Source organism: Drosophila mauritiana, unplaced genomic scaffold, assembly GCF_004382145.1.
Source record: "Drosophila mauritiana strain mau12 unplaced genomic scaffold, ASM438214v1 U_94, whole genome shotgun sequence".
In the NCBI taxonomy this organism is placed as follows: Eukaryota; Metazoa; Arthropoda; class Insecta; order Diptera; family Drosophilidae; genus Drosophila; species Drosophila mauritiana.
In genome coordinates, this window is record NW_022881534.1 from 1 (window position 1) to 53,115 (window position 53,115).

The window sequence follows — 53,115 nt, forward strand, 5'->3', positions numbered from 1 at the left end:
TTTTAGATAGATATAGATATTAAATTCCCCAAACAAATTAACCAATTTCCATGCTGAATTTTAGATAACTTTTATTTTTTACAGACGTTTGAAGGGACAGTGTCAATTGTCCCGTACGACCTCTTCAATAATATTTCCAACTTTAGTTAACACATAGAAAAAAATATAAAACAGCTCATTTTATTTTATTATTTTCTGTTATTTTATAAAAATTGCTCTCATCAATGTAATTTCATTATTTCCAAACTGTCTTTCGCGGAATTTAGATTTTTTTTAGGTGTTTAAAGTTCAGCGTCCCTTGCCACGACACTTTTACTGCTAGTTTTACTGGACGTTAGCATCAAGAACAAATAAAAAATATTTATTATTGTAATAACCTCTTCTTTAATTTAATAATAAAAATAAGATTATTTTCATTCTTTCTCTGGCAGAATTACTATTTTTACGTATGATTGAAGATATTAATATAATAATAATAGAATATGAATTATGTTCTTATTTGTTTTTATTTTATAAAATAGTCGCAACAGAAAATTGTATCTCATTGATTCTAGTTTGTGGTCCTGAAAAGGACCGATTATAGAGTACTACACTGCAAGTTGATGCCCTGTCAGCTTAAGCACGCTCGCCGCGAATGCGTCGCGCTAACTGGATGTCTTTGGGCATAATGGTGACACGCTTGGCATGAATGGCACACAAGTTGGTATCTTCGAAGAGACCAACTAGGTAGGCTTCGCTAGCTTCCTGCAGAGCCATAACCGCCGAGCTCTGGAATCGCAAGTCCGTCTTAAAGTCCTGAGCGATTTCACGCACCAGACGCTGGAAAGGCAGCTTGCGGATTAGAAGCTCGGTGCTCTTTTGGTAGCGACGGATTTCACGCAAGGCCACTGTTCCAGGGCGATAGCGATGGGGCTTCTTCACACCTCCAGTGGCTGGAGCACTCTTGCGAGCGGCCTTTGTAGCCAGTTGTTTGCGTGGTGCTTTTCCACCAGTCGATTTGCGTGCAGTTTGCTTGGTACGAGCCATTTGGATTTCACAAAATTTCACGTTCACTACTTCACGTTTAAAAACACAATAAACGATCAGAGCATTTGCTACCTACTTATATAGCAATCGTGGATGGTGAAAGAGAGAGAGAAAAAACAGAGGCCATTTCATTTGACGACCGAAGAACGAAACGAACATATCGTTCGTACTCTCTCGGGTTTTTGTCGTTTTACCTATAAATAGGGGCACGCCGAAACGTTGAATTTAGTTCTTTAGTGACTTTCGTGCTGTGTGTGTATAATAGTATAAAACAGTGAAAAATGACTGGTCGTGGTAAAGGAGGCAAAGGCTTGGGAAAGGGTGGCGCCAAGCGTCATCGCAAAGTGCTGCGTGATAACATCCAAGGTATCACGAAGCCTGCTATCCGCCGTTTGGCTCGTCGAGGCGGTGTGAAGCGCATATCTGGACTCATATACGAGGAAACGCGTGGCGTTCTGAAGGTTTTCTTGGAGAACGTAATTCGTGATGCCGTCACCTACACCGAACACGCCAAGAGGAAGACTGTTACAGCCATGGATGTTGTCTACGCTCTGAAGAGGCAAGGCCGCACCCTCTACGGATTTGGCGGTTAAAAAAACTGTAAATTCTGTACCCCTATTAAGCAATCGGTCCTTTTCAGGACCACTATTTAGTTTTTAAAAGGAGGAAGATTTTCAAAAGTATTTAATTTAATGGTTGGGACTTGAAAAATATGTAGATCGTAACTAAAAATAAATGTCGGTAGTTCGTACTCTTTCAGACGGAATGTGTATTTCTAACATGGCCTTGAACCGACTGAAGTGGTTTCAGACACCGCGTGTAAAGCATCACATCGTGGTGTGGGAGTATTTAAAGAAGCAAATTGTAGTTTATACCGCATATAGAAGTAAAACTGTACTACATGTCAATCTTTAAGTAGTTTTTTTTATGATTTACTATTTACAAAAAATTCCCCAGTGTAAAATTTTTTCAATTCTTTGGTAATAATTTGGTCGTCCTGAAAGGACGGTTTGACGATTTTATGTACAAGTAGGTTTTTAGGCTTAGCCTTTGAAACGTTTAGGCCTTCTTCTCGGTCTTCTTGGGCAAAAGAACAGCCTGTATATTAGGCAACACGCCACCTTGTGCAATTGTGACGCCGGAGAGCAGCTTGTTTAACTCCTCGTCGTTTCGGATGGCCAGTTGCAGATGACGCGGAATAATTCTAGTCTTCTTGTTGTCACGAGCAGCATTGCCAGCCAACTCGAGAACCTCAGCGGCCAGATATTCCATTACGCAGCTAGGTAAACTGGAGCGCCTGCACCAACACGCTCGGCGTAGTTGCCCTTTCGGAGCAGACGGTGAATACGGCCCACAGGGAATTGGAAGACCGGCACGGTTCGAGCGGGACTTTGCCTTTCCCTTCACTTTGCCACCTTTTCCACGTCCAGACATTTTGCTTTGCGTTTATTTCACTTAGTTCACTTTACACACGGAACACGAATGCTCGTCGAACGCAGACAGCGGAACACCGGAATTTCGTCGAAGGCGATGAGCATAATGAACAGCTTTGTAAATGATATTTTCGAGCGAATTGCTGCCGAAGCGTCTCGTCTAGCTCACTACAACAAGCGCTCGACCATCACCAGTCGGGAAATCCAAACGGCTGTTCGCCTGCTTCTGCCTGGAGAGTTGGCCAAGCATGCTGTCAGTGAGGGAACCAAGGCTGTTACCAAGTACACCAGCTCCAAATAATTGGCTCTGTGAATGCGGACAACAATCCAAAACGGCCCTTTTCAGGGCCACAATGGGTTATACCAAAGAAATGCATTTTTCGATATACCAATCACCAATGAAAATGAATTTACCAATAAAACGTATCTACCCGCAATATGGGTGATACTGTTCAAATAAATATAGGTAACGAAAACTGAATGCGGCCAATATGCAATGTAATTCAATAACGCAACGCAAGACATGAAGCGTTTTATTGTTGCTGCGAACGTCAGCTAATAAATAAGTAGAACATTTTAATACACAAATACTATTTAAATTAAAGTTTTTTTCTCTTGCAACAGAACGTTGTAGCCTGAAAAGGACTTGTATAAACAAATTTCAGATCTATAAATGATAAATCTAAAGTTTTGATTGCGAACATGTTCCAAATACTGTACTTTTCACAATTTACTTTTTGGCAGCCGTAGTCTTCGCTTTCGGCTTCTTGGCAGTAGCAGAAACCGATGCTTTCTTCACCGTCTTTTTGGGTCTTGCAGACACCGCTGGCTTTGCCTTTGGGGCTTTCGCTATACAGCCTTTGGCTTCGATGCAGTCACTTTCGCCTTTGTTGCGGCGTTCTTCGACTTTACGATTCCAGTTTCTTGGCATCCTTGGCTTTTGCCTTCTCAGTTTTCTTATTTTCGGCAGTCTTTTTGGTAGCCACACCCTTCTTAGCTTTGGGCTTTTTGTCAGCAGCCCCAGCGGCAGTTTTTTTGGAGGAGACACCAATCTTCTTAGAGGCTACCTTCTTGCTTTGAACTTTTTTCTCTGCAGACAAAACCTTCGACTTTGCCTTCGGTCCTTGTCCTTCTTGGCGGAGGCCGACAGTTTGAAAGATCCAGATGCACCTTTTCCCTTTGTTTGGATAAGCTTTCCATTGACCACGGCCGATTTTAGGTACTTCTTGATGAATGGCGCTAACTTTTGGGCGTCGCATTTATAGGTGGCAGTGATATATTTTTTTTATTGCAAGAAGTGATGAACCGCCACGTTCCTTTAAATTTTTAATAGAAGCGTCCACCATTTGCTGAGTTGGCGGATGTGACGGCGTCGCAGTGGCTTTCTTAGCCTTTGCGGATCCAGATGCCTTTTTTTGGACCACTTTCTTCTCAACTGTCGCTGGCGTGGCAGCCACTGGGGAAGCGGACGTTGCAACTGCAGAATCAGACATTTTATTCACTGAGAACACTTTTTTTCTGTTAAAAACGGCCCGCGCGCTGCCTACCAACCTCCTTTGCTCTTATGAGAATCGAGGAGGAGAGCACTTTAACAATGCTACTGACATCAGTCGTTTACTATGTCGAAGTTGGCTTGAAGTATAAACTTTTTTTAATTTTTTAGTATTTAAAATCATTAATAAAAATAAGGTTTTAATTGTTCTACACTTTTAAATAATTATTTCGTCACTTTGCATTTTTAAAAGGATGTAATATGGGTTTTGAGACTTTCAAATGTTGATTGAAGTTTTATATTTACATTTTTAACTGGACCAATTTATAACAAAACATCAATTAAATAAGAAATATTGCAAATATTTTACTAATTCCTAATGTTTATTGAAATTGCAACGTTCATCCCTTAGAAAGACTTCTGAAAGAAGCGTATATTATTAATTAAGATACTATATTAGTTAATTTAAGTTCACATTAACCTACAGAAAAAGTTTCCTTTACGGCAGCATTCAGAAATAATTTTCTATCGTTAAAAATACAAATACTTTCTTAAATAATATAATATTAATATAATAAATAAAATTTTCTTGAATTATTAATGTGTTTGCTTAGTTAGATCAGACCTTTCATGCATATTTTCAAATAATTTGTTCGGAAATCAATCGATTTCCTCGCCATATATGCATTAGCCTCGATGTAGTCAAATAAATAATTCAAATAAAAAATAAGAAGCAACAATTTTTTTATTATCCTTTGTTAGATAGATATAGATATTAAATTCCCCAACCAAATTAACCAATTTCCATGCTGAATTTTAGATAACTTTTATTTTTTACAGACGTTTGAAGGGACAGTGTCAATTGTCCCGTACGACCTCTTCAATAATGTTTCCAACTTAAGTTAACACATAGAAAAAAATATAAAACAGCTCATTTTATTTTATTATTTTCTGTTATTTTATAAATATTGCTCTCATCAATGTAATTTCATTATTTCCAAACTGTCTTTCGCGGAATTTAGATTTTTTTTTAGGTGTTTAAAGTTCAGCGTCCCTTGCCACGACACTTTTACTGCTAGTTTTACTGGACGTTAGCATCAAGAACAAATAAAAAATATTTATTATTGTAATAACCTCTTCTTTAATTTAATAATAAAAATAAGATTATTTTGATTCTTTCTCTGGCAGAATTACTATTTTTACGTATGATTGAAGATATTAATATAATAATAATAGAATATAAATTTTGTTCTTATTTGTTTTTATTTTATAAATAGTCGCAACAGAAAATTTTATCTCATTGATTCTAGTTTGTGGTCCTGAAAAGGACCGATTATAGAGTACTACACTGCAAGTTGATGCCCTGTCAGCTTAAGCACGCTCGCCGCGAATGCGTCGCGCTAACTGGATGTCTTTGGGCATAATGGTGACACGCTTGGCATGAATGGCACACAAGTTGGTATCTTCGAAGAGACCAACTAGGTAGGCTTCGCTAGCTTCCTGCAGAGCCATAACCGCCGAGCTCTGGAATCGCAAGTCCGTCTTAAAGTCCTGAGCGATTTCACGTACCAGACGCTGGAAAGGCAGCTTGCGGATTAGAAGCTCGGTGCTCTTTTGGTAGCGACGGATTTCACGCAAGGCCACTGTTCCAGGGCGATAGCGATGGGGCTTCTTCACACCTCCAGTGGCTGGAGCACTCTTGCGAGCGGCCTTTGTAGCCAGTTGTTTGCGTGGTGCTTTTCCACCAGTCGATTTGCGTGCAGTTTGCTTGGTACGAGCCATTTGGGTTTCACAAAATTTCACGTTCACTACTTCACGTTTAAAAACACAATAAACGATCAGAGCATTTGCTACCTACTTATATAGCAATCGTGGATGGTGAAAGAGAGAGAGAAAAACAGAGGCCATTTCATTTGACGACCGAAGAACGAAACGAACATATCGTTCGTACTCTCTCGGGTTTTTGTCGTTTTACCTATAAATAGGGGCACGCCGAAACGTTGAATTTAGTTCTTTAGTGACTTTCGTGCTGTGTGTGTATAATATTATAAAACAGTGAAAAATGACTGGTCGTGGTAAAGGAGGCAAAGGCTTGGGAAAGGGTGGCGCCAAGCGTCATCGCAAAGTGCTGCGTGATAACATCCAAGGTATCACGAAGCCTGCTATCCGCCGTTTGGCTCGTCGAGGCGGTGTGAAGCGCATATCTGGACTCATATACGAGGAAACGCGTGGCGTTCTGAAGGTTTTCTTGGAGAACGTAATTCGTGATGCCGTCACCTACACCGAACACGCCAAGAGGAAGACTGTTACAGCCATGGATGTTGTCTACGCTCTGAAGAGGCAAGGCCGCACCCTCTACGGATTTGGCGGTTAAAAAAACTGTAAATTCTGTACCCCTATTAAGCAATCGGTCCTTTTCAGGACCACTATTTAGTTTTTAAAAGGAGGAAGATTTTCAAAAAGTATTTAATTTAATTGGTTGGGACTTGAAAAATATGTAGATCGTAACTAAAAATAAATGTCGGTAGTTCGTACTCTTTCAGACGGAATGTGTATTTCTAACATGGCCTTGAACCGACTGAAGTGGTTTCAGACACCGCGTGTAAAGCATCACATCGTGGTGTGGGAGTATTTAAAGAAGCAAATTGTAGTTTATACCGCATATAGAAGTAAAACTGTACTACATGTCAATCTTTAAGTAGTTTTTTTTATGATTTACTATTTACAAAAAATTCCCCAGTGTAAAATTTTTTCAATTCTTTGGTAATAATTTGGTCGTCCTGAAAAGGACGGTTTGACGATTTTATGTACAAGTAGGTTTTTAGCTTAGCCTTTGAAACGTTTAGGCCTTCTTCTCGGTCTTCTTGGGCAACAGAACAGCCTGTATATTAGGCAACACGCCACCTTGTGCAATTGTGACGCCGGAGAGCAGCTTGTTTAACTCCTCGTCGTTTCGGATGGCCAGTTGCAGATGACGCGGAATAATTCTAGTCTTCTTGTTGTCACGAGCAGCATTGCCAGCCAACTCGAGAACCTCAGCGGCCAGATATTCCATTACGGCAGCTAGGTAAACTGGAGCGCCTGCACCAACACGCTCGGCGTAGTTGCCCTTTCGGAGCAGACGGTGAATACGGCCCACAGGGAATTGAAGACCGGCACGGTTCGAGCGGGACTTTGCCTTTCCCTTCACTTTGCCACCTTTTCCACGTCCAGACATTTTGCTTTGCGTTTATTTCACTTAGTTCACTTTACACACGGAACACGAATGCTCGTCGAACGCAGACAGCGGAACACCGGAATTTTCGTCGAAGGCGATGAGCATAATGAACAGCTTTGTAAATGATATTTTCGAGCGAATTGCTGCCGAAGCGTCTCGTCTAGCTCACTACAACAAGCGCTCGACCATCACCAGTCGGGAAATCCAAACGGCTGTTCGCCTGCTTCTGCCTGGAGAGTTGGCCAAGCATGCTGTCAGTGAGGGAACCAAGGCTGTTACCAAGTACACCAGCTCCAAATAATTGGCTCCTGTGAATGCGGACAACAATCCAAAACGGCCCTTTTCAGGGCCACAATGGGTTATACCAAAGAAATGCATTTTTCGATATACCAATCACCAATGAAAATGAATTTACCAATAAAACGTATCTACCCGCAATATGGGTGATACTGTTCAAATAAATATAGGTAACGAAAACTGAATGCGGCCAATATGCAATGTAATTCAATAACGCAACGCAAGACATGAAGCGTTTTATTGTTGCTGCGAACGTCAGCTAATAAATAAGTAGAACATTTTAATACACAAATACTATTTAAATTAAAGTTTTTTTCTCTTGCAACAGAACGTTGTAGCCCTGAAAAGGACTTGTATAAACAAATTTCAGATCTATAAATGATAAATCTAAAGTTTTGATTGCGAACATGTTCCAAATACTGTACTTTTTCACAATTTACTTTTTGGCAGCCGTAGTCTTCGCTTTCGGCTTCTTGGCAGTAGCAGAAACCGATGCTTTCTTCACCGTCTTTTTGGGTCTTGCAGACACCGCTGGCTTTGCCTTTGGGGCTTTCGCTACTACAGCCTTTGGCTTCGATGCAGTCACTTTCGCCTTTGTTGCGGCGTTCTTCGACTTTACGATTCCAGTTTTCTTGGCATCCTTGGCTTTTGCCTTCTCAGTTTTCTTATTTTCGGCAGTCTTTTTGGTAGCCACACCCTTCTTAGGTTTGGGCTTTTTGTCAGCAGCCCCAGCGGCAGTTTTTTTGGAGGAGACACCAATCTTCTTAGAGGCTACCTTCTTGCTTTGAACTTTTTTCTCTGCAGACAAAACCTTAGACTTTGCCTTCGGATCCTTGTCCTTCTTGGCGGAGGCCGACAGTTTGAAAGATCCAGATGCACCTTTTCCCTTTGTTTGGATAAGCTTTCCATTGACCACGGCCGATTTTAGGTACTTCTTGATGAATGGCGCTAACTTTTGGGCGTCGCATTTATAGGTGGCAGTGATATATTTTTTTATTGCAAGAAGTGATGAACCGCCACGTTCCTTTAAATTTTTAATAGAAGCGTCCACCATTTGCTGAGTTGGCGGATGTGACGGCGTCGCAGTGGCTTTCTTAGCCTTTGCGGATCCAGATGCCTTTTTTTGGACCACTTTCTTCTCAACTGTCGCTGGCGTGGCAGCCACTGGGGAAGCGGACGTTGCAACTGCAGAATCAGACATTTTATTCACTGAGAACACTTTTTTTCTGTTAAAAACGGCCCGCGCGCTGCCTACCAACCTCCTTTGCTCTTATGAGAATCGAGGAGGAGAGCACTTTAACAATGCTACTGACATCAGTCGTTTACTATGTCGAAGTTGGCTTGAAGTATAAACTTTTTTTAATTTTTTAGTATTTAAAATCATTAATAAAAATAAGGTTTTAATTGTTCTACACTTTTAAATAATTATTTCGTCACTTTGCATTTTTAAAAGGATGTAATATGGGTTTTGAGACTTTCAAATGTTGATTGAAGTTTTATATTTACATTTTTAACTGGACCAATTTATAACAAAACATCAATTAAAATAAGAAATATTGCAAATATTTTACTAATTCCTAATGTTTATTGAAATTGCAACGTTCATCCCTTAGAAAGACTTCTGAAAGAAGCGTATATTATTAATTAAGATACTATATTAGTTAATTTAAGTTCACATTAACCTACAGAAAAAGTTTCCTTTACGGCAGCATTCAGAAATAATTTTCTATCGTTAAAAATACAAATACTTTCTTAAATAATATAATATTAATATAATAAATAAAATTTTCTTGAATTATTAATGTGTTTGCTTAGTTAGATCAGACCTTTCATGCATATTTTCAAATAATTTGTTCGGAAATCAATCGATTTCCTCGCCATATATGCATTAGCCTCGATGTAGTCAAATAAATAAATCAAATAAAAAATAAGAAGCAACAATTTTTTTATTATCCTTTTTTAGATAGATTCCCCAACCAAATTAACCAATTTCCATGCTGAATTTTAGATAACTTTTATTTTTTACAGACGTTTGAAGGGACAGTGTCAATTGTCCCGTACGACCTCTTCAATAATATTTCCAACTTAAGTTAACACATAGAAAAAAATATAAAACAGCTCATTTTATTTTATTATTTTCTGTTATTTTATAAATATTGCTCTCATCAATGTAATTTCATTATTTCCAAACTGTCTTTCGCGGAATTTAGATTTTTTTTTAGGTGTTTAAAGTTCAGCGTCCCTTGCCACGACACTTTTACTGCTAGTTTTACTGGACGTTAGCATCAAGAACAAATAAAAAATATTTATTATTGTAATAACCTCTTCTTTAATTTAATAATAAAAATAAGATTATTTTGATTCTTTCTCTGGCAGAATTACTATTTTTACGTATGATTGAAGATATTAATATAATAATAATAGAATATACATTTTGTTCTTATTTGTTTTTATTTTATAAATAGTCGCAACAGAAAATTTTATCTCATTGATTCTAGTTTGTGGTCCTGAAAAGGACCGATTATAGAGTACTACACTGCAAGTTGATGCCCTGTCAGCTTAAGCACGCTCGCCGCGAATGCGTCGCGCTAACTGGATGTCTTTGGGCATAATGGTGACACGCTTGGCATGAATGGCACACAAGTTGGTATCTTCGAAGAGACCAACTAGGTAGGCTTCGCTAGCTTCCTGCAGAGCCATAACCGCCGAGCTCTGGAATCGCAAGTCCGTCTTAAAGTCCTGAGCGATTTCACGCACCAGACGCTGGAAAGGCAGCTTGCGGATTAGAAGCTCGGTGCTCTTTTGGTAGCGACGGATTTCACGCAAGGCCACTGTTCCAGGGCGATAGCGATGGGGCTTCTTCACACCTCCAGTGGCTGGAGCACTCTTGCGAGCGGCCTTTGTAGCCAGTTGTTTGCGTGGTGCTTTTCCACCAGTCGATTTGCGTGCAGTTTGCTTGGTACGAGCCATTTGGGTTTCACAAAATTTCACGTTCACTACTTCACGTTTAAAAACACAATAAACGATCAGAGCATTTGCTACCTACTTATATAGCAATCGTGGATGGTGAAAGAGAGAGAGAAAAACAGAGGCCATTTCATTTGACGACCGAAGAACGAAACGAACATATCGTTCGTACTCTCTCGGGTTTTTGTCGTTTTACCTATAAATAGGGGCACGCCGAAACGTTGAATTTAGTTCTTTAGTGACTTTCGTGCTGTGTGTGTATAATATTATAAAACAGTGAAAAATGACTGGTCGTGGTAAAGGAGGCAAAGGCTTGGGAAAGGGTGGCGCCAAGCGTCATCGCAAAGTGCTGCGTGATAACATCCAAGGTATCACGAAGCCTGCTATCCGCCGTTTGGCTCGTCGAGGCGGTGTGAAGCGCATATCTGGACTCATATACGAGGAAACGCGTGGCGTTCTGAAGGTTTTCTTGGAGAACGTAATTCGTGATGCCGTCACCTACACCGAACACGCCAAGAGGAAGACTGTTACAGCCATGGATGTTGTCTACGCTCTGAAGAGGCAAGGCCGCACCCTCTACGGATTTGGCGGTTAAAAAAACTGTAAATTCTGTACCCCTATTAAGCAATCGGTCCTTTTCAGGACCACTATTTAGTTTTTAAAAGGAGGAAGATTTTCAAAAAGTATTTAATTTAATTGGTTGGGACTTGAAAAATATGTAGATCGTAACTAAAAATAAATGTCGGTAGTTCGTACTCTTTCAGACGGAATGTTTATTTCTAACATGGCCTTGAACCGACTGAAGTGGTTTCAGACACCGCGTGTAAAGCATCACATCGTGGTGTGGGAGTATTTAAAGAAGCAAATTGTAGTTTATACCGCATATAGAAGAAAAACTGTACTACATGTCAATCTTTAAGTAGTTTTTTTTATGATTTACTATTTACAAAAAATTCCCCAGTGTAAAATTTGTTCAATTCTTTGGTAATAATTTGGTCGTCCTGAAAAGGACGGTTTGACGATTTTATGTACAAGTAGGTTTTTAGCTTAGCCTTTGAAACGTTTAGGCCTTCTTCTCGGTCTTCTTGGGCAACAGAACAGCCTGTATATTAGGCAACACGCCACCTTGTGCAATTGTGACGCCGGAGAGCAGCTTGTTTAACTCCTCGTCGTTTCGGATGGCCAGTTGCAGATGACGCGGAATAATTCTAGTCTTCTTGTTGTCACGAGCAGCATTGCCAGCCAACTCGAGAACCTCAGCGGCCAGATATTCCATTACGGCAGCTAGGTAAACTGGAGCGCCTGCACCAACACGCTCGGCGTAGTTGCCCTTTCGGAGCAGACGGTGAATACGGCCCACAGGGAATTGAAGACCGGCACGGTTCGAGCGGGACTTTGCCTTTCCCTTCACTTTGCCACCTTTTCCACGTCCAGACATTTTGCTTTGCGTTTATTTCACTTAGTTCACTTTACACACGGAACACGAATGCTAGTCGAACGCAGACAGCGGAATATTTATACTTTTCCGTTTGCCGGCGCGTTCAGTTAGGGGTGGGTGACTGCTCGAAAAAAAGTATAAAGGTGAACGCGTTCGGGCCCACATCACGATAAGTGAATTGTGTTTGTGAAAATATAAGTAACGTGAACAATGCCTCCGAAAACTAGTGGAAAGGCAGCCAAGAAGGCTGGCAAGGCTCAGAAGAACATCACCAAGACCGACAAGAAAAAGAAGCGCAAGAGGAAGGAGAGCTATGCCATCTACATTTACAAGGTTCTCAAGCAGGTCCATCCGGACACCGGAATTTCGTCGAAGGCGATGAGCATAATGAACAGCTTTGTAAATGATATTTTCGAGCGAATTGCTGCCGAAGCGTCTCGTCTAGCTCACTACAACAAGCGCTCGACCATCACCAGTCGGGAAATCCAAACGGCTGTTCGCCTGCTTCTGCCTGGAGAGTTGGCCAAGCATGCTGTCAGTGAGGGAACCAAGGCTGTTACCAAGTACACCAGCTCCAAATAATTGGCTCCTGTGAATGCGGACAACAATCCAAAACGGCCCTTTTCAGGGCCACAATGGGTTATACCAAAGAAATGCATTTTTCGATATACCAATCACCAATGAAAATGAATTTACCAATAAAACGTATCTACCCGCAATATGGGTGATACTGTTCAAATAAATATAGGTAACGAAAACTGAATGCGGCCAATATGCAATGTAATTCAATAACGCAACGCAAGACATGAAGCGTTTTATTGTTGCTGCGAACGTCAGCTAATAAATAAGTAGAACATTTTAATACACAAATACTATTTAAATTAAAGTTTTTTTCTCTTGCAACAGAACGTTGTAGCCCTGAAAAGGACTTGTATAAACAAATTTCAGATCTATAAATGATAAATCTAAAGTTTTGATTGCGAACATGTTCCAAATACTGTACTTTTTCACAATTTACTTTTTGGCAGCCGTAGTCTTCGCTTTCGGCTTCTTGGCAGTAGCAGAAACCGATGCTTTCTTCACCGTCTTTTTGGGTCTTGCAGACACCGCTGGCTTTGCCTTTGGGGCTTTCGCTACTACAGCCTTTGGCTTCGATGCAGTCACTTTCGCCTTTGTTGCGGCGTTCTTCGACTTTACGATTCCAGTTTTCTTGGCATCCTTGGCTTTTGCCTTCTCAGTTTTCTTATTTTCGGCAGTCTTTTTGGTAGCCACACCCTTCTTAGGTTTGGGCTTTTTGTCAGCAGCCCCAGCGGCAGTTTTTTTGGAGGAGACACCAATCTTCTTAGAGGCTACCTTCTTGCTTTGAACTTTTTTCTCTGCAGACAAAACCTTAGACTTTGCCTTCGGATCCTTGTCCTTCTTGGCGGAGGCCGACAGTTTGAAAGATCCAGATGCACCTTTTCCCTTTGTTTGGATAAGCTTTCCATTGACCACGGCCGATTTTAGGTACTTCTTGATGAATGGCGCTAACTTTTGGGCGTCGCATTTATAGGTGGCAGTGATATATTTTTTTATTGCAAGAAGTGATGAACCGCCACGTTCCTTTAAATTTTTAATAGAAGCGTCCACCATTTGCTGAGTTGGCGGATGTGACGGCGTCGCAGTGGCTTTCTTAGCCTTTGCGGATCCAGATGCCTTTTTTTGGACCACTTTCTTCTCAACTGTCGCTGGCGTGGCAGCCACTGGGGAAGCGGACGTTGCAACTGCAGAATCAGACATTTTATTCACTGAGAACACTTTTTTTCTGTTAAAAACGGCCCGCGCGCTGCCTACCAACCTCCTTTGCTCTTATGAGAATCGAGGAGGAGAGCACTTTAACAATGCTACTGACATCAGTCGTTTACTATGTCGAAGTTGGCTTGAAGTATAAACTTTTTTTAATTTTTTAGTATTTAAAATCATTAATAAAAATAAGGTTTTAATTGTTCTACACTTTTAAATAATTATTTCGTCACTTTGCATTTTTAAAAGGATGTAATATGGGTTTTGAGACTTTCAAATGTTGATTGAAGTTTTATATTTACATTTTTAACTGGACCAATTTATAACAAAACATCAATTAAAATAAGAAATATTGCAAATATTTTACTAATTCCTAATGTTTATTGAAATTGCAACGTTCATCCCTTAGAAAGACTTCTGAAAGAAGCGTATATTATTAATTAAGATACTATATTAGTTAATTTAAGTTCACATTAACCTACAGAAAAAGTTTCCTTTACGGCAGCATTCAGAAATAATTTTCTATCGTTAAAAATACAAATACTTTCTTAAATAATATAATATTAATATAATAAATAAAATTTTCTTGAATTATTAATGTGTTTGCTTAGTTAGATCAGACCTTTCATGCATATTTTCAAATAATTTGTTCGGAAATCAATCGATTTCCTCGCCATATATGCATTAGCCTCGATGTAGTCAAATAAATAAATCAAATAAAAAATAAGAAGCAACAATTTTTTTATTATCCTTTTTTAGATAGATTCCCCAACCAAATTAACCAATTTCCATGCTGAATTTTAGATAACTTTTATTTTTTACAGACGTTTGAAGGGACAGTGTCAATTGTCCCGTACGACCTCTTCAATAATATTTCCAACTTAAGTTAACACATAGAAAAAAATATAAAACAGCTCATTTTATTTTATTATTTTCTGTTATTTTATAAATATTGCTCTCATCAATGTAATTTCATTATTTCCAAACTGTCTTTCGCGGAATTTAGATTTTTTTTTAGGTGTTTAAAGTTCAGCGTCCCTTGCCACGACACTTTTACTGCTAGTTTTACTGGACGTTAGCATCAAGAACAAATAAAAAATATTTATTATTGTAATAACCTCTTCTTTAATTTAATAATAAAAATAAGATTATTTTGATTCTTTCTCTGGCAGAATTACTATTTTTACGTATGATTGAAGATATTAATATAATAATAATAGAATATACATTTTGTTCTTATTTGTTTTTATTTTATAAATAGTCGCAACAGAAAATTTTATCTCATTGATTCTAGTTTGTGGTCCTGAAAAGGACCGATTATAGAGTACTACACTGCAAGTTGATGCCCTGTCAGCTTAAGCACGCTCGCCGCGAATGCGTCGCGCTAACTGGATGTCTTTGGGCATAATGGTGACACGCTTGGCATGAATGGCACACAAGTTGGTATCTTCGAAGAGACCAACTAGGTAGGCTTCGCTAGCTTCCTGCAGAGCCATAACCGCCGAGCTCTGGAATCGCAAGTCCGTCTTAAAGTCCTGAGCGATTTCACGCACCAGACGCTGGAAAGGCAGCTTGCGGATTAGAAGCTCGGTGCTCTTTTGGTAGCGACGGATTTCACGCAAGGCCACTGTTCCAGGGCGATAGCGATGGGGCTTCTTCACACCTCCAGTGGCTGGAGCACTCTTGCGAGCGGCCTTTGTAGCCAGTTGTTTGCGTGGTGCTTTTCCACCAGTCGATTTGCGTGCAGTTTGCTTGGTACGAGCCATTTGGGTTTCACAAAATTTCACGTTCACTACTTCACGTTTAAAAACACAATAAACGATCAGAGCACTTGCTACCTACTTATATAGCAATCGTGGATGGTGAAAGAGAGAGAGAAAAACAGAGGCCATTTCATTTGACGACCGAAGAACGAAACGAACATATCGTTCGTACTCTCTCGGGTTTTTGTCGTTTTACCTATAAATAGGGGCACGCCGAAACGTTGAATTTAGTTCTTTAGTGACTTTCGTGCTGTGTGTGTATAATATTATAAAACAGTGAAAAATGACTGGTCGTGGTAAAGGAGGCAAAGGCTTGGGAAAGGGTGGCGCCAAGCGTCATCGCAAAGTGCTGCGTGATAACATCCAAGGTATCACGAAGCCTGCTATCCGCCGTTTGGCTCGTCGAGGCGGTGTGAAGCGCATATCTGGACTCATATACGAGGAAACGCGTGGCGTTCTGAAGGTTTTCTTGGAGAACGTAATTCGTGATGCCGTCACCTACACCGAACACGCCAAGAGGAAGACTGTTACAGCCATGGATGTTGTCTACGCTCTGAAGAGGCAAGGCCGCACCCTCTACGGATTTGGCGGTTAAAAAAACTGTAAATTCTGTACCCCTATTAAGCAATCGGTCCTTTTCAGGACCACTATTTAGTTTTTAAAAGGAGGAAGATTTTCAAAAAGTATTTAATTTAATTGGTTGGGACTTGAAAAATATGTAATCGTAACTAAAAATAAATGTCGGTAGTTCGTACTCTTTCAGACGGAATGTGTATTTCTAACATGGCCTTGAACCGACTGAAGTGGTTTCAGACACCGCGTGTAAAGCATCACATCGTGGTGTGGGAGTATTTAAAGAAGCAAATTGTAGTTTATACCGCATATAGAAGTAAAACTGTACTACATGTCAATCTTTAAGTAGTTTTTTTTATGATTTACTATTTACAAAAAATTCCCAAGTGTAAAATTTTTTCAATTCTTTGGTAATAATTTTGTCGTCCTGAAAAGGACGGTTTGACGATTTTATGTACAAGTAGGTTTTTAGCTTATCCTTTGAAACGTTTAGGCCTTCTTCTCGGTCTTCTTGGGCAACAGAACAGCCTGTATATTAGGCAACACGCCACCTTGTGCAATTGTGACGCCGGAGAGCAGCTTGTTTAACTCCTCGTCGTTTCGGATGGCCAGTTGCAGATGACGCGGAATAATTCTAGTCTTCTTGTTGTCACGAGCAGCATTGCCAGCCAACTCGAGAACCTCAGCGGCCAGATATTCCATTACGGCAGCTAGGTAAACTAGAGCGCCTGCACCAACACGCTCGGCGTAGTTGCCCTTTCGGAGCAGACGGTGAATACGGCCCACAGGGAATTGAAGACCGGCACGGTTCGAGCGGGACTTTGCCTTTCCCTTCACTTTGCCACCTTTTCCACGTCCAGACATTTTGCTTTGCGTTTATTTCACTTAGTTCACTTTACACACGGAACACGAATGCTCGTCGAACGCAGACAGCGGAATATTTATACTTTTCCGTTTGCCGGCGCGTTCAGTTAGGGGTGGGTGACTGCTCGAAAAAAAGTATAAAGGTGAACGCGTTCGGGCCCACATCACGATAAGTGAATTGTGTTTGTGAAAATATAAGTAACGTGAACAATGCCTCCGAAAACTAGTGGAAAGGCAGCCAAGAAGGCTGGCAAGGCTCAGAAGAACATCACCAAGACCGACAAGAAAAAGAAGCGCAAGAGGAAGGAGAGCTATGCCATCTACATTTACAAGGTTCTCAAGCAGGTCCATCCTGCCCCCGGAATTTCGTCGAAGGCGATGAGCATAATGAACAGCTTTGTAAATGATATTTTCGAGCGAATTGCTGCCGAAGCGTCTCGTCTAGCTCACTACAACAAGCGCTCGACCATCACCAGTCGGGAAATCCAAACGGCTGTTCGCCTGCTTCTGCCTGGAGAGTTGGCCAAGCATGCTGTCAGTGAGGGAACCAAGGCTGTTACCAAGTACACCAGCTCCAAATAATTGGCTCCTGTGAATGCGGACAACAATCCAAAACGGCCCTTTTCAGGGCCACAATGGGTTATACCAAAGAAATGCATTTTTCGATATACCAATCACCAATGAAAATGAATTTACCAATAAAACGTATCTACCCGCAATATGGGTGATACTGTTCAAATAAATATAGGTAACGAAAACTGAATGCGGCCAATATGCAATGTAATTCAATAACGCAACGCAAGACATGAAGCGTTTTATTGTTGCTGCGAACGTCAGCTAATAAATAAGTAGAACATTTTAATACACAAATACTATTTAAATTAAAGTTTTTTTCTCTTGCAACAGAACGTTGTAGCCCTGAAAAGGACTTGTATAAACAAATTTCAGATCTATAAATGATAAATCTAAAGTTTTGATTGCGAACATGTTCCAAATACTGTACTTTTTCACAATTTACTTTTTGGCAGCCGTAGTCTTCGCTTTCGGCTTCTTGGCAGTAGCAGAAACCGATGCTTTCTTCACCGTCTTTTTGGGTCTTGCAGACACCGCTGGCTTTGCCTTTGGGGCTTTCGCTACTACAGCCTTTGGCTTCGATGCAGTCACTTTCGCCTTTGTTGCGGCGTTCTTCGACTTTACGATTCCAGTTTTCTTGGCATCCTTGGCTTTTGCCTTCTCAGTTTTCTTATTTTCGGCAGTCTTTTTGGTAGCCACACCCTTCTTAGGTTTGGGCTTTTTGTCAGCAGCCCCAGCGGCAGTTTTTTTGGAGGAGACACCAATCTTCTTAGAGGCTACCTTCTTGCTTTGAACTTTTTTCTCTGCAGACAAAACCTTAGACTTTGCCTTCGGATCCTTGTCCTTCTTGGCGGAGGCCGACAGTTTGAAAGATCCAGATGCACCTTTTCCCTTTGTTTGGATAAGCTTTCCATTGACCACGGCCGATTTTAGGTACTTCTTGATGAATGGCGCTAACTTTTGGGCGTCGCATTTATAGGTGGCAGTGATATATTTTTTTATTGCAAGAAGTGATGAACCGCCACGTTCCTTTAAATTTTTAATAGAAGCGTCCACCATTTGCTGAGTTGGCGGATGTGACGGCGTCGCAGTGGCTTTCTTAGCCTTTGCGGATCCAGATGCCTTTTTTTGGACCACTTTCTTCTCAACTGTCGCTGGCGTGGCAGCCACTGGGGAAGCGGACGTTGCAACTGCAGAATCAGACATTTTATTCACTGAGAACACTTTTTTTCTGTTAAAAACGGCCCGCGCGCTGCCTACCAACCTCCTTTGCTCTTATGAGAATCGAGGAGGAGAGCACTTTAACAATGCTACTGACATCAGTCGTTTACTATGTCGAAGTTGGCTTGAAGTATAAACTTTTTTTAATTTTTTAGTATTTAAAATCATTAATAAAAATAAGGTTTTAATTGTTCTACACTTTTAAATAATTATTTCGTCACTTTGCATTTTTAAAAGGATGTAATATGGGTTTTGAGACTTTCAAATGTTGATTGAAGTTTTATATTTACATTTTTAACTGGACCAATTTATAACAAAACATCAATTAAAATAAGAAATATTGCAAATATTTTACTAATTCCTAATGTTTATTGAAATTGCAACGTTCATCCCTTAGAAAGACTTCTGAAAGAAGCGTATATTATTAATTAAGATACTATATTAGTTAATTTAAGTTCACATTAACCTACAGAAAAAGTTTCCTTTACGGCAGCATTCAGAAATAATTTTCTATCGTTAAAAATACAAATACTTTCTTAAATAATATAATATTAATATAATAAATAAAATTTTCTTGAATTATTAATGTGTTTGCTTAGTTAGATCAGACCTTTCATGCATATTTTCAAATAATTTGTTCGGAAATCAATCGATTTCCTCGCCATATATGCATTAGCCTCGATGTAGTCAAATAAATAAATCAAATAAAAAATAAGAAGCAACAATTTTTTTATTATCCTTTTTTAGATAGATTCCCCAACCAAATTAACCAATTTCCATGCTGAATTTTAGATAACTTTTATTTTTTACAGACGTTTGAAGGGACAGTGTCAATTGTCCCGTACGACCTCTTCAATAATATCTCCAACTTAAGTTAACACATAGAAAAAAATATAAAACAGCTCATTTTATTTTATTATTTTCTGTTATTTTATAAATATTGCTCTCATCAATGTAATTTCATTATTTCCAAACTGTCTTTCGCGGAATTTAGATTTTTTTTAGGTGTTTAAAGTTCAGCGTCCCTTGCCACGACACTTTTACTGCTAGTTTTACTGGACGTTAGCATCAAGAACAAATAAAAAATATTTATTATTGTAATAACCTCTTCTTTAATTTAATAATAAAAATAAGATTATTTTTATTCTTTCTCTGGCAGAATTACTATTTTTACGTATGATTGAAGATATTAATATAATAATAATAGAATATACATTTTGTTCTTATTTGTTTTTATTTTATAAATAGTCGCAACAGAAAATTTTATCTCATTGATTCTAGTTTGTGGTCCTGAAAAGGACCGATTATAGAGTACTACACTGCAAGTTGATGCCCTGTCAGCTTAAGCACGCTCGCCGCGAATGCGTCGCGCTAACTGGATGTCTTTGGGCATAATGGTGACACGCTTGGCATGAATGGCACACAAGTTGGTATCTTCGAAGAGACCAACTAGGTAGGCTTCGCTAGCTTCCTGCAGAGCCATAACCGCCGAGCTCTGGAATCGCAAGTCCGTCTTAAAGTCCTGAGCGATTTCACGCACCAGACGCTGGAAAGGCAGCTTGCGGATTAGAAGCTCGGTGCTCTTTTGGTAGCGACGGATTTCACGCAAGGCCACTGTTCCAGGGCGATAGCGATGGGGCTTCTTCACACCTCCAGTGGCTGGAGCACTCTTGCGAGCGGCCTTTGTAGCCAGTTGTTTGCGTGGTGCTTTTCCACCAGTCGATTTGCGTGCAGTTTGCTTGGTACGAGCCATTTGGGTTTCACAAAATTTCACGTTCACTACTTCACGTTTAAAAACACAATAAACGATCAGAGCATTTGCTACCTACTTATATAGCAATCGTGGATGGTGAAAGAGAGAGAGAAAAACAGAGGCCATTTCATTTGACGACCGAAGAACGAAACGAACATATCGTTCGTACTCTCTCGGGTTTTTGTCGTTTTACCTATAAATAGGGGCACGCCGAAACGTTGAATTTAGTTCTTTAGTGACTTTCGTGCTGTGTGTGTATAATATTATAAAACAGTGAAAAATGACTGGTCGTGGTAAAGGAGGCAAAGGCTTGGGAAAGGGTGACGCCAAGCGTCATCGCAAAGTGCTGCGTGATAACATCCAAGGTATCACGAAGCCTGCTATCCGCCGTTTGGCTCGTCGAGGCGGTGTGAAGCGCATATCTGGACTCATATACGAGGAAACGCGTGGCGTTCTGAAGGTTTTCTTGGAGAACGTAATTCGTGATGCCGTCACCTACACCGAACACGCCAAGAGGAAGACTGTTACAGCCATGGATGTTGTCTACGCTCTGAAGAGGCAAGGCCGCACCCTCTACGGATTTGGCGGTTAAAAAAACTGTAAATTCTGTACCCCTATTAAGCAATCGGTCCTTTTCAGGACCACTATTTAGTTTTTAAAAGGAGGAAGATTTTCAAAAAGTATTTAATTTAATTGGTTGGGACTTGAAAAATATGTAGATCGTAACTAAAAATAAATGTCGGTAGTTCGTACTCTTTCAGACGGAATGTGTATTTCTAACATGGCCTTGAACCGACTGAAGTGGTTTCAGACACCGCGTGTAAAGCATCACATCGTGGTGTGGGAGTATTTAAAGAAGCAAATTGTAGTTTATACCGCATATAGAAGTAAAACTGTACTACATGTCAATCTTTAAGTAGTTTTTTTTATGATTTACTATTTACAAAAAATTCCCAAGTGTAAAATTTTTTCAATTCTTTGGTAATAATTTTGTCGTCCTGAAAAGGACGGTTTGACGATTTTATGTACAAGTAGGTTTTTAGCTTATCCTTTGAAACGTTTAGGCCTTCTTCTCGGTCTTCTTGGGCAACAGAACAGCCTGTATATTAGGCAACACGCCACCTTGTGCAATTGTGACGCCGGAGAGCAGCGTGTTTAACTCCTCGTCGTTTCGGATGGCCAGTTGCAGATGACGCGGAATAATTCTAGTCTTCTTGTTGTCACGAGCAGCATTGCCAGCCAACTCGAGAACCTCAGCGGCCAGATATTCCATTACGGCAGCTAGGTAAACTGGAGCGCCTGCACCAACACGCTCGGCGTAGTTGCCCTTTCGGAGCAGACGGTGAATACGGCCCACAGGGAATTGAAGACCGGCACGGTTCGAGCGGGACTTTGCCTTTCCCTTCACTTTGCCACCTTTTCCACGTCCAGACATTTTGCTTTGCGTTTATTTCACTTAGTTCACTTTACACACGGAACACGAATGCTCGTCGAACGCAGACAGCGGAATATTTATACTTTTCCGTTTGCCGGCGCGTTCAGTTAGGGGTGGGTGACTGCTCGAAAAAAAGTATAAAGGTGAACGCGTTCGGGCCCACATCACGATAAGTGAATTGTGTTTGTGAAAATATAAGTAACGTGAACAATGCCTCCGAAAACTAGTGGAAAGGCAGCCAAGAAGGCTGGCAAGGCTCAGAAGAACATCACCAAGACCGACAAGAAAAAGAACCCGGAATTTCGTCGAAGGCGATGAGCATAATGAACAGCTTTGTAAATGATATTTTCGAGCGAATTGCTGCCGAAGCGTCTCGTCTAGCTCACTACAACAAGCGCTCGACCATCACCAGTCGGGAAATCCAAACGGCTGTTCGCCTGCTTCTGCCTGGAGAGTTGGCCAAGCATGCTGTCAGTGAGGGAACCAAGGCTGTTACCAAGTACACCAGCTCCAAATAATTGGCTCCTGTGAATGCGGACAACAATCCAAAACGGCCCTTTTCAGGGCCACAATGTTATACCAAAGAAATGCATTTTTCGATATACCAATCACCAATGAAAATGAATTTACCAATAAAACGTATCTACCCGCAATATGGGTGATACTGTTCAAATAAATATAGGTAACGAAAACTGAATGCGGCCAATATGCAAAGTAATTCAATAACGCAACGCAAGACATGAAGCGTTTTATTGTTGCTGCGAACGTCAGCTAATAAATAAGTAGAACATTTTAATACAGAAATACTATTTAAATTAAAGTTTTTTTCTCTTGCAACAGAACGTTGTAGCCCTGAAAAGGACTTGTATAAACAAATTTCAGATCTATAAATGATAAATCTAAAGTTTTGATTGCGAACATGTTCCAAATACTGTACTTTTTCACAATTTACTTTTTGGCAGCCGTAGTCTTCGCTTTCGGCTTCTTGGCAGTAGCAGAAACCGATGCTTTCTTCACCGTCTTTTTGGGTCTTGCAGACACCGCTGGCTTTGCCTTTGAGGCTTTCGCTACTACAGCCTTTGGCTTCGATGCAGTCACTTTCGCCTTTGTTGCGGCGTTCTTCGACTTTACGATTCCAGTTTTCTTGGCATCCTTGGCTTTTGCCTTCTCAGTTTTCTTATTTTCGGCAGTCTTTTTGGTAGCAACACCCTTCTTAGCTTTGGGCTTTTTGTCAGCAGCCCCAGCGGCAGTTTTTTTGGAGGAGACACCAATCTTCTTAGAGGCTACCTTCTTGCTTTGAACTTTTTTCTCTGCAGACAAAACCTTCGACTTTGCCTTCGGATCCTTGTCCTTCTTGGCGGAGGCCGACAGTTTGAAAGATCCAGATGCACCTTTTCCCTTTCTTTGGATAAGCTTTCCATTGACCACGGCCGATTTTAGGTACTTCTTGATGAATGGCGCTAACTTTTGGGCGTCGCATTTATAGGTGGCAGTGATATATTTTTTTATTGCAAGAAGTGATGAACCGCCACGTTCCTTTAAATTTTTAATAGAAGCGTGCACCATTTGCTGAGTTGGCGGATGTGACGGCAACTTTTTTCTGTTAAAAACGGCCCGCGCGCTGCCTACCAACCTCCTTTGCTCTTATGAGAATCGAGGAGGAGAGCACTTTAACAATGCTACTGACATCAGTCGTTTACTATGTCGAAGTTGGCTTGAAGTATAAATTTTTTTTTAATTTTTTACTATTTAAAATCATTAATAAAAATAAGGTTTTAATTGTTCTACACTTTTAAATAATTATTTCGTCACTTTGCATTTTTAAAAGGATGTATTATGGGTTTTGAGACTTTCAAATGTTGATTGAAGTTTTATATTTACATTTTTAACTGGACCAATTTATAACAAAACATCAATTAAAAAACATCAATTGAAATTGCAACGTTCATCCCTTAGAAAGACTTCTGAAATAAGCGTATATTATTAATTAAGATACTATATTAGTTAATTTAAGTTCACATTAACCTACAGAAAAAGTTTCCTTTACGGCAGCATTCAGAAATAATTTTCTATCGTTAAAAATACAAATACTTTCTTAAATAATATAATATTAATATAATAAATAAAATTTTCTTGAATTATTAATATGTTTGCTTAATTAGATCAGAAGTTTCATGCATATTTTCAAATAATTTGTTCGGAAATCAATCGATTTCCTCGCCATATATGCATTAGCCTCGATGTAGTCAAATAAATAAATAAAATAAAAAATAAAAAGCAACAATTTTTTTATTATCCTTTGTTATGTAATAGATATTAAATTCCCCAACCAAATTAACCAATTTCCATGCTGAATTTTAGATAACTTTTATTTTTTACAAACGTTTGAAGGGACAGTGTCAATTGTCCCGTACGACCTCTTCAATAATATTTCCAACTTAAGTCAACACATAGAAAAAAATATAAAACAGCTCATTTTATTTTATTATTTTCTGTTATTTTATAAATATTGCTCTCATCAATGTAATTTCATTATTTCCAAACTGTCTTTCGCGGAATTTAGATTTTTTTTAGGTGTTTAAAGTTCAGCGTCCCTTGCCACGACACTTTTACTGCTAGTTTTACTGGACGTTAGCATCAAGAACAATTAAAAAATATTTATTATTGTAATAACCTCTTCTTTAATTTAATAAATGTTGGGCTAACAATAAAAATAAGATTATTTTGATTCTTTCTCTGGCAGTATTACTATTTTTACGTATGATTGAAGATATTAATATAATAATAATAGAATATGAATTTTGTTCTTATTTGTTTTTATTTTATAAATAGTCGGCAACTGAAAATTTTATCTCATTGAAGCTAGTTTGTGGTCCTGAAAAGGACCGATTATAGAGTACGCTAGCGCTTTAGCTGCAAGTTGATGCCGTGTCAGCTTAAACACGCTCGCCGCGAATGCGTCGCGCTAACTAACTTTGGGCATAATGGTGACACGCTTGGCATGAATGGCACACAAGTTGGTATCTTCGAAGAGACCAACTAGGTAGGCTTCTCTAGCTTCCTGCAGAGCCATAACCGCCGAGCTCTGAAATCGCAAGTCCGTCTTAAAGTCCTGAGCGATTTCACGCACCAGACTCAGGGCCACTGTTCCAGGGCGATAGCGGTGGGGCTTCTTCACACCTCCGGTGGCTGGAGCACGCTTGCAAGCGGCCTTAGTCGCCAATTGCTTGCGTGGCGCTTTTCCACCAATCGATTTGCGTGCAGTTTGCTTGGTACGAGCCATTTCCGATTTGGGTTTCACAAAAGTTCACGTTTCAAAACACAATCAGATCAGAGCATTTACTACCAATCGTGGATGGTGAAAGAGAGGGAGAAAACAGAGGCCATTTAATTTGACGAGCAAATAACGAAGCAAACATATAGTTCGTACACTCTCGGGTTTTCGTCGTTTAACCTATAAATAGGCGCGTTCATAATAGTAATAATAGTCTACAGTACCACTTCAACCTCCGAAGAGATAAGTCGTGCCACTCAGTTTAAAGCCTCGCTTCGCGTAAGCCCAAAACCCTTATCAGCAAAATCTTGATAAACAAATATCAACCACAAAGAGAAAATAAAAAACTTAACAACAAAAACAACAATACCGCTAACCCGGGCTCAAGCCCTTAACCAACAATCATGACAGACCCACCAAACATTTACAAAATTATTTCAAAAACATACCAATCCCAATTAGGCGAACCTAAATTTATAATTATTAAAAGAAATGACAATAACTCTTTCGAATGAACTTCACCATTCATCATAAAAAAATCGGTGGACTTTGCCTGTGGAGGAGAAGTTGAGGGATGCAAACGTACAAGAGACGGCAACCTGTTAATAAAAACCTAAAACGAATTACAAGCCAGAAAACTCCTAAAATTAACAAAAATTGCAGATGTGGATGTAACAACAAGTGAACATAAAACATTAAACTTCTCTAAGGGAGTTATTTACTGTAACGACCTTAGACACATCGACGAAGACACAATTCTACAAGAACTAAAACCACAAAAAGTAACTGAAGTTAAAAAAAATAATGAAACGGCAAAACCCCAACTCTAACTCAGACATTATAATTATAACCTTTGAATCGCATAAGCTCCCCGAGGTAGTACGAATCGGTTACGAAACAGTCCGAGTACGAGACTATATCCCACTCCCACTTCGATGCAAAAAATGCCTCCGCTTCGGTCATCCAACACCCATATGCAAAAGTTTAGAAACTTGCATCAATTGCTCAGAAACAAAACACACAAACGACGGAGAAAAATGCACAAACGAAAAGAACTGCTTCAATTGCCGAAACAACCCAGAACTTGACCACCAACACAGCCCAATTGACCGCAAATGCCCTACGTTCATAAAAAACCAGGAATTAACAGCCATTAAAACCACACAAAAAGTTGACCATAAAACTGCCCAACATATATATTTCGAACGTCACGGCTTCCAAACGAAAAACACCTATGCCAAAACACTTACAAACGGCACAACTCAGAGGACAACAAACACTCTGTCACCTAATATTCACACAAATACAACCCAATCACAACACCAAAATCCGCACCACACACCCACATCAGCAGCACAAAACACTTCATCTAAGACACCAACAACCGAACCAGCCAAAACAACCTTACTATCCAACCACACCAACTTCATCACCACCACAGCTACGACAAACCAGAAGACATGGATACCGACTACACACCTACCAGAAAACCATCTACGGCATACTCATCACAACTCACAGAAGACCTAAAAATAAAAATCTTCCCGAAAGATTAGTCCAATAACCTATCCATAAACCTTAAAGCATCGAAACTAAAGGCCAAAGCTCTAAACAAAAACAAGCACACTAACAACAGCGACAGCGAATCCATATATAACCTTAAACTCTACACAAAAGCTAAACCGTTAACACTACCTTTAAGTAAGTTATAAGCTTTAATTTTCTCACAAATGTCACTAACTATAATCCAATGAAATTTAAAAGGATATCTAAACAACTACAGCCAACTCCTTATTCTAATCAAAAAATACTCCCCTCACATAATTTCCCTCCAAGAAACCCATATACAATACACTAATAACATTCCAACCCCAATAAACTACAAACTATTAACAAATATTGCCACCAACAGATTTGGGGGCGTAGCACTACTAGTGCATAAGTCAATACATCACACTGTCCTCAACATAACAATCGATATAGAAGCAATAGCCATAAATATAGAATCTAAACTTAAATTAAACATATTTTCCACATACATTTCTCCGACCAAAAACATAGCTAACCAGACACTCCATAACACATTTAACATACAACAAACACCCTCTCTAATTACGGGAGATTTTAATGGATGGCACCCATCCTGGGGCTCCCCAACAACAAATAAACGAGGAAAAATAACTCAAAGATTCATTGACAACAAGCACCTTATCCTGTTAAACGACAAATCTCCCACACACTTTTCAACACATAATATATACACACACATAGACCTCACACTCTGCTGTCCAATCCTAGCCCCCCAAGTGGAAAATACTAAACGATCTTTACGGTAGCGACCATTTCCCTATTATCACAACACTATTCCCAACAACCAATCCACAAAAATTCAACAGACCCTTTTTTAAACTCAAAGAAGCCAACTGGGAGCAGTTCAACGCACTTACCCACCAAACCAACAAGAAATACCCCAGCTCCCACAACGTAAACAAAGAAGCCGCTCTAATCAATAGAATTATTCTTTATGGCGCAAACCTCTCCACCCCACAAACCTCACCTAACACACATCCATACAGGGTTCCATGGTGGAATAAACACCTCGACCAATTACGAAAAGAAAAACAACTTGCCTGGAAAAAATTAAACCGCACTATTACTGTTGACAACATTCTAGACTATAGACGCAAAAACACAATATTTAGATACGAACTAAAAAAGAGGAAAAAAGAAGCTTCCAGCTCTTTAACCTCAACCATCCATCCCACTACTCCCTCATCCAAAATATGGGCCAATATAAGACGCTTCTGCGGACTTAACCCAGCAAAACAAATTCATGCCATCACAAACCCAGTAAACAATGAGACTACATTGGCTAGCAACGAAATTGCTAACATATTCGCACAACACTTTTCTGACCTCTCCGGCGACTGGAACTTTTCAGAGGAGTTCCGGAACAATAAATATAGAAATAACCTACATCTCTACACCCCCTCTCCAATAGCCAAACCATAGAAGAGAATATAACTTATCTAGAATTTAGCTCAGCACTACAAACATTAAAAGGTTGTGCTAAATAGAATCTCTTATCAAATGATCAAAAATAGCTCCCACACAACAAAAAACCAAATAACGAAACTATTTAATGAAATATTCAATAGCCACATACCTCAAGCCTACAAAACAAGCCTAATCATCCGAATCTCCAAGCCAAACACCGACAAAACTAAAACTTCTTCATACCGACCCATCTCTCTCAACTGCTGTATAGCAAAGACACTTGATAAAATAATAGCGAAAAGACTCTGGTGGCTAGTGACATATAACAATCTAATTAACGACAAACAATTCGGATTCAAAAAAGGCAAATCGACTTCGGACTGTCTACTCTATGTAGACTATCTCAGAACGAAGTCAAAAATGCACACCTCCCTCATCACTCTTGATTTTTCAAGAGCCTTCGATCGAGTAGGTGTGCACTCCATAATCCTGCAATTGCAGGAATGGAAAACGGGCCACAAAATAATAAAATACATTAAAAACTTCATGAGTAACAGAAAAATAACTGTCCGCGTCGGTCCGCATACATCAAACCCATTACCCCTATTCAACGGAATCCCCCAAGGTTCATCCATATCCGTGATACTATTCCTCATAGCATTCAATAAATTATCCAACATCATATCCCTACATAAAGAAATTAAATTCAATGCATACGCCGACGACTTCTTCCTTATAATAAATTTCAACAAAAACACAAATACAAACTTCAACTTAGACAATCTATTCGACGATATAGAAAATTGGTGCTCCTTCTCAAGGGCATCGCTATCCCTATCCAAATGCCAACACCTCCACATATGCAGAAAACCCCACTGCACATGCAAGATAAGCTGCAACAACATCCAAATTCCTATCGTTACTTCCTTAAAAATTCTAGGAATGACCTTAAACAACAAATACAAATGGAACACACACATAAACCTACTTCTACCCAAACTACACAACAAGCTAAATATAATAAAATGCCTATCTAGTCTTAAATTTAATTGCTACACGCATACACTACTTAATGTCGCAAAAGCAACCATTATAGCCAAACTAGAGTATGGTTTGTTTCTGTACGGCCATGCTCCCAAAAGCATTTTAAACAAAATAAAAACACCATTTAACTCCGCCATCCGTCTGGCTCTCGGAGCCTATATATATATAAATAACTTACTTTACGAATAAAATACTCCATCTATAGCAATGAAACGGGACCTTCAAATAGCCAAACTATCTCAAAACCTAACCTTCTCCAAAAACACACCAATACATAAGTTCGTTAAGCATAAAAAACTAAAAAGAAAAAAACACCAATAATAGACCGAACAATCAAGCGTACCCTAGAACTTAATCTACCCTACAAACCCGTAAAACTTCATAAATACAGGCCATCATGGACCCTCCCCAATCTAATAGACACATCACTCAGAATCCATAAGAAAGAACAAACATCTCCAGATCAATACAGAAAATTATACGAACACACAAAGAATAACCTTAAAACTCATAATTTCATATTCACTGACGGTTCAAAAATTAATTACACAATATCATTCGCCATTACAACGGAGACAGACGTCTTGAAATACGGCATACTGCCCCCATATTCATCCGTCCTCACCTCCGAAACAATCACCATCCTAGAAGCAATAGAACTTACTAAAAACCGAAGAGGCAAATTTATTATCTGTTCCGACTCCCTATCAGCAATAGAATCAATTCAAAACACAAATAATAACAACTTTTACCCAAGCAGAATACGATCGCTAATAACGCAACACGCACCTAAAATTAAAATAATGTTGATTCCTGGCCATTCAGCCCTATAGACCTTCTTAGCAAACCCAATCCAGATAACATACAAAAACTCATACTTTTCTAAATTATACCACAAAATCTAAAAACAAAACAGGCAATTGTACATAACAAGCCAGCAATTAGTTACCAAATTAGATATTAACTAAATTAAGATATAATAACTTTAATAATTGTAAATAAATATAGCTGTAAGCCACGTAGCTAATGCTATACTATCGTCTAGTCTAGTTTTGTAAACTATTCTATCTATCATAATAAATAAATAATAGTCTAAAACAGTGAAAAATGACTGGTCGTACTAAAGAAGGCAAAGGGAAAGGGTGGCCCCAAGCGTCATCGGAGGCGGTGTGAAGCGCATATATGGACTCATATACGAGGAAACGCGTGGCGTTCTGAAGGTTTTCTTGGAGAACGTAATTCGTGCCGTCACCTACACCGAACACGCCAAGAGGAAGACTGTCACAGCCATGGATGTTGGGTACGCTCTAACCTCTACGGATGTGACGGTTAAAAAAAGTGTAAATCCTTGTACCCCTATTAAGCAATCGGCCCTTTTCAGGACCACCATTCAGTTTTTAAAAGAAGGAAGATTTTCAAAAAGTATTTCATTTTGGTTGAGACTCCTAAAAATATGTAGTTCTCAATAACATTGAACTAAAAACAATAGAGAATTCTTTAGTCGAGTTCCATGACTATCAGAAAATCATTACTCAGCTAGTGTGAATGCAAACTCGAAATTTCATAATTTTTATTGGGGAATAAAATCAGAGAAAATTTAATTGTTCAAAAGTGTGGGCGTGACAGGCTTGGCGGCTTTACGGCGTTAGAGTGGGCGTGGCAAACAGTTTTTTTGCAAATCGATAGAAATTTGATTTGGGCGGTTTTAGGGCGTTAAGTGGGCGTGCATAAAGTTTTTTGGCATATCGATAAAAATTTACAAGTCTACAAAAATTTGTTTTGGGCGGTTTTAATGCGTTAGAGTGGGCGTGTTTTTTTCTGCAAATCTAAAGAAATTTGCAAGAATAATGAAAATGTGAAAAAAATCCACACATTTTGAAGAGTGTGGGCGTGCCAGAACTTTACTTAACTGTATATAAACGGAAACGCTTCGTTCTGCCTGTTAAATACTTTTCAACAAATCTAGTATACCCTTTAACTCTACGAGTAACGCGTATAATAAATGTCCGTCCTTCGAACTCTTTCAGGTATACCAATGTGTATTGCTAGCATGGATTTGTGAAGATTATACTGGTTTCAGACACCGCGTTTTAAGCATCACATCGTGGAGTACGAGTATTAAAAAAACAAATTGTAGTTTTCACCGCATATAATAGATAATGTACAAAAACCGTACTACTTAACAATCTTTAGGTTAATAGTTTGAAATATTTTTTATGAATTACTATTATACAACAAATTGCGTAGTTAAAATTTTGTTCAATTCTTTGGTAATAATTTGGTCGTCCTGAAAAGGACGGTTTAATTGACGACCTTGGGCAATTGTGACGCCAGAGAGCAGCTTGTTTAACTCCTCGTCGTTGCGGATGGCCAGTTGCAGATGACGCGGAATAATTCTAGTCTTCTTGTTGTCACGAGCAGCATTGCCAGCCAGCTTGAGAACCTCAGCGGCTAGATATTCCATTACGGCAGCTAGGTAAACAGGAGCACCAGCACTAACGCGCTCGGCGTAGTTGCCCTTCCGGAGCAGACGGTGAATGCGGCCCACAGGGAATTGAAGACCGGCACGCTTTGAGCGGGACTTTGCCTTTCCCTTCACTTTGCCACCTTTTCCACGTCCAGACATTTTGTTTTGTTTATTTTACTTTCCACACGAAACACGAATGCTGAATGCACAGAATATTTATACTTTTCCGTTTGCCAGCGCGTTCAGTTAGGGGTGTGTGACATAGACCTGAATTAACTGCTCGAATAAAGTATAAATGTGAACGCGTTTGGGCCCACATTAGGATAAGTGAATTAGAATTAGTAGAATTATAATTTTAAAAATGTGGGAAAGTAGTCCTCGACTACCCCGAGCGGATACCCTTCACTTCCTCCTTTTTAGACAAGTTTCGTTGTCTATATAGCGGCTGGATAACCCGATTTCATGAGACATAATTTGGTTAAGATATTTTCGAATATAACAGCTTTATGGTATATTTGGCATCTGTGCCAATAAGTATAAGCAACGTCGGGTCTGCGACGCCTCATAACTAAATATTCACTTTTTGAGTGAAGGGTAAATACAAAACAAAGTTTTTTATAAGTTTTTTCAAGTTTTTTTAAACCACAGTTTTTATTTTTAATGAAACAAAGCTTTAGAAAAACATAACTTTCTAGGGTTTTTACTAAATTCTTTTAAAACTTTGTTATTGAATTCATCCAAGTCGTCCATAATTAGTCGCCGGTGAACACTTATCAAAGCCAGGCCATTAAGACGACTTTCTACCATTGTACTTCGCAGACAAGTCTTTATACGTCTTAAGCTGTTAAATGATCGCTCAACTGAACAAGTTGTACAAGGTAAATCGATTAAAATCTTCAGAGCTCTTTGAATATGGGATAAAATTCATTTGCGTGCTGAATCGTATCCAGAACAGTCATTTCAGATACATTTGTTTCCTTACAGCGCCACATTTGTTGCCAAAGCTCAATTTCATTTTTAAGGCTGGGTAAATCGTAAAACTGCGAAATTATATCGCAACTTGTTATAAGTGAGTCTGTTGACATTATTTGCATTTTTGACGGATGTAAATAGAACAAAAAGTTGATACATTATTTTCATCGGAAAACCGATTATCGAGTGAGCTAATAATTGAGTCCAAGTAAGGAATAATAAATTACCTCCTCCAATACTGTGAGCTATTTTCAGCTGGATGGTTATTTCTGTGACATTGCTTGCCAAATATACGAGGAAGTGATGTCATATCCTCCTCCAACCCAATTGTCTCTGCAACGACTCTCTTAATACTTCATCCGTTATACTATCAGGATCATCTCGATGCCTTCTTAACAGTTGTATTATTCGTTTAATGTGCTGAGAGGCCTTGACCGCATCCAAAGTCGTTGATTGAAGCACGTTGAATACCGGCTCCAGCATCGCCGAGTATTTCTCAATTATCGTGAGACACATAATAAATGTTACTCTGGAAGCAGCGCTATAAAGCAAGAAGGCATTATTTCGGGTAGCAGCATTGCCATCACGTGACAACCCTTGCAATGCTTCCATTATATCGCCGGAATTTTCCTCAAAACGTTCAATAGCTTTGTATTTTTCACTCCATCTCGTTTCACAAAGCTTGGATATATTGGGAATTATCTTCCTCCTCAGAACAGACTCGCGGAAAATGTAATAATATTTTTCGTTGTTCCAATGGTGTTTCGAATATCTGGCAGTGCATTAAGGTCGTTGATGACTAAATTTAGTTTTTGCGACGAACAATGAAAATATAAAGCTTTCTTGAACTAATTGTATAATCTGTTTTTTAGGACTTCACCACAAAGGCTTCGAATTTCAACTGATCGATAGCTTGCATTTCCTTTTCTATGCTCCATATGCTTTTTTAAAACATTGTCTCCAGCGTCGATTCTAAGCTTGTATAAGTCCTCTACAATTCCTTCACCGTAGTGCTTGCCTCGCAACGCCGTCGTGGGATCCGCAAAACACAATACAGGAAATAATAGATGTTATTATCTTTATATTTTTCTGAATAACATTTTGGGAGTATTCATTTATTTGTGCGGCCCACATTCACATTCTCTAGAAATAATCTAGCAGCTTCTTGTGCCGTCTTATGAATGTGGGTTTCCATGTGTTTTTCGCTATGTTCGTGAAAATCTTTGAACTTGCTTGACGACAAAAGAACCCAATACTTCGTGAAATGAAGTTGGATTTTGCGGAAATAAAGCGCAATATTTGCAAAAGGCACCTTTTTGGCAACGTGAATATACCAACCATAGCGAATACGCTTCTAACTACGCACAGTTGAATTTTCTTTTTAAATTCTTCGCGTCCATGGAAAAATCATACGTCTTGGGCGGTGTCCAGCATTTTTTGAGCAGTTCGGCCTTTTTTTCATAGGATAAGAGCGATGAGCGTCCAACATATCGGCCAATATCGTTTTCATTGCAATCATCCTGGGCTAAATCTTCCGATAAGCTTTATCTTGCCATTTCGGTCGATGTGGCCGCAGGACCTTTATATATACTAACACCTAAGTCGGGAGCAGGCACAGACAGCTTTTCGTTTTTCACTTTTTCGTCATCGCCATTGTTGTTACTTTCTCCACCTCTTTCATCACATATTTTGTTGCTGAAAAGCCAACCAATAAAATATTTAAGAACTTTGTAAACTCAACTCCACTATAGTGAAATTTTATAGGCGCCAAAACACAAACATTGACTCATACCCACGGCATTAACCATTTACTTATTATAATCGTGGCTGCCTTATTTCAATGCTTTTACACGTTTGTTGATTTATTATTATATACATACTTACCAAAAAATGTTCTTATGCTTGTATGTGCTGGGCTTATACAACAAAATGTTTTTGTTTCCAGAAATCTTGTCACAATTGACTTGATTTGCAAACTTTGTACAACACTTAAAGGCTTGCTAGGCGCGGTGGAAATATGTAGTTGGATGAAGCTGTTACCGGCACTTTTCCAGTCAACGCGCACAAACTCAGCTGCTCAGGGGGTGCAGCTGCCAACCTGTCGACGCCCTTGCTGCATTGCTCTGAGCAAACTTTCGGGCAAATACCGTGTCACCTACATTCAGCTGTACGCTTCGACTTCGCAGATTGTATCGCTGAGCGTTAGTCTCGTGCGTCGTGGCAATCTTAGTTTTAGCGTTTTGTCGAGCTAACTGTAAAATATCCGGATATTTTAAGTCTACATAGTCTGTAAGGGTGTCGAGCTTGAGAATTAGTTCATAATCTCTTCCGTTTAAATTCATATTCTGACCGAAGCAAAGGTAATAAGGTGAGAATCCTGTACTACGGTGAAATTTAGCACTCAAGGATCCGATTATTTCGCTTAATCCCAAGTCGTGTGATTTTGTCCTACATATGCGCGCACTGCTGCCAACACCGACCTATTAAGCCGTTCGCTAGCGTTAGCCTGAGGAGATATGTGTAACGCCGAAACGAGTCAGAAAAGCCTTAAACTGAGCCGGCTTAAACTGTGAACCATTGTCTGTTAAGATCACCTCGGGCACGCCGATGGTATCAAATACGTCCTTCACTAGGAAATCTAGGATTTTGTCAGACGTAAATTTCTTTAATGGCTGTACAAGATGAAACTTTGAAAGGTGGTCGACAATGATTAATAACCCGATGTTCCCCTCCTTAGACCTAGGATATGGTCCTAATAAGTCCATGTACAGTTTTTGAAACGGTCTGTCCGACGTCATTGGTCTACCCATGGGTTGCCTAAGGGTTACGTTATCACCTTTAGTGGATTTACAAGTAGTACATCTAGATATATACGAACGGATTCGTGTGATCATACCCGGCCAAAAAGTACTTTTTAAGTTTCTGTGCCATCCGTCCCATTCCTAGATGAGCTGAGTCAACTGGATAATGTACTCGCTGTAGAACGGTATCTCTAAGAGTCGAAGGCACCCAAAGTTTCCATGATGCACTATCTTAACGTTTCCCTTCTGCTTTCTTGTCGTCAACACGCTTGTAAACATATCCATTGGATACCTGTAGGCAATTTTAATTGGTTTTCCTGTATTCTCTTGATCAAATCCAAATATTCCAATTATTTAAATTCATTTGACGACAAATCAATCATAGGACCACCATCTTGGATTTCGTTGACTACGATTTCGTCTCGCATTGAAAGTGTGTCCGCCACTACGTATTGTGTCCCTTTCCGGTGTTTAATTTCGAAAGAAAACCCTTGTAATCGGATGGACCACCTAGATAATCTCCCAGACAAATCTTTCTGTTTCATCAGCCACTGCAACGAAGCGTGGTCTGTTACTACTGCAAACTCTTGCCCTTAAACTTGTTTATTGTTTATGAACTTGTTTATTCCTCTGATCACGGCTAGGCACTCCAATTCGGTTACCGAATACTTACGCTGCGGTTTCGAGAGTTTTTCGGCCATATATGCTATGGGAAGCTCGGTTCCTTCTTCATCTGTTTTCGCCAACACGCTGCAGACTGGCATCACAAAGAATAATAAACGGTTTCGAGAAGTCAGGCGTGCGCAAGACAGGCGAAGACGTTAACCTATCCTTTAACTGGGTAAATGCTCGATCCGTTTCTTCGTTCCATTTAAACGAACGGCTTTTAACGCTCGGCGACAGAGGCATAATTCTGAACAAATCGCCTATACCATCCCGCGAGACCTAAAAATCTCCGGAGTTGCTTGGCAGTAATAGGGATTACAAAGTCCGTAATTGCTGAGATCTTGTCTGGATCAGCTTTCAGCTGCCCTTCCCCGATAATGAAATCTAAATATCTTATCTCTTTCATACAAAACTTGGACTTCGCGATATTAATTGTCAAATTAGCCTTACGAAAATATTCTGCCACTTCCTCGATTAGTTTTATATCTGATTCGAAATCATCCGAGGCGATCAGTAGATCGTCTAGATAGACTAATACTCTTGTTCTTAATATGGCGGTATGACTTGGTCCATTAATCTGCAGAGCGTTTGAGCTGCATTGCATAGCCCAAACGGCATTACTTTATACTGGTATAAGGGTTGATTCGGTATGGTGAAAGCTGTGCATTGGCGAGATTTCTCCTCGAGAGGTATCTTCCAGAAGGCATGCTTCATGTCTAAGCCGGTAATGAATCGCGCAGTCTGCTAAGAATGACATCCACGTGAGGCAATGCGTATGCATCCTTTAGGGTAAGCTTATTCAGTTCGCGCGAGTCTAAACATAACCTTGTCTTTTCTCCCTTCTGAACCAAAACACAATTACTACTCCATGGGCTTTTCGACTCTTCGAAAACGTCCATCGCGAGCATATTCTCGATTTCCGAAAACATCGCCTTTTCTTTTGCTGGTGACACCGGACAGTGCCTCTGCTTGACTGGTCGGTGACTGCCTATATCTATGATGTGCTCCATAATATGCGTACGCCCTAAGCCTTCTTTCTCGTATGATGGAAGTTTGCTTATGACTTGGCTGAGCCTATCCTGTTGATCGGTAGATAGTTCGTGGTGCACATCCTGCTTTAGATCAGGAATGATAAAGAACTCTACGGAATTTTTCTAATTGCGATATGTAATACCTACGATTAATCTCCCTTTTACCGAACATTGTGAATTATTCGCGGTTCTTATGTGTCTCGAACAGTTACGTAATTGACGTCTTTGCTGCGTTGCCTCCTATGCAACTTACTGAAGCGCCTGAATCTAATAACGCGACATATGACTAATTATCAATTACGATATCCGTATATAGTCGGCTGTCCCTGTGAAGAAATATAGCCGATATTAATCGCTTACGACTGTCGCGAACTCTTTTCCAAAACCTTCTGGCTCGTTAGGTTTACGTAACAATTTACATCTCCGAATATTCGCTTCCTAGCCCCTTTATACCGACTTAGCCTATTCTGATATGTTTCGTTTGCAACCGCGTTCTCTTTCGAGTGTTTTGACCCAGTTTCTTTGTTTTCTTGTACATCTAATGTTTTGGATGCGACAGTTGGATGTTGGCTCACGCAATTCCAGCATTTTAAGAACTTTCGCTGTAATGCGGCAACTTCTTGTTCCTCGCTTTCTTCATCCAATTGGGATATAAATGGCCTAGGGACAAAAGTGCTTTTCATTGGTTGAACTTTGACTTGCTTACAAAACTGTTTATGCGTGCGCAATTCTTCCCGAAGTCGAGACAAAGTATCGATCCCTAAATGCATTAATTCGAATCTAAGTGACGTTTTCGCATGTCTGATAAGTAACTGCACCAAGGATTCTTCGGATATGGAGTTCCGTAGCCGCGCTACAAGTCTTTCTAGTCAAATGACTTAATAAGTATACTAAATAATTAAAGCAAATGCAAAGGAAATTATTATAACTACTGTAATTTGAAACTATTGAAATACTAAAATATTATGTATGTTAATTTGGCAACAACTGTATACTGAAAGTTTTTGTTTTTCTGGAAACTTCCTTCTTCTTGTGTTAACTTCCAAACGACTCACAACGATGTCACGCTTATGTCAAATAAAACAGTTATTAAACTTTAACTAAATCGCCTCGCGTTTTACAAATAGGTTATGGGCCCAGGAGTAGTAAAGACTTTAACAATTGTGTGTGATTAAGAGGAAAATAATTATTGTATATAATTAGCTTGAACATTTTTTATAAACATGAGCGGACAAGGGCTGTGTGCGATCGACAAATTGGACGGCGAAAATTACGCAGTATGGTCGGTGCAAATGAAGGGTGTATTGGTGCACTCGGGTATGTGGTCGTTGGTGTGCGGAAGACGCGTGAAGCAGGAAGGTGATACAGCTGAGCAAGGAGCCCAATTCGACGAACTAGACGAAAAAGCACTAGCAACAATATTGCTGTGCGTGAAGGCTTCAGAAATTAATTTGATTAAAAACTGCGCTAGTTCTAAAGAAGCTTGGGACAAGCTTGCAGCTGTGTACAAGCCTCGTGGACCCGCCAGGAAAATTACCTTGTTCAGGAAAATACTCCGGTTGAGTTTGTCGGAAAGTGCGTGCGTACAAAATTACATAAATGATTTTGTGGATATCGTCGCCATCTCGTTTCACAAAGCTTGGATATATTGGGAATTATCTTCCTCTTCAGAACAGACTCGCGGAAAATGTAATAATGTTTTTCGTTGTTCCAATGGTGTTTCGAATATCTGGCAGTGCATTAAGGTCGTTGATGACTAAATTTAGTTTTTGCGACGAACAATGAAAATATAAAGCTTTCTTGAACTAATTGTATAATCTGTTTTTTAGGACTTCACCACAAAGGCTGATGATTTCATTTTGAATTTCAACTGATCGATAGCTTGCATTTCCTTTTCTATGCTCCATATGCTTTTTTAAAACATTGTCTCCAGCGTCGATTCTAAGCTTGTATAAGTCCTCTACAATTCCTTCACCGTAGTGCTTGCCTCGCAACGCCGTCGTGGGATCCGCAAAACACAATACAGGAAATAATAGATGTTATTATCTTTCTATTTTTCTGAATAACATTTTGGGAGTATTCATTTATTTGTGCGGCCACAGGCACATTCTCTAGAAATAATCTAGCAGCTTCTTGTGACGTCTTTTGAATGTGGGTTTCCATGTGTTTTTCGCTATGTTCGTGAAAATCTTTGAACTTGCTTGACGACAAAAGAACCCAATACTTCGTGAAATGAAGTTGGATTTTGCGGAAATAAAGCGCAATATTTGCAAAAGGCACCTTTTTGGCAACGTATATACCAATCATGGCGAATACGCTTCTAACTACGCACAGTTGAATTTTCTTTTTAAATTCTTCGCGTCCATGGAAAAATCATACGTCTTGGGCGGTGTCCAGCATTTTTTGAGCAGTTCGGCCTTTTTTTCATAGGATAAGAGCGATGAGCGTCCAACATATCGGCCAATATCGTTTTCATTGCAATCATCCTGGGCTAAATCTTCCGATAAGCTTTATCTTGCCATTTCGGTCGATGTGGCCGCAGGACCTTTATATATACTAACACCTAAGTCGGGAGCAGGCACAGACAGCTTTTCGTTTTTCACTTTTTCGTCATCGCCATTGTTGTTACTTTCTCCACCTCTTTCATCACATAGTTTGTTGCTGAAAAGCCAACCAATAAAATATTTAAGAACTTTGTAAACTCAACTCCACTATAGTGAAATTTTATAGGCGCCAAAACACAAACATTGACTCATACCCACGGCATTAACCATTTACTTATTATAATCGTGGCTGCCTTATTTCAATGCTTTTACACGTTTGTTGATTTATTATTATATACATACTTACCAAAAAATGTTCTTATGCTTGTATGTGCTGGGCTTATACAACAAAATGTTTTTGTTTCCAGAAATCTTGTCACAATTGACTTGATTTGCAAACTTTGTACAACACTTAAAGGCTTGCTAGGCGCGGTGGAAATATGTAGTTGGATGAAGCTGTTACCGGCACTTTTCCAGTCAACGCGCACAAACTCAGCTGCTCAGGGGGTGCAGCTGCCAACCTGTCGACGCCCTTGCTGCATTGCTCTGAGCAAACTTTCGGGCAAATACCGTGTCACCTACATTCAGCTGTACGCTTCGACTTCGCAAATTGTATCGCTGAGCGTTAGTCTCGTGCGTCGTGGCAATCTTAGTTTTAGCGTTTTGTCGAGCTAACTGTAAAATATCCGGATATTTTAAGTCTACATAGTCTGTAAGGGTGTCGAGCTTGAGAATTAGTTCATAATCTCTTCCGTTTAAATTCATATTCTGACCGAAGCAAAGGTAATAAGGTGAGAATCCTGTACTACGGTGAAATTTAGCACTCAAGGATCCGATTATTTCGCTTAATCCCAAGTCGTGTGATTTTGTCCTACATATGCGCGCACTGCTGCCAACACCGACCTATTAAGCCGTTCGCTAGCGTTAGCCTGAGGAGATATGTGTAACGCCGAAACGAGTCAGAAAAGCCTTAAACTGAGCCGGCTTAAACTGTGAACCATTGTCTGTTAAGATCACCTCGGGCACGCCGATGGTATCAAATACGTCCTTCCCTAGGAAATCTAGGATTTTGTCAGACGTAAATTTCTTTAATGGCTGTACAAGATGAAACTTTGAAAGGTGGTCGACAATGATTAATAACCCGATGTTCCCCTCCTTAGACCTAGGATATGGTCCTAATAAGTCCATGTACAGTTTTTGAAACGGTCTGTCCGACGTCATTGGTCTACCCATGGGTTGCCTAAGGGTTACGTTATCACCTTTAGTGAATTTACAAGTAGTACATCTAGATATATACGAACGGATTCGTGTGATCATACCCGACCAAAAAGTACTTTTTAAGTTTCTGTGCCATCCGTCCCATTCCTAGATGAGCTGAGTCAACTGGATAATGTACTCGCTGTAGAACGGTATCTCTAAGAGTCGAAGGCACACAAAGTTTCCATGATGCACTATCTAAACGTTTCCCTTCTGCTTTCTTGTCGTCAACACGCTTGTAAACATATCCATTGGATACCTGTAGGCAATTTTAATTGGTTTTCCTGTATTCTCTTGATCAAATCCAAATATTCCAATTATTTAAATTCATTTGACGACAAATCAATCATAGGACCACCATCTTGGATTTCGTTGACTACGATTTCGTCTCGCCTTGAAAGTGTGTCCGCCACTACGTATTGTGTCCCTTTCCGGTGTTTAATTTCGAAAGAAAACCCTTGTAATCGGATGGACCACCTAGCTAATCTCCCAGACAAATCTTTCTGTTTCATCAGCCACTGCAACGAAGCGTGGTCTGTTACTACTGCAAACTCTTGCCCTTAAACTTGTTTATTGTTTATGAACTTGTTTATTCCTCTGATCACGGCTAGGCACTCCAATTCGGTTACCGAATACTTACGCTGCGGTTTCGAGAGTTTTTCGGACATATATGCTATGGGAAGCTCGGTTCCTTCTTCATCTGTTTTCGCCAACACGCTGCAGACTGGCATCACAAAGAATAATAAACGGTTTCGAGAAGTCAGGCGTGCGCAAGACACGCGAAGACGTTAACCTATCCTTTAACTGGGTAAATGCTCGATCCGTTTCTTCGTTACATTTAAACGAACGGCTTTTAACGCTCGGCGACAGAGGCATAATTCTGAACAAATCGCCTATACCATCCCGCGAGACCTAAAAATCTCCGGAGTTGCTTGGCAGTAATAGGGATTACAAAGTCCGTAATTGCTGAGATCTTGTCTGGATCAGCTTTCAGCTGCCCTTCCCCGATAATGAAATCTAAATATCTTATCTCTTTCATACAAAACTTGGACTTCGCGATATTAATTGTCAAATTAGCCTTACGAAAATATTCTGCCACTTCCTCGATATATCTGATTCGAAATCATCCGAGGCGATCAGTAGATCGTCTAGATAGACTAATACTCTTGTTCTTAATATGGCGGTATGACTTGGTCCTTTAATCTGCAGAGCGTTTGAGCTGCATTGCATAGCCCAAACGGCATTACTTTATACTGGTATAAGGGTCGATTCGGTATGGTGAAAGCTGTGCATTGGCGAGATTTCTCCTCGAGAGGTATCTTCCAGAAGGCATGCTTCATGTCTAAGCCGGTAATGAATCGCGCAGGGGGCAGTCTGCTAAGAATGACATCCACGTGAGGCAATGCGTATGCATCCTTTAGGGTAAGCTTATTCAGTTCGCGCGAGTCTAAACATAACCTTGTCTTTTCTCCCTTCTGAACCAAAACACAATTACTACTCCATGGGCTTTTGGACTCTTCGAAAACGTCCATCGCGAGCATATTCTCGATTTCCGAAAACATCGCCTTTTCTTTTGCTGGTGACACCGGACAGTGCCTCTGCTTGACTGGTCGGTGACTGCCTATATCTATGATGTGCTCCATAATATGCGTACGCCCTAAGCCTTCTTTCTCGTATGATGGAAGTTTGCTTATGACTTGGCTGAGCCTATCCTGTTGATCGGTAGATAGTTCGTGGTGCACATCCTGCTTTAGATCAGGAATGATAAAGAACTCTACGGAATTTTTCTAATTGCGATATGTAATACCTACGATTAATCTCCCTTTTACCGAAAATTGTGAATTATTCGCGGTTCTTATGTGTCCCGAACAGTTACGTAATTGACGTCTTTGCTGCGTTGCCTCCTATGCAACTTACTGAAGCGCCTGAATCTAATAACGCGACATATGACTAATTATCAATTACGATATCCGTATATAGTCGGCTGTCCCTGTGAAGAAATATAGCCGATATTAATCGCTTACGACTGTCGCGAACTCTTTTCCAAAACCTTCTGGCTCGTTAGGTTTACGTAACAATTTACATCTCCGAATATTCGCTTCCTAGACCCTTTATACCGACTTAGCCTATTCTGATATGTTTCGTTTGCAACCGCGTTCTCTTTCGAGTGTTTTGACCCAGTTTCTTTGTTTTCTTGTACATCTAATGTTTTGGATGCGACAGTTGGATGTTGGCTCACGCAATTCCAGCATTTTAAGAACTTTCGCTGTAATGCGGCAACTTCTTGTACCTCGCTTTCTTCATCCAATTGGGATATAAATGGCCTAGGGACAAAAGTGCTTTTGACGCTAAGTGACGTTTTCGCATGTCTGATAAGTAACTGCACCAAGGATTCTTCGGATATGGAGTTCCGTAGCCGCGCTACAAGTCTTTCTAGTCAAATGACTTAATAAGTATACTAAATAATTAAAGCAAATGCAAAGGAAATTATTATAACTACTGTAATTTGAAACTATTGAAATACTAAAATATTATGTATGTTAATTTGGCAACAACTGTATACTGAAAGTTTTTGTTTTTCTGGAAACTTCCTTCTTCTTGTGTTAACTTCCAAACGACTCACAACGATGTCACGCTTATGTCAAATAAAACAGTTATTAAACTTTAACTAAATCGCCTAGCGTTTTACAAATAGGTTATGGGCCCAGGAGTAGTAAAGACTTTAATAATTGTGTGTGATCAAGAGGAAAATAATTATTGTATATAATTAGCTTGAACATTTTTTATAAACATGAGCGGACAAGGGCTGTGTGCGATCGACAAATTGGACGGCGAAAATTACGCAGTATGGTCGGTGCAAATGAAGGGTGTATTGGTGCACTCGGGTATGTGGTCGTTGGTGTGCGGAAGACGCGTGAAGCAGGAAGGTGATACAGCTGAGCAAGGAGCCCAATTCGACGAACTAGACGAAAAAGCACTAGCAACAATATTGCTGTGCGTGAAGGCTTCAGAAATTAATTTGATTAAAAACTGCGCTAGTTCTAAAGAAGCTTGGGACAAGCTTGCAGCTGTGTACAAGCCTCGTGGACCCGCCAGGAAAATTACCTTGTTCAGGAAAATACTCCGGTTGAGTTTGTCGGAAAGTGCGTGCGTACAAAATTACATAAATGATTTTGTGGATATCGTCGCCATCTCGTTTCACAAAGCTTGGATATATTGGAAATTATCTTCCTCTTCAGAACAGACTCGCGGAAAATGTAATAATGTTTTTCGTTGTTCCAATGGTGTTTCGAATATCTGGCAGTGCATTAAGGTCGTTGATGACTAAATTTAGTTTTTGCGACGAACAATGAAAATATAAAGCTTTCTTGAACTAATTGTATAATCTGTTTTTTAGGACTTCACCACAAAGGCTGATGATTTCATTTTGAATTTCAACTGATCGATAGCTTGCATTTCCTTTTCTATGCTCCATATGCTTTTTTAAAACATTGTCTCCAGCGTCGATTCTAAGCTTGTATAAGTCCTCTACAATTCCTTCACCGTAGTGCTTGCCTCGCAACGCCGTCGTGGGATCCGCAAAACACAATACAGGAAATAATAGATGTTATTATCTTTCTATTTTTCTGAATAACATTTTGGGAGTATTCATTTATTTGTGCGGCCACAGGGACATTCTCTAGAAATAATCTAGCAGCTTCTTGTGCCGTCTTATGAATGTGGGTTTCCATGTGTTTTTCGCTATGTTCGTGAAAATCTTTGAACTTGCTTGACGACAAAAGAACCCAATACTTCGTGAAATGAAGTTGGATTTTGCGGAAATAAAGCGCAATATTTGCAAAAGGCACCTTTTTGGCAACGTATATACCAACCATGGCGAATACGCTTCTAACTACGCACAGTTGAATTTTCTTTTTAAATTCTTCGCGTCCATGGAAAAATCATACGTCTTGGGCGGTGTCCAGCATTTTTTGAGCAGTTCGGCCTTTTTTTCATAGGATTAGAGCGATGAGCGTCCAACATATCGGCCAATATCGTTTTCATTGCAATCATCCTGGGCTAAATCTTCCGATAAGCTTTATCTTGCCATTTCGGTCGATGTGGCCGCAGGACCTTTATATATACTAACACCTAAGTCGGGAGCAGGCACAGACAGCTTTTCGTTTTTCACTTTTTCGTCATCGCCATTGTTGTTACTTTCTCCACCTCTTTCATCACATAGTTTGTTGCTGAAAAGCCAACCAATAAAATATTTAAGAACTTTGTAAACTCAACTCCACTATAGTGAAATTTTATAGGCGCCAAAACACAAACATTGACTCATACCCACGGCATTAACCATTTACTTATTATAATCGTGGCTGCCTTATTTCAATGCTTTTACACGTTTGTTGATTTATTATTATATACATACTTACCAAAAAATGTTCTTATGCTTGTATGTGCTGGGCTTATACAACAAAATGTTTTTGTTTTCAGAAATCTTGTCACAATTGACTTGATTTGCAAACTTTGTACAACACTTAAAGGCTTGCTAGGCGCGGTGGAAATATGTAGTTGGATGAAGCTGTTACCGGCACTTTTCCAGTCAACGCGCACAAACTCAGCTGCTCAGGGGGTGCAGCTGCCAACCTGTCGACGCCCTTGCTGCATTGCTCTGAGCAAACTTTCGGGCAAATACCGTGTCACCTACATTCAGCTGTACGCTTCGACTTCGCAGATTGTATCGCTGAGCGTTAGTCTCGTGCGTCGTGGCAATCTTAGTTTTAGCGTTTTGTCGAGCTAACTGTAAAATATCCGGATATTTTAAGTCTACATAGTCTGTAAGGGTGTCGAGCTTGAGAAGTAGTTCATAATCTCTTCCGTTTAAATTCATATTCTGACTGAAGCAAAGGTAATAAGGTGAGAATCCTGTACTACGGTGAAATTTAGCACTCAAGGATCCGATTATTTCGCTTAATCCCAAGTCGTGTGATTTTGTCCTACATATGCGCGCACTGCTGCCAACACCGACCTATTAAGCCGTTCGCTAGCGTTAGCCTGAGGAGATATGTGTAACGCCGAAACGAGTCAGAAAAGCCTTAAACTGAGCCGGCTTAAACTGTGAACCATTGTCTGTTAAGATCACCTCGGGCACGCCGATGGTATCAAATACGTCCTTCACTAGGAAATCTAGGATTTTGTCAGACGTAAATTTCTTTAATGGCTGTACAAGATGAAACTTTGAAAGGTGGTCGACAATGATTAATAACCCGATGTTCCCCTCCTTAGACCTAGGATATGGTCCTAATAAGTCCATGTACAGTTTTTGAAACGGTCTGTCCGACGTCATTGGTCTACCCATGGGTTGCCTAAGGGTTACGTTATCACCTTTAGTGAATTTACAAGTAGTACATCAAGATATATACGAACGGATTCGTGTGATCATACCCGACCAAAAAGTACTTTTTAAGTTTCTGTGCCATCCGTCCCATTCCTAGATGAGCTGAGTCAACTGGATAATGTACTCGCTGTAGAACGGTATCTCTAAGAGTCGAAGGCACACAAAGTTTCCATGATGCACTATCTAAACGTTTCCCTTCTGCTTTCTTGTCGTCAACACGCTTGTAAACATATCCATTGGATACCTGTAGGCAATTTTAATTGGTTTTCCTGTATTCTCTTGATCAAATCCAAATATTCCAATTATTTAAATTCATTTGACGACAAATCAATCATAGGACCACCATCTTGGATTTCGTTGACTACGATTTCGTCTCGCATTGAAAGTGTGTCCGCCACTACGTATTGTGTCCCTTTCCGGTGTTTAATTTCGAAAGAAAACCCTTGTAATCGGATGGACCACCTAGATAATCTCCCAGACAAATCTTTCTGTTTCATCAGCCACTGCAACGAAGCGTGGTCTGTTACTACTGCAAACTCTTGCCCTTAAACTTGTTTATTGTTTATGAACTTGTTTATTCCTCTGATCACGGCTAGGCACTCCAATTCGGTTACCGAATACTTACGCTGCGGTTTCGAGAGTTTTTCGGACATATAAGTTAATCTTTTCCTTTGTGGAAATTAAACGAGTCCAATTTGCGAGGTTGACCTTTTATTTCGGATTCAAATTAAGAACTAAACATTGAGAATTAGAGTAAGCCCTAAGTAAGCTGTGGGTGTCTGGCAGAGGCGTCGGCAGAACGTTGTCGTCGTCGCTGATGGCGTGATCGGCAGCTAGGCGGAGCATTGGAGTGGTTTGAACTCGATTGAACTGGATCGAATTGCAATCTCTGCAATTTCGGTGTTGCGTGGGTTCGTCGCGGCGGATGTTTATAATATTGTTGATTTAGGATTTTTGAACTCTTGTATTTCTTAGAATACTTTGTTGCACAATTCTTGCAGGAAAAGTACTAAGGGTTCATTGTATCGGCCGTCGAGAGGAGTAACAAAAGTTTCTGTTGTTAACTCTCCCCCCTCAGGATCCTACTTGTCCTCAAGTGGGTGTTAGAAATAGGGAATATTGTTGAATTCGGGCTGTATCGGCCTTGGCTTAAGTTTACTATTAAGCGTGGGAGGCTCTTGTTGAATTTGAATGGTTACTTTCTCTCTGGGCTTAAAGTGGATTTTGGAGATTATTGAAAGAAGTATGACGGTGCCCAGTAAGCACAAGATGGCGATGCGGTTTATGGTAGAGTGTGTTGTTACGTTATTTAAGTGCTTTGTGTTTTTGATGTTGAGGGCCTCCAGTGATTCCAATGACAAAATTTTTAACCTCTCCACTTCTATGGGTGACATTTGAATTATTGGTGTTCCGGGTTTTAGGATAGATTTTTCTTTATTGTTGAATTGCTTGCTATTTATTTGAACGGTATCGTTCCAGAAATGAACCAGGTATGTTCCTTTTAGATTGTAAGTTATGTTGTTGTGTATTAAGTTGCCGGTGTAGTTGTTAAGTAATATTAAGCTGCCATCGATCTCCTCTATTTTCTGAATATGTTCTGCATTACTGAAGTCACACAGCGCTTCCTTTCCCTCAATTAACTTAGCAATACATTTTGTTTGTTTTAGATTTACAGTGTTTTCTTTTTTACATATTTTTAAGTAATTGGATATTTTACAGTTTTTGGGTACATTAATGATTTCTTTTTGCGCTATGAATATTTCATTCGTTTCTAAGTGTACAATAAAGTTATTTTTTATAACGGGTTTTATCAACATATCTTGATAGGTAGTGGGGTCTAGTTCTGGTATTTTGATGATATAGATAATCGCTGTTTTATTATGTAATACTGAAACATCAACAAATTCTAGCATTTCTTCGATTGATAAAGAGGTAATATTGTTTTTTTGAAATATTTTATTTACTTCATTTAGTTCAAATTCGTTTAAAAGGAGTGTGTTAATTACGTTAATTTTTGCCCATTGAATGGCATATTTAATGTTTACAATTTCTTCTTTTATCAATCTGACCTGATTTTGCAGACTCGTTGCTATTTCATTGTTAAAATTGTTATCCTTTTTTATTGAGTTCGTAAGCATATTTGAGATTGTTGTTAAATTATTGATTCTACTTTGCAGTTGTTTATTAACTATTACCTGATCGTTATTGTTAGTTATAAGGCTATTTAAATTATTTTCGATCATAGTTAAGTCGTCATGATCCGGATTTCCTGCCACAAATTTCCAAGCGGAACCAATCCAATTGATTGATCGAGCTTTGCGATATTTTGAGGTCAGAGTACTTAATGCGGTAAATGCCTGAGCTATTTCGTGTGTTAGTGTATGGTAGAGGTAGCTTCCTTTTAAGTCATTAATTGTGTGTTCTCGTATTTTGTACAATTCTGTTTCTAGCTGTTCTAGGTCTATTAGATGGATTAATTTAGTTGATGATATTTGTAGTTTCCCTAATCCTTTGTACACTGAGACGGTTTGAGCGTCGGTGTAATTAGTGATTTCCATATTTGCCAATGCTAATGGCAGAAGCATTAAAAATAAGAAAATCCTGTAATGGGGAAAAGGAGAAGAAGAAAAATCATTTATTCAGTGAACGAATTAATTTTTTTACGGGTATAGGCCGATCCCTCACGATCGGATCGATACCCGCAAACGGACAAAATACTGAGTTAGAGGGTATTATTACTCTTGTTTTATGTTACTCTTGTGAACGATTCTTCCTGTTTCTGTGATAATAGTTGTATGTCTATTTTCTTTTACTGTTTCTTTCTTGTACCGTGGGGAAAGTTTAGAACCTAGTCTTGTGTTTTGCTTTATAAACACTATTTGCCCTGGCTCATAGTCTTTGATCTTATTGCGTTTTTCATTATGGTTTTTAAGTCTGTTGCTTGTTTTGATTTCAGTTTTTCAATGTTATCTTGTCTGCTTTTGTCATATTCTCCTGGGTCAGTGGTTATATTTCTGCCAAAAAATATTTCTAATGGACGCTTTTTCGTTACAGAGTGAATTGTGAAGTTGTATTCGTAGACAGCTGAATCTAATAGTTCTTCAAAAGTTCGGTGTACCTGTTTAGTTTTTAAGCATCTCATAATTTCAGCGAGGGTAGAATGAAACCGTTCTATTTGTCCGTTTACGGAACTTTTATAAGGGGGTGCTTTAAAAATTTGTATGCCCAGCTGGTCTCTCATCATAAAAGTTATTGTAGCGGAATTAAAAGATTTTTCATTATCCATTACGACGTATTTTGGTACGCCAAAATAGAATAGGATGTCATGTAAGGGTTTTCTTATGTCTTCTATTGATTTTGAATTTATTAATTTAGCTTGCGCAAGTTTAGAAAATTTGTCAATTGCCGTTAGTACCAGTTTTTTTTCTGTAGAGAAAATATCTATATGGATTGTGTGTCCCGGAAACTCAGGAATTGGAGTTTCCATTATTTCTGGGTTTGTGGGATGCCTATCATATTTTCCTTCCTTGCACACCTGACACTGTTTTACTAATGTTAAAATTTTAGATTTCATTTTGGGAAAATAGCATTTTTCGGATAATTGGATTTTATTCTCTTCAGCATTTCTATGTGCCCTATTATGAGTTTTAAGGATAAGTTCGTCTTGATCTGTTTCATTAACTATGTCTTCTACCCGGTTTTGACTAAATCTGACTTTAAAAGATCGAAAATGTTCTGGATAAATTCGTTGTATTTGGCCCATTATATCTTCTGTTGTGTGAATGCCATTAATGACTGTGGGATAAAGATGTTTTCTTAAAATTTGTATTAAATCATCGTCTGAGTATGTTGGCTGCGATACTGTATGCCTATGGAATGTGGGAAATGGAAGGGTAAATTTATAGTCAGGTGGCTCTTCTTTAAGTATAAAAATTTGGTTTTTAAAAACATTAATCGGAGATTCAACATTTGATATCAAATTGTGGCTAGAACTTTGAGTGCTATGTTGAGTTGCTGTCAATGAATTAATTTCAACTTGTCTTGGTGCCCTCGATAGTGCGTCTGCTACTACATTTTCTTTCCCTGGCTTGTAGAGCAATTCTTTATTATATTCATCCAAATAAGACTTCCACCTTCTAATAGCTATCCCACCTTTCCAATTGCAATCGTGCGTAAGTGGTTCGTGATCGGTATAGATTTTGACCTTTGAACCACCGTAAAGATATCCCTTGAAGAAATTAACAGCCCAATGTATTGCTAACATTTCTTTCTTTGCCGTTTCGTATTGTTCTTCAGTTTTGGAAAGTGTTCTAGATATAAATGAAATCGGTCTGTTGGATTGTGATAATACTGCTCCTATCGCATAGTCAGAGGCGTCTGTCGTTAGTGTGAATTCCTTATCAAAGTCTGGGTATTGGAGTATTACATCTTTGGATATCAGTGTACTGCGCAACTGTTCGAATGCTTTTATTGCTTTATCGTCTAAGTGAATCAATTTCTTTGCCGACATTCCCTTTGAAATGCGTCCGTCTTCCCCTCTAAGCAAATCGGTCAGTGGCTTGGCCATTGTCGCATAGCCCAGTATAAACCTCCTGTAGTATCCTGATAGCCCAAGGAAGGATCTTAATTCCTTTAAGGTCTTTGGTCTCGGATAGTTAGCTATAGCTTCTACCTTTGTTGGGTTAGTCTCTATTCCTTTATCTGATATAACGAATCCTAAGAATTCTACTTTGTTCTTAAAGAACTCGCACTTGTCTAGTTGGCATTTAACGTTTGCTGCACTTAGTGTTTCAAAAATTGTTTTCAGATTTTTGCAATGAGACTCTTCGTCTTTGCTAAAAACAATAATGTCATCAATGTAAATGTAGCAAATGTTTCCTATGTGTTCTCTAAGGATGTCGTCAAGGGCGCGTTGGAATATTGAAGGGGCATTTTTTAAACCAAAGGGAGCCTAGTAAACTCGTACTTTCCATGTTTACGGAAAATGCTGTTTTCTATATCTTTCTCTTTTAATGGAATTTGGTGAAATCCGCTTTAAGGTCTAAAACGGAAAAAGCTTGTATTACCTAACTGTGCAATAACTCCGTTTATGTCAGGTATAGGGTATTTGTCAGCTATTGTTACATTATTCAGTTTTCTATAATCAATGACCAGTCTATATTTTTTTACGTTGGAAGCATCCTGTTTTTTGGAACGATCCACACAGGTGAATTATATGGGGAACGCGATGGTCGTATTATATCATTCTCTAAAAGGTCTTTAATCTGTTTGTCAACCTCAGCTTTTAAAGCCATTGGGTACTGATAAAATCTAGAGTAAACTGGTGTGTCATATTTATTCGTATTCGGCTTTCACATTGTGAGGTAGGTCAGTTTGTCATCCGGTCGGCAAATAAGGTTGGTAATTTTTGAGTAAGCGATTAATTCAAATCGCTGATTGGTGTAAGGTGATCCAACCTTGGTATTATTACATTGACTGATTCAAATTTTTTTCTTTAATGGGAATATTCGAGCCCATTTTTTAAATGCATTATTTGGTTTTTGTGTCAATGACTGCGCCTAATTCTTTTAAGCTGTCATTGCCTAATATCGCGTCAAAAGTTTTGAGGGGTTGGTAATAGGAAAAATTTAACTATTGTATTCAGATCGTTAAATAAATTGGCGTTTTTGTGATGAGTTATTTTTATATCGCCACCTACAGAGACAGCATTGAATATGGTTTGTTTTGGTAACGGTTTGAGACATGTTTTGGTTGAATATAATTTCGATTAGAGCCGGTATCAATTAATATTTTTAAGATTTCTCCACTCCTACCTTACATTCAAATATGGCATGAGAGTCAGTTACCCTAAAAAATTGAGATAGAATAGTCATGCTCTGGTTCTTGGTCATTGCTGTCAATCGCTCTGTGTATTCACCAAGTGTTTGTTCATAGTCTGTCTGTTCATTTTGTTCTGCTAAAGTCTGTTCGTAATCGGCCATTGTCGGTGCTCCTTGTTCTGCCTCAGTTTGTTGTTCGATTTCAGTTTGGATATTAAAATTTCTTTGTCTTTTGGTTGGATCTGTAATAGGTATTGGGGGTCGTTTACCAGAGGCATCAAATTGAGGCCTGTTCATATAATTAATTTGCCTAGATTGAAGGCTTCTGTCCACGTCCATTGGCTCTGGTCGTGGTTGGGGTTTTGTTGCAATCGGACGAGGTGGTGGATACGGTTGGTGTGCTGGGGGTTGTGCTATCGGAGCTTGTCGGAATTGTTGCCCAAAATTATTCGGTGCTGGTCGGTATTGTGGGTGTCCAAAGTTAGCATTAAACACTCCTGCTGGCATGGGTCTGGGTGGTAGTATTGTCTGGTTTGGTAACCCATATTATTGGGTATAGGTAGTGGGCGTGGAGGCGGCCCTTGAGGTGTGCTTCTAAAATTGTTCTGTTGAATTTTGCCCGAAGCGTGATTGATACGGTAAGTCTGGTTTTCCAACTTTAGGCACAAGTGCAAAGCAGATGGCAAGTCAGTGGGTTCTTTTATGCCCAGCAACCGGGGAAGGTCGCCACGGAGACCTCGGATAAAGGTATCTAAAGCTTTATCCCTGTACAACTTGGTCATAACCAATTCTGATTCCCTGCCCAATTCCATGCAACTTATTTTATTGAGTATTAGAGACAAATGTCTGTAAACAACTTGATGGAATTCTTCAACTGTCTGATTGGGCTTTTGGAATATTGTTGTCATTTGATATTCCAAGGTGGAAATATCTCGTTTGTCTGCGTAATGTAATGTTAAGCACTTTGAGATTGCTGCCCAGTTCAACGGGACATTATAAGAATCGAGGGCAATGTCTGCGATGCCTT

General features: G+C 39.4%; 2 protein-coding genes and 1 pseudogene across 2 annotated transcripts; all 3 read right to left on the reverse strand.

Annotated features, from left to right (window-relative positions):
- Positions 1-615: 615 nt before the first annotated feature.
- LOC117149938 (histone H3-like centromeric protein CSE4) lies at positions 616-5,733 on the reverse strand. The gene is made up of 2 exons (XM_033316838.1): positions 5,335-5,733; positions 616-1,038 (listed from the first exon to the last, which is right to left on the reverse strand). The coding sequence occupies exons 1-2, from the start codon at positions 5,731-5,733 to the stop codon at positions 616-618; spliced, it is 822 nt and encodes a 273-aa protein (XP_033172729.1).
- Positions 5,734-10,024: 4,291 nt separating this feature from the next.
- LOC117149935 (histone H3-like) lies at positions 10,025-15,418 on the reverse strand. The gene is made up of 2 exons (XM_033316837.1): positions 15,020-15,418; positions 10,025-10,435 (listed from the first exon to the last, which is right to left on the reverse strand). The coding sequence occupies exons 1-2, from the start codon at positions 15,416-15,418 to the stop codon at positions 10,025-10,027; spliced, it is 810 nt and encodes a 269-aa protein (XP_033172728.1).
- Positions 15,419-19,988: 4,570 nt separating this feature from the next.
- Positions 19,989-25,117, reverse strand: LOC117149937 (annotated as a pseudogene).
- Positions 25,118-53,115: the final 27,998 nt, after the last annotated feature.

What these genes read in the sequence shown, in the direction of transcription:
- LOC117149938 (XM_033316838.1), bottom strand. Translation starts at nt 5,733, where the DNA reads ATGGCTCGTACCAAGCAAACTGCACGCAAATCGACTGGTGGAAAAGCA. An exon ending in TAGCGCGACGCATTCGCGGC is followed by an intron (nt 1,039 to 5,334) that starts GAGCGTGCTTAA and finishes AACGTGAAATTT; the next exon opens with TGTGAAATCCAAATGGCTCG.
- LOC117149935 (XM_033316837.1), bottom strand. Translation starts at nt 15,418, where the DNA reads ATGGCTCGTACCAAGCAAACTGCACGCAAATCGACTGGTGGAAAAGCA. An exon ending in TAGCGCGACGCATTCGCGGC is followed by an intron (nt 10,436 to 15,019) that starts GAGCGTGCTTAA and finishes TGTGAAACCCAA; the next exon opens with ATGGCTCGTACCAAGCAAAC.